We start from the raw sequence: 72,089 nt of genomic DNA, 5'->3' as shown, positions 1-72,089 counted from the left end.
GGCGTTTTAAAAAGTCATACTTTTTGAAACCCATAACGATAATTTCCGATATTACATTTTAAAGCATTTATCGGCAGTCCGATATTATCGGACATCCCTAGACTCATTGATCGTTTACAAAGTGAGTTCGGAGAGGAAGTGACGCCAGAAAGAACGTGCCACATGCATCTTCATAACAAAGATGGAGGCGGATAATCCAGACATGCCCGTGTTTGTCCTTCTACATGTACAAGCGCTTTTGGAAATCACAAATCAATACCTTAAGAGAAGGAAACGGGCGATTGCAGCTATTTGGGATACAACACTTCTCAGACAGCAAGAGAACTTTCAAATGTCCGGGTCAGCTGTGAGTCTATTTACCGAAAAACTTGGTCCCTTCCTCCCGTGGATGTGATCGTGATAGGCAGTATGTGACTACAAATATTGCTTTATGGATGTGACTGTGAAATGGCCAGGCAGCATGCATGATGCCCGCATCTTCCCCTCGTGTCCCAAACAACTGCTGGAAGAGGAAGATCCGCGCCCTGTTTTTCTTTGGGGTGACTCAGCTTATCCCCTGACGCCATATCTCATGAAAGAATACCCCAACGGCGGAGTCAACCCACAACAACAATACTTTGGGTATTCTCTGTCTAGATTGATTGTTGTAAAATGTTCTTCATCGCATTGTCTACTTTCTCATGTCGATTAAAGATTTGATTAATTTATGATGTCTCAGGTGTGATTCACCACATTAGAACCCCATGGCACACTGGATTCTAGTTCATTGAAATACCACAACACTGGATATTGTTCAAAGGAGATACCTTTTAATTTAAAAACTTGCACACAAAACACAGCAAACAAATGTAAAATGCGCAGCAAACTGTTTACAATAAAGCTCTTTTAAAGGCCTACTGAAACCCACTACTACCGACCACGCAGTCTGATAGTTTATATATCAATGATGAAATCTTAACATTGCAACACATGCCAATACGGCCGGTTTAGCTTACTAAAGTGCAATTGTAAATTTTGCGCGAAATATCCTGCTGAAAACGTCTCGGTATGATGACGCCTGCGCGTGACGTCACGGATTGTAGAGGACATTTTGGGACAGCATGGTGGCCAGCTATTAAGTCGTCTGTTTTCATCGCAAAATTCCACAGTATTCTGGACATCTGTGTTGGTGAATCTTTTGCAATTTGTTCAATGAACAATGGAGACAGCAAAGAAGAAAGCTGTAGGTGGGAAGCGGTGTATTGCGGCAGGTGTTGTGCCGTGTAACGCACCCCCGCCGTAGAATGCACCCCCTGACTGTTGTGCCGGATAACACAGCCGGTGTTTCATTGTTTACATTTCCGGAAGATGACAGTCAAGCTTTACCATTGGCCTGTGGAGAACTGGGACAACAGAGACTCTTACCAGGAGGACTTTGAGTTGGATACGCAGACGCGGTACCGTGAGTACGCATGCAGCTGCGGCTTCCAAACATTTGATCGCTTGCCCGTACATGCGTGCCGCTATGTGCATGTCACGTACGTAACTTTGGGGACTTTGGGGAAATATATGTGCTGTATGAACTTTGGGGAGGTGAACGGTACTTTGGGCTGTGGGATTGAGTGTGTTGTGCAGGTGTTTGAGTTGTATTGGCGGGTTATATGGACGGGAGGGGGGAGGTGTTTGTTATGCGGGATTAATTTGTGGCATATTAAATATAAGCCTGGTTGTGTTGTGGCTAATAGAGTATATATATATGTCTTGTGTTTATTTACTGTTTTAGTCATTCCCAGCTGAATATCAGGTCCCACCCGCCTCTCACAGCATCTTCCCTATCTGAATCGAAATACTAACGTAACAGGTTGCGTGTAGCAAGCAAAGACGCCAGGCCGACTGACCGGCAAAGACAAGCTTAAATAATGCCTCTGATTAGTGCTCGAGGAACAGGTGAGCGTCCCGAACACCAATCAGAGGCAAGTGAAAATAATAAGCAACCATGGCGACCAAAACAAACTCAAGGGTACACGAAACAGGAACCGAGGGAGTCCAAAACTAACAGAAAATACAAAAACATGATCCGGGCCACGGATCATGACACAAAAGTGCACATGTCCATCACAGCTCGTCCATAAAGGGGGGCTTTTCTCCCCCGGGACATTGGGGAATTTAAAGGATAGCAGCAGTTGGATTTTAGGAGAAATAATGAAGACATTAGCAACATCTGGTAGGAAGCCCCACAGATAGGGGTAGAGGATAGGCGTCAGAGGTCACCCGACTCAAACTGATCAGAGGAATAAAGTCAAAAAAAGATTAATTGGCCAGACTGACCGGCACCAAGGCTAGAACCACAAAGAGTAAGGGTCTTTGTGTAAAAAGTTATTTAAGAGCAGTTGTCCGAGAGGACGTCAGAAGAGAGCTGTTCCATTCCTTGTCCTGGAAACTGCAGTTCCTGTCTGAGGCTCGCTGAAACAAATAAAGCTTTTTGTTCGATGATTCCTCTCGGCGTCTTCTTGGCTCATCACCCAGCACACAGTCAGTCTGTCCTGGGAGAGTGACACGATCGACCAATATACAACAATACCCAATACTAAAACCTGATGGTATGTGTGTAGGATGCTCAGTATCAACCTTAACAGGTAAATGCTTAGTCAGTCAGAGGAAATGAAAATGTGAGGGGAAGAGCGACAGAAGGAACAGTTTCCAAATGTGAGAGTGGGTGTTATGTAACGCTTCACTTCTCCTTGGCAAGAAATAGCTGCCTCATGTCACATGTCCGCCTCCTCACTCGCTGCTTGACAAAGAGGAAGTCTTTTACCACAGTATACATTTTTCCTGTCTGTCATTCCACAGCTCAATTATAATTTCAATGTGCTTTTGAAATATTGTTGCCTGTGCACTAGGATTGCACGGTATACCAGTACTAATAAAATACCACTGTACTAATGAAATAAAAAAGGTAATATACGGCCAAAATATCCTAGTACTTATTTTTTCCTGGGCCTACTGTGGCCTAAATAGACAATAGAGACAAAAGAAGAAGAATGGATGTACAAAACCCAAAACCAGTGAAGTTGGCACGTATTCAATTGAATAGACTGCAAAGACAAGATACTTAACGTTCGAACTGGAAAACGTTGTTATTTTTTGCAAATATTAGCTCATTTTGAATTTGATGCATGCAACATGCTTCAAAAAAGCTGGCACAAGTGGCAAAAAAGACCCAATAAAGAAAGTTGAGGAATGCTCATCAATGTCACGTGGGGTTCGCAGCTAGCTGCGGGGTTGTTCTTCCAATGCAAAATAGACGGCTCCGGACAACAGCGTGAAGGTAGGCTAGGATTTATTCATATAAATCACGCACTACCGCGAACATAAACAATACAACAACAACTACAACAAAAAAAAGAGGCAAGCGTGCCTAAAACGCAAGTGAAGATAATCTTAAACAGAAACTATGGCATGGACATGGAAACTTACTTGGACAGAGCAAGACATAAACCGGTGTGACATCAAAACAACGCAGGCAGAACGAGTGATGAACAAAAGTAGGCTTAAATAACAGTGACATGATTGGTGACAGGTGTGTGTGAGTCAAAATGTGAAACAGGTGCGTGACGTGACAGGTGAAAACTAATGGTTGCTATGGTGACCAGACAAGGGAGTGAAAAGACAGAAACTAAACAAAACATGACTTAAAACAAAACATGACTTAAAACAAAACATGATAATACAGACATGACAATCAAACACTTATTTGGAACATCCCACAGGTGAACAGGCTAATTGGGAACAGGTGGGTGCCATGATTGGGTATAAAAGCAGCTTCCATGAAATGCTCAGTCATTCACAAACAAGGATGGGGCGAGGGTCACCACTTTGTGAACAAGTGCTTGAGCAAATTGTTTAAGAACGGCATTTCTCAACCAGCTATTGCAAGGAATTTAGGGATTTCGCCATCTCCGGTCCGTAATATCATCAAAAGGTTCAGAGAATCTGGAGAAATCATTGCGCGTAAGCAGCAAGGCTGAAAACCAACATTGAATGTCCGTGACCTTCGATCTCTTAGGCGGTTCTGCATTAAAAACAGACATCAGTGTGTAAAGGATATCACCACATTGGCTCAGGAACACTTCAGAAAACCACTATCAGTAACTACAGTTCGTTGCTACATCTGTAAGTTCAAGTTAAAACTCTACTATGCAAAGCGAAAGCCATTTATCAACAACACCCAGAAACGCCGCCGGCTTCGCTGGGCCTGAGCTCATCTAAGATGGACTGATGCAAAGTGTAAAAATGTTCTGTGGTCTGACGAGTCCACATTTCAAATTGGTTTTGGAAACTGTGGGCGTCGTGTCCTCCAGAACAAAGAGGAATAGAACGATCTGGATTGTTATAGGTGCAAAGTTCAAATGCCAGCATCTGTGATGGTATGGGGGTGTATTAGTGCCCAAGACATGGGTAACTTACACATCTGTGAAGGCCCCATTGATGCTGAAAGGTACATACAGGTTTTGGAGCAACATATGTTGCCATCCAAGCAACGTTACCATGGACGCCCCTGCTTATTTCAGCAAGACAATGCCAAGCCACGTGTTACATCAACGTGGCTTCATAGTAAAAGAGTGCGGGTACTAGACTGGCCTGCCTGTAGTCCAGACCTGTCTCCCATTGAAAATGTGTGGTGCATTATGAAGCCTAAAATACCACAACGGAGACCCCCGGACTGTTGAACAACTTAAGCTGTGCATCAAGCAAGAATGGGAAAGAATTCCACCTGAGAAGCTTAAAAAATGTGTCTCCTCAGTTCCCAAACGTTTACTGAGTGTTGTTAAAAGAAAAGGTGATGTAACACAGTGGTGAACATGCCCTTTCCCAACTACTTTGGCACGTGTTGCAGCCATGAAATTCTAAGTTAATTATTATTTGCAAAAAAAAAAAAAAAGTTTATGAGTTTGAACATCAAATATCTTGTCTTTGTAGTGCATTCAACTGAATATGGGTTGAAAAGGATTTGCAAATCATTGTATTCCGTTTATATTTACATCTAACACAATTTCCCAACTCATATGGAAACGGGGTTTGTAAATGTAATTTGCTGGTTCACAGATGTGGAGGTCGCTTCCTAGCGGGTTCCGCTGATCACACACGTTCACAGGAGTCTGACGTTCAGAGTTGAACAAGGTTTTATTAACCATCAATTGTTTACGCTATTTGGACTTTTCAGTCCGTGTTCTTCCTCTCCAACTCTCCAAGCCCTCCTCCTCCTGCTGTTCCCGACCGCTACTGTTAAAGACAGCAGGTGATTAGACAACTAATCAACTGCCAGCTGTGTCTCGCCGTCAGCACTGCCACGCCCTCCGTCTGATGGTGCTCTGTTCTCAGCACCATGGACAGAGGCGGTGACCTTTGCTCAGATTTTACAGATTTCTGGATAAAACTCAACATGCGCTTACTATGAATGCATACCTTTATTGAACTATAGCACAATGTGCAGAGGCAACTTTACCCAGTCCACACTTCACTTCTCCTCCTCTGCTTAAAGATGCTCAACAGGGTTTAGGTCTGGACACATGCTTGGCCAGTCCATCACCTTTAGCTGGCCAGTGGTCTTCGTGGAAGTGTGTTTGGGTTCGTTGTGTTAAAATACTTCCCTTTCCGAAATGGTGAGAATCATGCTCTGTTTCAGTATGTCACAATGCAGGTTTCCCTTTAAAGAACTCCAGCTCTCCAGTTCCAGCAGCACTTGTGCAGCCTCAGACCGTGAGAGTCCCACCAGCATCCCGGACTGTAGGAAAGACAGAGTTGTCTTTGTATTCTTCACATGGTTTTCACCACCTATGTGAACTAAAAAAAAAAGTTTAGCATCTCATCAGATCACATGGTTCCAGTACTCCGTTTACTTTGTGTGCATCATCTTTAGAAGAGTCTTCCTTCTGGTATACCGCCCATGAAGACATATGATGCATTGTGCGGCATATGGTCTTAACTCGTGTTGAGTGATATAGACGATATAAGTGAGAATTCCTCGGGATCCCCCGGGAAGAGCTAGGCGAAGTACAGAACCCAAAACCAGTGAAGTTGGCACGTTGTGCAAATGGTAAATAAAAACAGAATACAATGATTTGTAACTCCTTTTCAACCTATATTCAATTGAATAGACTGCAAAGACAAGATATTTAATGTTCAAACTGGAAAACGTTGTTATTTTTTGCGATTATTAGCTCATTTGGAATTTGATGCCTGCAACATGTTTCAAAAAAGCTGGCACAAGTGGCAAAAAAGACTGAGAAAGTTGAGGAATGCTCATCAAACACTTATTCGGAACACCCCACAGGTGAACAGGCTAATTGGGAACAGGTGGGCGCCATGATTGGGTATAAAAGCACCTTCCATGGAATGCTCAGTCATTCACAAACAAGGATGGGGCGAGGGTCACCACTTAGTGAACAAATGCGTGAGCAAATTGTCCAACAGTTTAAGAACATTTCTCAACCAGCTATTGCAAGGAATTTAGGGATTTCACCGTCTACGGTCCGTAATATCATCAAAAGTTTCAGAGAATCTGGAGAAATCACTGCACGTAAATGGCATGGCCGTGACCTTCAATCGCTCAAAAATCGACATCAGTGTGTAAAGGATATCAACACATGGGCACAGGAAAACTTCAGAAAACCACTGTCAGTAACTACAGTTTGTCGCTACATCTGTAAGTGCAAGTTAAAACTCTACTATACAAAACGAAAGGTATTTATCAACAACACCCGGAAACACCGCCGGCTTTGCTGGGCCCAAGCTCATCTGTTCTGTGGTCTGACGAGTCCACATTTAAAATTGTTTTTGGAAACTGTGGATGTCGTGTCTACCGGACCAAAGAGAAAAAGAGCCATCTGGACTGTTACAGGCGCAAAGTTCAAAAGCCAGCATCTGTGATGGCATGGGTGTGAATTAGTGCCCAAGACATGGGTAACTTACACATCTGTGAAGGCACCATTAATGCTGAAAGGTACATACAAGTTTTGGAGCAACATACGTTGCCATCCAAGCAACGTCTTTTTCATGGACGCCCCTGCTTATTTCAGCAAGACAATGCAAAGCCACATTCTGCACGTGTTACAACAGCAAGGCTTCGTAGTAAAAGAGTGCGGGTACTAGACTGGCCTGCCTGTAGTCCAGACCTGTCTCCCATTGTTGAACAACTTAAGCTGTACATCAAGCAAGAATGGGAAAAAATTACACCTGAAAAGCTTCAAAAATGTGTCTCCTCAGTTCCCAAACGTTTACTGAGTGTTGTTAAAAGGAAAGGCCATGTAACACGGTGGTAAAAATGCCCCTGTGCCAACTTTTTTGCAATGTCTTGCTGCCATTAAATTCTAAGTTGATGATTATTGCAAAAAAAAAAAATAAGTTTCTCAGTTCGAACATTAAATATCTTGTCTTTGCAGTCTATTCGATTGAATATAAGTTGAAAATGATTTGCAAATCATTGTATTCTGTTTTTATTTACGAATTACACAACGTGCCAAGTTCACTGGTTTTGGGTTTTGTAGTTGGGGAGAGGGAAGTCTGGGCTACTCTGCTTAGGCTGCTGCCCCCGCGACCCGACCTCGGATAAGCGGAAGAAGATACGTGGATGATGGCCTCTCATACGGCTTTTAAAACTCTCGTTATTTTGTGATAATTCATGTAGATGACACATTCTCGCTGTGTTCCGCAAATTTGACAGCAAGAAGTGAACACGTCCTTAACGCACTGTAGCATTCTTGCAAGCCGTTAACGTCCCTCCACAGTGCAAAGTCCCAAGGTCAGCAATCCCTCTTTCCATGGCGGCAAATAAAGTGAATGAGAGGATGAAGGTTATGTTAACATGCTACACTACACACGGTAAGAGAATATGCTAACTACAAGCAAGAGCTCTTGAATATCAACAAAAGGTGGGTGGATGGGTACAAATTTTGACAGTAACGATACCAAGTTTGGTATCAGTATGAGGTCGATAGTACAGTGGTTACCTCGCTAGTTCTGATCATCAAAAAATCTTTTGTCATTTTTATTTTTTTACAATCCCAGGAAATAAGTCACTGGACAGAGGATGACTTTAAAGGCCTACTGAAATGCGATTTTCTTATTTAAACGGGGATAGCAGGTCCATTCTATGTGTCATACTTGATCATTTCGCGATATTGCCATATTTTTGCTGAAAGGATTTAGTAGAGAACATCGACGATAAAGTTCGCAACTTTTGGTCGCTGATAAAAAAGCCTTGCCTGTACCGGAAGTAGCAGACGAGTAGCGTGACGTCACAGGTTGTGGAGCTCCTCACATCTGCACATTGTTTACAATCATGGCCACCAGCAGCGAGAGCGATTCGGACCGAGAAAGCGACGATTTCCCCATTAATTTGAGCGAGGATGAAAGATTCGTGGATGAGGAAAGTGAGAGTGAAGGACTAGAGGGCAGTGGGAGCGATTCAGATAGGGGAGATGCTGTGAGAGGCGGGTGGGACCTGATATTCAGCTGGGAATGGCTAAAACAGTAAATAAACACAAGACATATATATACTCTATTAGCCACAACACAACCAGGCTTATATTTAATATGCCACAAATTAATCCCGCATAACAAACACCTCCCCCCTCCCGTACTGATAACCCGCCAATACAACTCAAACACCTGCACAACACACTCAATCCCACAGCCCAAAGTACCGTTCACCTCCCCAAAGTTCATACAGCACATATATTTCCCCAAAATCCCCAAAGTTACGTACGTGACATGCACATAGCGGCACGCACGTACGGGCAAGCGATCAAATGTTTGGAAGCCGCAGCTGCATTCGTACTCACGGTACCGTGTCTGCGCATCCAACTCAAAGTCCTCCTGGTAAGAGTCTCTGTTGTCCCAGTTCTCCACAGGCCAATGGTAAAGCTTGACTGTCATCTTCCGGGAAAGTAAACAATGAAACACCGGCTGTGTTTGTGTTGCTGCAGTAGGCCGCAGTACACCGCTTCCCACCTACAGCTTTCTTCTTTGCTGTCTCCATTGTTCATTGAACAAATTGCAAAAGATTCACCAACACAGATGTCCAGAATACTGTGGAATTTTGCAATGAAAACAGACGACTTAATAGCAGGCCACCATGCTGTCCCAAAATGTCCTCTACAATCCGTGACGTCACACGCTGACGTCATCATACCGAGACGTTTTCAACAGGATATTTTGCGCGAAATTTAATATTGCACTTTAGTAAGCTAAAGCTAAAGCTGTATTGGCATGTGTTGCAATGCTAAGATTTTATTATTGATATATAAAGACTGCGTGGTTGGTAGTAGTGGGTTTCAGTAGGCCTTTAAGGGCTATAATCAAAAGTTAAATGAATCCCTACTCATAATAGGAAATAATTCTACATAACACAAACTCAGTATGAAAAAAAAAATCTAAAAAAATTGCAAATAATTTAAATATTGATACACAGCCATCCTGTGTTTCGGTCCGACTATAATTGTGATAAAAATTGCAATCATTTAATGATCTTGAAAATTTTAACTATTAGTATTTGTATGGACAATACTGCTCCTGAACTACTTGATATTGAATTGATACCCACATTTGTAGTGTCGCCCAAAACTAATGTTAAGTATCCAAACAACAGACGATTACCACATTTTCCAGACTATAAGGCGCACTTAAAATACTTTTTTTTTCTCAAAACTCGACAGTGCGCCTAATAACCCAGTGCGCCTAATGTACGGAATAATTCTTGTTTTGCTTACCGACGTCGAAGCTATTTTATTTGGTACATGGTGAAATGATAAGTGCGACCAGTAGATGGCAGTCAAACATAAGAAATACGTGTAGACTGCAATATGACTCAAGTAAACAACACCAACATTTTAAATGTTCCATTGAAAATATAGAACATTACACACGGCGCTCAAAAATCTATCAAAATGTTTTAGTACAACTTTGGTAAGCTATGAAGCCGCACCGCTTGATGGATTGTACTGTGCTTCAACATACAAGTATTATTATGGTGTGTGTATAAGGTAAGACATACTATCTGGCGTTTTGTATCACAATATTATGCAAAAGCAACTTTTCTTACCTTCTGGTACCTGCTGATCTGTATTTGGGATCTGCATAAGTTCATAAAATTTGCTCGCGTCCGCCTTTGTAAGCTTATTCTTTTTCTCTATCTTCTTGTTATGTGACATTAATCCTCCACTGTTGCCATTTCTAATATAAAGTAGTGTAAAGTTCTTACTTATATCTGTCAGTAAACTCGCCATGAAAGCGCTAAAACATACCGGTGTAGTGAGCTTACATTATTCACCCAAGGAACTTTAGTTATTAGAGAGTTCCGGTCGGACGGTTTTTCACGGGACACATTTCCGGTGTTGTTGTTTCCGGACGAGGAGATGCTGTTCCGTTATTGATTTAAGTAAAGTCTGAATGTCATTACAACAGTTAGCTCCGTCTTTTGACACTTCTTCCACTCCCGTCCTTGCACGCTACACCGCTACAACAAAGATGACGGGGAGAAGACGCTGCCAAAGGTCCATCCATCCATCCATCTTCTTCCGCTTATCCGAGGTTGGGTCGCGGGGGCAGCAGCCTAAGCAGGGAAGCCCAGACTTCCCTCTCCCCAGCCACTTCGTCCAGCTCCTCCCGGGGGATCCCGAGGCGTTCCCAGGCCAACCGGGAGACATAGTCTTCCCAACGTGTCCTGGGTCTTCCCCGTGGCCTCCTACCGGTCGGACGTGCCCTCAACACCACCCGAGGGAGGCGATCAGGTGGCATCCTGAACAGATGCTCGAACCACCTCATCTGGCTCCTCTCGATGTGGAGGAGCAGCGGCTTTACTTTGAGCTCCCCCCGGATGACAGAGCTTCTCACCCTATCTCTAAGGGAGAGCCCCGCCACCCGGCGGAGGAAACTCATTTCGGCCGCTTGTACCCGTGATCTTGTCCTTTCGGTCATAACCCAAAGCTCATGGCCATAGGTGAGGATGGGAACGTAGATCGACCGGTAAATTGAGAGCTTTGCTTTCCGGCTCAGCTCCTTCTTCACCACAACGGATCGATACAGCGTCCGCATTACTGAAGACGTCGCACCGATTCGCCTGTCGATCTCACGATCCACTCTTCCCTCACTCGTGAACAAGACTCAGAGGTACTTGAACTCCTCCACTTGGGGCAGGGTCTCCTCCCCAACCCGGAGATGGCACTCCACCCTTTTCCGGGCAAGAACCATGGACTCGGACTTGGAGGTGCTGATTCTCATCCCAGTCGCTTCACACTCGGCTGCGAACCGATCCAGCGAGAGCTGAAGATCCTGGCCAGATGAAGCCATCAGGACCACATCATCTGCAAAAAGCAGAGACCTAATCCTGCAGCCACCAAACCGGATCCCCTCAACGCCTTGACTGCGCCTAGAAATTCTGTCCATAAAGGTTATGAACAGAATCGGTGACAAAGGGCAGCCTTGGCGGAGTCCAACCCTCACTGGAAACGTGTCCGACTTACTGCCGGCAATGCAGACCAAGCTCTGACACTGATCATACAGGGAGCGGACCGCCAAAATCAGACAGTCCGATACCCCATACTCTCTGAGCACTCCCCACAGGACTTCTCGAGGGACACGGTCGAATGCCTTCTCCAAGTCCACAAAGCACATGTAGACTGGTTGAGCAAACTCCCATGCACCCTCTAGGACCCTGCTGAGAGTATAGAGCTGGTCCACAGTTCCACGACCAGGACGAAAACCACACTGTTCCTCCTGAATCCGAGGTTCGACTATCCGGCGTAGCCTCCTCTCCAGTACACCTGAATAGACCTTACCGGGAAGGCTGATGAGTGTGATCCCACGATAGTTAGAACACACCCTCCGGTACCCCTTCTTAAAGGGGAACCGGAGGGTGTGTTGTGGCTCACTGCTGCCGAAGGTGAGCCACATAAATAAGACCGCCCACAAAACGCCGCATTTTGAAGCGACTGTCAGAAAGTGGCTTGAAGATGATCTGTAAAACATAATCCATGCAACATTTTGACCAAAGAACCACCATTACATTAGACTTAGACTTAGACTTCCTTTATATTGTCATTCAAATTTGAACTTTACAGTACAGATAAGAACAACATTTTGTTGCATTAGCTCGTTGTAGTGCAGGATAAAAAAGCAATAAGGTGCAGATATAAATAAATAGATTACTGTACAGATAAATATATTGCACTTTTGCATATGCATCCATGTTTATGGATGTAAATTATATTGTCTTTATATTCCAGCGAGTTTAATCCCTTTTGGGGGGGAATTGAGGGGATTATTATGATGCGTTCAAGAGTCTTATGGCCTGAGGGAAGAAGCTGTTACTGAACTTGGAGGTTCTGCTACGGAGGCTGCGGAACCTCTTTCTAGAGTCCAGCAGTGAAAACAGTCCTTGGTGGGGGTGGGCAGAGACTCTGCAGATTTTCTGAGACCTGGTCAGGCAGCGGCTTTTTGCATACTTGCCAACCTTGAGACCTCCGATTTCGGGAGGTGGGGGGTGGGGGTGGGGGGGCGTGGCTGGGGTGGGGCGGGGGCGTGGTTGGGGGCGTGGCTAAGAGGGGAGGAGTATATTTACAGCTAGAATTCACCAAGTCAAGTATTTCATATATATATATATATATATATATATATATATAAGAAATACTTGACTTTCAGTGAATTCTAATTTAATATATATATATATATATATATATATATATATATATATATATATATATATATATATATATATATATATATATATACATGTATATATATATAAATAAAATAAATACTTGAATTTCAGTGTTCATTTATTTACACATATACACACACACATAACACTCATCTACTCATTGTTGAGTTAAGGGTTGAATTGTCCATCCTTGTTCTATTCTCTGTCACTATTTTTCTAACCATGCTGAACACCCTTTCGCAGGTACCCAGAAAGGTTTCGAGTACCACCAAAAAAACTGAATCTCTGAAGACAGTAAAAAAAATCTGTGTTAAAGGTGTACAAATACTGTTTGTATAATAAGCATGTTATTGTTTACAAATGAGGGTTAAAAGTTCAGTACTAAAAAAAAAAAAGAATGTGGCTTAAGTACAGTTTTTTAATTGAGCTGCTGCATTTTTTGGTTGGGTTGTTTATTTATTTTGAGTAACTTCTACATTTCTAAAAGGGGAGGAATGTAATAGAGTGATCTATGTTTGTCTGTTGCCATCTCCTGGTGAATGTTGGCTATAGCGTACTGGGGTTACTTTTTGGTTGGCCAACGATTTACGTGGTGTTGCGCACCTGACGTCAAGTGTGTGAGTCTGTTCTGAAGTCTACAGTAAAGAGACGTACTTCATCACCTCGCCTGTTTATTGCCTCCAACTCAATATATTACAACAACATTGCTGTTTACGGCAGACTAACTGCTTTACGGTAGAATAAAACATGACTGCTGTTGTTGTGTGTTGTTACCGCGCTGGGAGGACATTAATGAAACTGCCTAACAATAAACCCACATAAGAAACCAAGAACTCGCCCTCGATCATTCTACAGTTATAACGTGTTTGGGCAGGCACGCTGTTTATATTGTGGGAAAGCGGACGTGAATACAGGCTGTTGACACGTCACTCAGGTCCGCATGGAGCTGGAGGGGGCGTGGCTTCCAGCTCTGCCTGAATTTCGGGAGATTTTCGGGAGAAAATTTGTCCCGGGAGGTTTTCGGGAGAGGCGCTGAATTTCGGGAGTCTCCCGGAAAATCCGGGAGGGTAGGCAAGTATGGCTTTTTGCGATCTCCTGGATAGGAGGAAGAGGAGTCCTGATGATTTTTTCCGCTGTCCTCACCACTCTCTGCAGAGACTTCCAGTCTGAGGCACTGCAGGCTCCAGTCCAGACAGAGATGCGGTTGTTCAGTAGGCTCTCTATAGTGCCTTTGTAGAATGTGGTGAGAATGGGGGGAGGGAGCTGTGCTCTTTTCATCCCGCGCAAAAAGTGCATGCGCTGCTGAGCTCTTTTTACAAGTGCTACAGTGTGTAGGGACCAAGTCTATGGCGTCACATTAGTGCCAAAAATCCGAGCGCATAAAAACTGTTATCGCGCGCTGATTCTCCACTTCTTGCGCGCGCGACACCCTTTTGCGCGCGCGTGGTGCCTTTTTGCGCGCGCGCGGTGCCTTTCTGTGCGCGCGCGTTGCCTTTTTGCGCGTGCGCGGTGCCTTTTTGCGCGCGCGCGACGCCTTTCTGCGCGCTCTCTGTGTACTCCTGGCATCTCTCCTCGCGCTGTCATGTTTCTTTTTGGCACTTTGGGGGCGGGTATGCTTAGACGGCCCCTTCTTTCTGATTGGCTGTGAGCATTTTTCATATGACCAATCATTCTCCAGCGTAGCAACGTTGTAGCCATCTTACCTCGAACAGCTAGCCTCAATCATTACATTGATGTCAATGTACATGTACTAATTAAATTATCATAACTTGCTCGATTTTCGACCAATTTACAAACGGTTTGCCTTGTTACAAATCTTATTACATGTAGATATGACATAGGATGCTGTACCTGTTGAAATTACCTCTTTCGCTTTAAAAAAAAAATGACTTAATTGTGCAACATAGTTGTGTAGGGTCAGTGTTAGTCAGTTCTCTGATTATTTTAAACTGTTTCAGAATACATTATTAAAAGCTATTTTTAACATTTTAAAAACAAAATTCAAAGATTATTTCATTAATTTTATGGCTAAATCAAAAGAAATTCCATAAATTAGAAAACAAATGTTCAAGAAGAAGTGAAAATATAAAATAATGTTATGGTTGGATGTTATTGCTGTCAGGGCTTGGTAAAAGGATAGGACTCAGATGCAGAGTAGGGAATTTAGACAGGCTTTTATTTTGACAGCTTCCTTTTCACCTCCAAAGTCAAGGATTAGAATATCTATTTTATCCAAAAACTAACCGGCAAAAAAGGTTCCTAAATAAATAGGAACAACCAAAAATCGCTCCGAACGGAGGAAAACACAAAAGCAAAGACAAACTATAATTACTATATGTTATAAAATGTATAAACAAAAAACGCTCCAAAAGGAGGAAGAAACAACAGCTATGAAAAATTCTACACTATCTAATCTAATAAAGTATTAACAAAAATTGTCACTCAAAAATGTGAGGAAAGAATGAAAAATAACTGAAACTTACCACTTCGGCTGAATAAACTAAATAACAAAAAATCACTCTGCTGAGGAGGAAGAAAGGAAAACTCAAAATAGCAACGAAGGGATTCAGAATCAAAGAACATAAGCACAAGACGAGGCAAGGCAAGACAAGGCATGGACATGGGCATGGAGGCTAGAGAGCACGAATAAACGAAACAATCTGGCACAGAACAAAGGGAGGAGTGGGCTTATAAGACACATGAGGGTAATAGGGAACAGGTGGAAACAATCAGGGAACCGGGATGACGTCAGACTGATGACACAAAAGGAAGGGCAAGTGACCTGAAACGAGAGGAGAGTTACTTTTCAAACTAAAACATGCAAATCACAAGACAGAAAAACCCAAGACAAGACTTCCCTCACCGCGGTGTGACAATTGCTGGTGGACCAGTTCTGGCTAAAAGATATGATTATGGTGTTTGTTGTCTTATTTATTTGGGTCACATTTTTTATTACCCTGTATTGTGTTTATGTGGTATGAAATAACCTTCATCAGCGCGCGACATTTTTTTATCCACTTCTTCCTCCGTAAATCTTGATACATATTGACGATGACCCGCCCTGCTATACTTCTGATTGGCTCTGAGCATTTTTCAGCATTTTTCGCCTGACCAATCAGAAAGAAGGGGCTGTCTAAGCATACCCGCCCCCAAAGTGCCAAAAAGAAACATGACAGCGCGAGGAGAGATGCTAGGAGTACACAGAGAGCGCGCAGAAAGGCGTCGCGCGCGCGCAGAAAGGCACCGCGCGCGCGCAAAAAAGCACCACGCGCGCGCGACACCCTTTTAAGTGGAGAATCAGCGCGCGATAACAGTTTTTATGCGCTCGGATTTTTGGCACTAATGTGACGCCATACAAGTCATGTTGTCAGGAAGTTGGTGCTGCTTACAGTCTCCACTGCTGTGCCGTTGATGAAGAGTGGAGCGTGGCTGGACTGGTGCCTCCTGAAGTCGACGACCATCTCCTTGGTCTTGTCGACATTCAGGACCGGGTTGTTACATGTTATGTAGACCACAAGGAAGTGTCTTCAATTTAGAAAAAAATAATAATAATATGACTCCTTTAATGCGTCCTATATATGCGCCGGTGCGCCTTATACTGTATATGAAAAACAGATAAAAAATAAACCATTCATAGGCAGTGCGCCTTATAATTCGGTGTGCCCTATGGTCCGGAAAATACGGTACTCACTTTCAGGGCCGGCCCGTGGCATAGGCCGTATAGGCAAATGCAAAGGGCGCCGTCCATCAGGGGGCGCCACGCCAGTGCCACAAATGTTGGAGAAAAAAAAAAAGTTGGTACTATTATTTCTAAATACAAAAAATAATCCCTCGTTAATTAAAATGCAAAGTAAAGCCTATATAATAGAAATATTATTTGTTACAACATTACGCACCCCCCCCCGCCCCCCCCACGGTGCACCCCCTCCCTTCCCGTATCATGACTCTTTTTGGACGTCACCACATCAAAAAATCAACACAAGATGTCAAAACGGCCAAAACTGTCAGGTGCCCAGGGAAGAAAAAAGAGAAAAGAAGAGGAGGAGAAACGAGAAAAAGACAGAGGTAGCAGGTAGGTAACGTTAGCCTACATGAAATTATTTGTCTGTTACAGAATGTGATAGTAACCTGGCTTTTTAGCATTAAGCTAATGTTACATGATTCGGCAATTGCTAATCAATAAATAGCTAGTTCTGTTTTAACGTCGGGTTAATTGTGGAGGGGGCTAAATTGTTATGGAAAATAATAATGTAATGTTAGGTAATTACAGTACTCCCACCTTACATTCCTCAGGGACATTTGTATTAGATCTTTTAAGCAGGTGTTTTTTGTTTACATTGTTATTGCCTTCTGGGTAGCTAATGTTTGCCCTGCAGGTAATAGTCACTTTTCCATCCCTTTATATATTAGGTATAGTTGTAAGCCTAATTGTTACAAGTGCACATCATTAATGTTAATTAAGCAATATGTATGTAAAAAATATTGTATTTCATATATTCATTTTTTATTTTTTGCATTCATTTATTTATTCATATTTTTTTTTATCTTGTTAACTATTCTGATTGTTAATTTGCTTTCTTTAAGTAAAAAAAAGGTCAAAGACAAAGCTATTCGGTTTCTTGTGAGTATATACACTTCACTGCCGATGTGGGGGGGGGCGCCACCTAAAATCTTGCCTAGGGCGCCAGATTGGTTAGGGCCGGGCCTGCTCACTTTAGTTGCCAGTGGTTTAGACATTCATGGCTTTGTGTTGAGGTACTTAGAGGACAGTAAATGTACATTGTTACACAAGCATTACAGATACTAATTAATTACTCTAACCACAAGGCCACCTGCTCAGTGGCCTTGGGGTTGAGTAGAGTGTCCGCCCTAAGATCAAAACCCCGGCCAGTATAAACTTTCTTATGCAAATTCCTGGCTGTATTCAACATTCATGCTTACCGTATTTTTCGGACTATAAGTCGCAGTTTTTTTCATAGTTTGGCCGGGCTCCAGTGCGACTTTTATATGTTTTTTTCCTTCTTTATTATGCATTTTTGGCAGGTGCGACTTATACTCCGGTGCGACTTATACTCTGAAAAATACGGTGTCTCTCATCAAGCCTAAAGTGTTGAAAAGCCACTCCAACACTTCAAAGATGTGACGAGGACGTCCTTGGAGATTGTTCAGTGCAAACAAAGCCCACTCTCCCTCACACTTGTCTCTGATTCCACCCCCTCTGCCTCCAGCGTCTGTGTCCCCTCTCGTCCACATCTCACGCCAACGGGCATGCTGCATGTGTCTCACACTCGCTGAAATCAGACACACATAATATTAGCACTTCTGAGCGGTGCACCGTTTTACGAATACAGTGCCAGAATTGTTGACAGGCTGCATGGTATGAGAACACACGTTTGGGACAGGCATTGATAAAACGGGAGATATGCACCTCAACAGCTCTTGCACAGACTCGGCAGAATTAAGGTAAAGCATTCATTATAATTTACTAATGACGGTGTTATGTAATTCTGCTAGGAACATGGAGCTTAACATATTATGTGAGTCATTGGTGTTACTGATGGTTGATTATTATTATTATAATTATGTACAGCTTTGAATGGAGACAGTTTTTTTAATCAGGAAAAACACTTATGATGAAGACATTTTTTGGAGTTTATCGCAATTCACAAGCATGTCTGCCAATTTCTCACTACCTCGCTAATGCTGAAATTTTAAGTTTTATGCATAACTGAATGTGAACTGGTCCTCTGCTTTTTCTAGGAGTTAACCCCCATTCAAAGACATACAGTCTAGAATGCACAGTATTTATTTATTTGAATATAGAGACCGAAAAAAACCAAACAGGTAGGTTTATATATATATATATATATATATATATATATATATATATATATATATATATATATATATATATATACACCGTATTTTTCGGAGTATAAGTCGCACCGGAGTATGAGTCGCACCGGCCGAAAATGCATAATAAAGAAGGAAAAAAACATATATAAGTCGCACTGGAGTATAAGTCGCATTTTTTGGGGAAATTTATTTGATAAAACCCAACACCAAGAATAGACATTTGAAAGGCAATTCAAAATAAATAAAGAATAGTGAACAACAGGCTGAATAAGTGTACGTTATATGAGGCATAAATAACCAACTGAGAACGTGCCTGGTATGTTAACGTAACATATTATGGTAAGAGTCATTCGAATAACTACAACATATAGAACATGCTATACGTTTACCAAACAATCAATCTGTCACTCCTAATCGCTAAATCCCATGAAATCTTATACGTCTAGTCTCTTACGTGAATGAGCTAAATAATATTATTTGATATTTCACGGTAATGTGTTAATCATTTCACATATAAGTCGCTCCTGAGTATAAGTCGCACCCCCGGCCAAATTATGAAACAAACTGCGACTTATAGTCCGAAAAATACGGTACACACATATGTATGTATGTATATATATATATATATATATATATATATATATATATATATCAGTGACGTGCGGTGAGGTTGATGGCTGGTGAGGCACTGACTTCATCACAGTCAGATTTACAAACATATGAACCCTAAAGAGTATCTTATTCACCATTTGATTGGCAGCAGTTAACGGGTTATGTTTAAAAGCTCATACCAGCATTCTTCCCTGCTTGCACTCAGCATCAAGGGTTGGAATTGGGGGTTAAATCACCAAAAATGATTCCCGGGCGCGGCGCCGCTGCTGCCCACTGCTCCCCACTGCTCCCCTCACCTCCCAGGGGTCGAGCAAGGGGATGGGTCAAATGCAGAGGACAAATTTCACCACACCTAGTGTGTGTGTGACAATCATTGGTACTTTAACTTAACTTTAACTTTACACATACAAACTGTAGCACACAAAAAAGCACATTTAATAAAAAAAACGTTATTATGGTCTTACCTTTACTTATAAATAAAGTCCATTCGCCGCTGTTGTGCTGGATTAATGAACCCCCTGATGGGTGTGTTATATCAACTAAAGCCCTCACTTAAACTTTCCACGTGCAAGATTGAATCTATTTAAAAAAGTGTAACAGAGGGTTTATAAATGTCGCCTATACTGTATGAAACTACAAAATAACAAACACGGAGGCTCCAGTTTACACGAGGATCACTTTATTTACCTTCTTTCAAAAACCTCCGCTCCACTACAACATGTCATCACTTCCGCTCTTGGCGCCTTCAAAATAAGAGCTCAAGGCATATACTGTATAACAGCGCATAACAGGAACTTAACATCACAAATAAGAAAGCCCATAAAAATAGGTTACAAAAGTTATTTAATAAGAAGCCAAAAAGTGCAAAAACAATAATGTTTGTGTTGGAGGAGTTGTGAATTAGGTACACCTGCAGAATGCAGGTGTACCTAATGTTGAGGCCCTGCAGTCATTCACAACTCCTCCAACACCAACATTATTGTTTCTGCACTTTTTGGCTTCTTATGAAATAACTTTTTTAAATAGATTAAATCTTGCACGTGGAAAGTTTAAGTGTTGGCTTTAGTTGATATAACAATTCTACGGCGGGGGTGCAGGAGGCGGGGCTACTGTAGCCTCAGCCAGTGCGTCTTTTGCAGCAGTTTTATGATTGCTCAGCACAAGAAACACGTTACACACGTACAGTTGTTGACAAAATACACTGTACAATATATACCTCAGCTAACTAAACTATGGAAATGTATAATATAATTCATATAGCAATACAGTCTCACTGCACAGCAGGCCAGTAGTTAGCCGAGTCCGTCCATGTTGAGGCACTGAGTGACGTGCCTCAACTGGCTGCTGTTCACCGCACCGTCTCTTCTCAGTATTTGAACGGCAAATGTGACAAGAGCTATAGTGACGCATGCTTGGTTATGCTTTAAAGTCATATCCAACAATTGCGACAATGACTTTTTACTGTCAACTGTTCTTTGTTTTTTAATGATTCCCGCTGGGGGTGTGCCTCCGCATTTTTTCAACAAAAAAAATGTGCCTTCGCTGAAAAAAGGTTGAAAAACACTGCTTTAACTTAACTTTAACTTTACACATACAAACTGTAGCACACAAAAAAGCACATTTAATTAGAAAAACGTTATTATGGTCTTACCTTTACTTATAAATGAAGTCCATACGCAGCTCTTTTTGAACAAAAGCATCGATAACTTGTTTATAGAAGTCTTCCTTATCTTTCTTCAGTTTTAAAAGTCTCTCTGTCTCGATGGAGATCTTCCTTTAATTATTACCTCCTGCTTCGATTGAAAGTCCAGTTTAGAAAACAGTTTTATTTTAGATATGTAATCCTCCATGTTAAAAGTCCAGGCAAGAGGAAAAAAATAAACGATCGCTGCTAACTGTTGCTGCTTGTTGAACACCACACCTACCGTCCAGCATGGTGGTGGTAGTATTATTCTCTGGGCCTGTTTTGTTGCCAATGGAACTGGTGCTTTACAGAGAGTAAATGGGACAGATTGCCTCCAGATTCTTCAGGACAACCTAAAATCATCAGCCCGGAGGTTGGGTCTTGGGCGCAGTTGGGTGTTCCAACAGGACAACGACCCCAAACACACGTCAAAAGTGGTAAAGGAATGGCTAAATCAGGCTAGAATTAAGGTTTTAGAATGGCCTTACCAAAGTCTTGACTTAAATGTGTGGACAATGCTGAAGAAACAAGTCCATGTCAGAAAACCAACAAATTTAGCTGAACTGCATCAATTTTGTCAAGAGTGGTCAAAAATTCAACCAAAAGCTTGTGGATGGCTACCAAAAGCGCCTTATTGCAGTGAAACTTGCCAAGGGACATGTAAGCAAATATTAACATTGCTGTATGTATACTTTTGACCCAGCAGATTTGCTCACATTTTCAGTCGACCCAAAATAAAAATAAATAAATAAAAAAACTTCATGAATGTTTTTTGTGACCAACAAGTATGTGCTCCAATCACTATCACAAAAAATGAGAGTTGTAGAAATTATTGGAAAGCCATGACATTATGTTCTTTACAAGTGTATGTAAACTAAATTTCTCGCATTTACAGCAAATTTGAACAATGTGCATTGTGCCTGTTCAAATAAAGTAATAAAATGAAATGAAATCCTGTACAAATCGATTGCATAATGGCTGTGAAGCGCTTGACTGCACACGTGAGCCAACACAGACTGAAATAATTCATTAGGGACTTTTTCATGCCCTCGATTATGCAATGCCTTGCACTGTGTGGTAACAATTAAGAGGTGTTTGAAATATTAGGTGTGTTTGCCATAACGCACCTAATATTGGACTAATACTAGTTAGAAAAGAAAACTCCACCTGTCTGGACTTGCATACATCGTATTTAAAAAATCTAAGCCAAAAGGATACAAAGCTATGATTTCAACATCAATAGCACAAATTTAATTACAAAACCCAAAACCAGTCAAGTTGGCACGTTGTGTAAGTCGTAAATAAAAACAGAATACAATGATTTGCAAATCCTTTTCAACTTATATTCAATTGAATAGACTGCAAAGACAAGATATTTAGTGTTCGAACTTGTAAATAATCATTAACTTAGAATTTAAAGGCAGCAACACATTGCAAAAAAGTTGGCACAGGGGCATTTTTACCACTGTGTTACATGGCCTTTCCTTTTAACAACACTCAGTAAACATTTGGGAAGTGAGGAGATCAATTTTTGAAGCTTTTCAGGCGGAATTCTTTCCCATTCTTGCTTGATGTACAGCTTAAGTTGTCTGTTGTGGTATTTTAGGCTTCATATTGCCCCACACATTTTCAATGGGAGACAGGTCTGGACTACAGGCAGGCCAGTCTAGTACCCGGACTCTTTTACTATGAAGCCACGCTGTTGTAACACGTGGCTTGGCATTGTCTTGCTGAAATAAGCAGGGGCGTCCATGATAACGTTGCTTGGATGGCAACATATGTTGCTCCAAAACCTGTATGTGTCAAGACGTGGACTATGGTGTGTTTGTTTTCCCGAGATGCTAAAGCTGGACTGGTCATGGCGTGAAGGTAAATACATATTTATTTATAACACTCAAAGGAACAAAAGGCGCGCTCAAAGCGGATGTACAAACTTGACTAACGAAACAAAAAGACTTGCACGTGGGCAAAAAACTGTGAACAATTAAACAAAAACACTAACTGTGGCACTAACTTGGACAAGGTATGAAGTGCGCAGAGGTAGACAGAGTGTGACAGGGGTATGAATGCGGGATGTCGCCAGAACGACAAACTGAAAACAATGAACTTAAATACTATAGACATGATTAGTGAAAGCAGGTGCGTGACTCAAAACGTGAAACAGGTGCGTGACGTGACAGGTGAAAACTAATGGTTGCTATGGTGACAAAACAAAACAAAAGTGCACAAAAAGTCCAAAAACAAAACCGAACATGACTAAAACAAAACATGATCACACAGACATGACAGAATGTACCTTTCAGCATTGATGGTGCCTTCACAGATGTGTAAGTTACCCATGCCTTGGGCACTAGTACACCCCCATACCATCACAGATGCTGCCTTTTCAACTTTGCGCCTATAACAATCCAGATGGTTCTTTTCCTCTTTGGTCCGGAGGACACGACGTCCACAGTTTCCAAAAACAATTTGAAATGTGGACTCGTCAGACCACAGAACATTTTTCCACTTTGCATCAGTCCATCTTAGATGAGCTCGAGCCCAGCAAAGCCGGCGGCGTTTCTGGGTGTTGTTGGTAAATGGCTTTTGCTTTGCATAGTAGAGTTTTAACTTGCACTTACAGATGTAGCAACAAACTGTAGTTACTGGCAGTGGTTTTCTGAAGTGTTCCTGAGCCCATGTGGTGATATCCTTTACACACTGATGTCGCTTTTTGATGCAGTACCGCCTGAGGGATCAAAGGTCTTGGGCATTCAATGTTGATTTTCAGCCTTGCTGCTTACGTGCAGTGATTTCTCCAGATTCTCTGAACCTTTCGGTGATATGACGGACCATAGATGGTGAAATCCCTAAATTCCTTGCAATAACTGGTTGAGAAATGTTGTTCTTAAACAATTTGCTCACACATTTGTTCACAAAGTGGTGACCCTCGCCCCATCCTTGTTTGTGAATACTGAAATGCGATTTTCTTATTTAAACGGGGATAGCAGGTCCATTCTATGTGTCATGCTTGATCATTTCGCGATATTGCCATATTTTTGCTGAAAGGATTTAGTAGAGAACATCGACGATAAAGTTCATAACTTTTGGTCGCTGATAAAAAAAGCCTTGCCTGTACCGGAAGTAGCAGACGAGTAGCGTGACGTCACCGGTTGTGGAGCTCCTCACCTCTGCACAGTGTTTACAATCATTGCCACCAGCAGTGAGAGCAATTCGGACCGAGAAAGTGACAATTTCCCCATTAATTTGAGCGAGGATGAAAGATTCGTGGATGAGGAAAGTGAGAGTGAAGGACTAGAGGGCAGTGGGAGCGATTCAGATAGGGAAGATGCTGTGAGAGGCGGGTGGGACCTGATATTCAGCTGGGAATGACTAAAACAGTAAATAAACACAAGTTTACCCCAGGGCAGCTGTGGCTATGAAAGTAGCTTACCACCACCAGGTGTGAATGATTGATGGGTTCGACATGTAAAGCGACTTTGGGTACTTAGAAAAGCGCTATATAAATCCCAGTTATTATTATTATTATTATTAAGACATATATATACTCTATTAGCCACAACACAACCAGGCTTATATTTAATATGCCGCAAATTAATCCCGCATAACAAACACCTCCCCCCTCCCGTCCATATAACCCGCCAATACAACTCAAACACCTGCACAACACACTCAATCCCACAGCCCAAAGTACCGTTCACCTCCCCAAAGTTCATACAGCACATATATTTCCCCAAAGTCCCCAAAGTTGCGTACGTGACATGCACATAGCGGCACGCACGTACGGGCAAGCGATCAAATGTTTGGAAGCCGCAGCTGCATGCGTACTCACGGTACCGTGTCTGTGCATCCAACTCAAAGTCCTCCTGGTAAGAGTCTCTGTTGTCCCAGTTCTGCACAGGCCAATGGTAAAACTTGACTGTCATCTTCCGGGAAAGTAAACAATGAAACACCGGCTGTGTTTGTGTTGCTGCAGTCAGCCGCAATACACCGCTTCCCACCTACAACTTTCTTCTTTGCTGTCTCCATTGTTCATTGAACAAATTGCAAAAGATTCACCAACACATATGTCCAGAATACTGTGGAATTTTGCGATGAAAACAGACGACTTAATAGCTGGCCACCATGCTGTCCCAAAATTTCCTCTACAATCTGTGACGTCACGCGCTGACATCATCATACCGAGACGTTTTCAGCAGGATATTTCGCGCAAAATTTAAACTTGCACTTTAGTAAGCTAACCCGGCCGTATTGGCATGTGTTGCAATGTTAAGATTTCATCATTGATATATAAACTATCAGACTGTGTGGTCGGTAGTAGTGGGTTTCAGTAGGCCTTTAATTTATATTTGCATGTCTCATAGCACATTATCTGTATGTAATCTTGGCTGCATTTATGATAGTTTTGTGTGTGCCATGTTGTTCCAGACCACAGCAAACGTTACCCAGCTTGCATTTTTTTTTTTTTTTTAACTTGGACACACACATCTATACCTTTGGCCATTCTAAGCCAGTCATTTCCAGGAGTTATCTTACCCTCTGAGAAGCCTCCATTTTACTAATGTTTTCCAATGTGGTAAAAATTGCTTTTGATATAAGTTTGGTAGAATTCTTGATTTTTTTTTGTAGTCTTCGCAGGCTGTCCAGAACTCAATGTTCTCATCACTAAACCCGGTTTTCAGAAATGTCCGAAAGGCAGCTAAGCCATCTAGACGTTGCAAGAGAAAACAGAAGAAAAGAAAAACAACTTTGAATTCACGTTGCACTTTCGTTATTTTTTGGGAGATATTTTTGCACTGTTTTGTTCTTTATAACATTTTTCTGCATGTCTCATGACACACTATCTGTATGTAATATTGGCTGCATTTCTGATAGTTGTTTGTATGCCATGTTGTTCCAGACCACAGCAAACGTTGCCATGTTGTTCCAGACCACAGCAAACATTACCTAGCTTGCCAAAGATTGTAATAAATCCATTAGAAGAAGACAGCCTGCCGTTTCCTTTAACTTGGACACACACATCTATACCTTTGGCCATTAAAAGTAATTTCCAGGAGTTATCTCACCTTCTGAGGAGCCTCTGATTTACTAACGGTTTATAACGTTGTAAAAATGTGTAGAATAGATATTACATTTCAACATTTCTGTCAACGAAGATTTGCGTAGTCATTTTGATAGTAGGCTATTATAGCTAATATAGACACTTACATCATGTGTTTCCTCCATTATAAAACTTATATAAGACTTTTAATTTTTTGCGACTCCAGACATATTTTTGGGGGGTATTTTGGGTCCATTTGAACAATGTGTCCCTTGGAGGCTATTTTCCAAATCAAAACTATAAAACTGAGCCAAGAGTTAATTTTTCATCTCTTGACACCCCAGAAGATGGTAAATGTGCAACGACTTGGTACAGTAAGTGATTCTGATGACAATTATTTTCCTTTTATCCACCCAAGTGCATTTTTCAGGTGCGCGGATACATTCTAATATCAATGTTTTAAAATTTTCTGAAGAACTGCACTCAAACTCAAATTTATTTTTTAAGGAATCCGTTCTTAATGCACTACAATAGAAGTGCATTCATCTTTTTGGGGGAAAATTTGTTGTGCAATTCAGCTGACTTCACAGCTTGGAGTGAGAGAAATGAATGAATGGGAGTCTTTGTAAGAACCGTCTTCTTTGACCAACTGGTCAATACTCGGAGTTAGCCAGAAGCATTAGGGAAGTGTGTGGCGGCGTCTTTCTTTCTTTGAAGTTTCAGCAAACCTCAACTAACACTTAGTTACGAAGGCACATTGCATTGTTGTTAGCAATGTTATTAGCATTAGCTTCTTAGGCCATTGAACAACTGGAATGTTCAGACTGTTTGAGAAGACGATCTGGTGAGGCACTGACTTCATCACAGTCAGATTTACAAACATATGAACCCTAAAGAGTATCTTATTCACCATTTGATTGGCAGCAGTTAACGGGTTATGTTTAAAAGCTCATACCAGCATTCTTCCCTGCTTGGCACTCAGCATCAAGGGTTGGAATTGGGGGTTAAATCACCAAAAATTCTTCCCGGGCGCAGCCACTGCTGCTGCGCACTGCTCCCCTCACCTCCCAGGGGGTGAACAAGGGGATGGGTCAAATTCAGAGGAAACATTTCACCACACCTAGTGTGTGTGACAATCATTGGTACTTTAACTTAACTTTAACTTTACACATACAAACTGTAGCACACAAAAAAGCACATTTAATAAAAAAAAATTTATTATGGTCTTACCTTTACTTATAAATGAAGTCCATGCGCTGCTCCTTCTGAAGCATCGATAACTTGTTTATAGGAGTCTTCCTTATCTTTCTTCAGTTTTAAAAGTCTCTCTGTCTCGATGGAGATCTTCCTTTAATTATTACCTCCTGCTTCGATTGAAAGTCCAGTAAAAAAAACGGTTTTATTTTAGATATGTAATCTTCCATGTTAAAAGTCCAGGCGAGAGGAAAAAATAAGCGATCGCTAACTGTTGTTGCTTGTTGTCACGTATTCTGCAGCAGAGCAGTCGCAAAAATGATCGCTGGGATCACTAGCGCCCTCTACCACCAGGAGGCGGGATTACTGCGAGCCTCACTCAGTGCGTCTTCGCAGCCGTTTTATGATCGCTCAGCACAAGAAATACGTTACACACATACAGTTGTTGACAAAATACACTGTACATTATATACCTCAGCTAACTAAACTATGAAAATGTATAATATAATTCATACAGCAATACGGTCTCACTGCACAGCAGGCCAGCAGTTAGCCGAGTCATTGTGCAATACATGGTGAGGCTCAACTGGCTGGTGACTCACCGCAAGTCTCTTCTCAGTACTTGAACGGCAAATGTGAAAATTCAGCGATTTTGAATAAAAAATAATCTAAAACTGGTGAAGTTAAATGGAAAATAACTTTATAGTATAATCACTGGATACATATAACAATTTAATTTATTTATTTTTTTTTACATTTTTTTTTCTTTCCATGATGGCATGTGAGGCCCCGCCTCACCTGCCTCCCCTGACTACACGTCACTGTTAATTATGTAGGCCCCAAAATAAATGTTTTTTCTCCATTATGGTTCAAAGCAACAAGTGTTGAGATACAACGATAAAGTACCTCAGCCAGTAAAACAACAGTTGTTAGTATAGAACAGGGGTCGGCAACCCGCGGCTCTAGAGCCGCATGCGGCTCTTTAGCGCCGCCCTAGTGGCTCTCTGGAGCTTTTTCAAAAATGTATGAAAAATGGAAAAAGTTGAGGGGAAAAAATATATATGTTTTGTTTTAATATGGTTTCTGTAGGAGGACAAACATGACACAAACCTCCCTAATTGTTATAAAGCACACTGTTTATATTAAACATGCTTCACTGATTCGAGTATTTGGCAAGCACCGTTTTGTCCTACTAATTTTGGCAGTCCTTGAACTCACCTTAGTTTGTTTACATGTATAACTTTCTGCGACTTTCTAGGACGTGTTTTATGCCACTTCTTTTTCTGTCTCATGTTGTCCACCAAACTTTTAACGTTGTGCATGAATCCACAAAGGTGAGTTTTGTTGATGTTATGACTTGTGTGGAGTGCTAATCAGACATATTTGGTCACTGCATGACTGCAAGCTAATCGATGCTAACATGCTATTTAGGCTAACTATATGTACATATTGCATCATTATGCCTCATTTGTAGCTATATTTGAGGTCATTTAGTTTCCTTTAAGTCATATTAATTGAAATTATATCTCATGACACACTATCTGTATGTAATATGGCTTTTAATTTTTTGCGGCTCCAGACAGATTTGTTTTTGTATTTTTAGTCCAATAAGGATCTTTCAACATTCTGGGTTGCCGACCCCTGGTATAGAATGACCCGTGTTAGTAATTTATTCAATCAGGGTTACTTTGGCTCCTGTGGCAGCTCCTGGTCTTTAAGTATGGGAAGCTTATTTTTGACCTACATCATAAATGTCTTCTTTTATTTCTACGTAAATTCTACCCTCCTTTCCTTTTCAATGAAATGATCTGTGACCCTGTGTCACTGCTCGTTCAGAGACACTAATTGCAGAACGACAGAAGTGGGTGTTTGAACACAAGTAAAGTCTCCAATAACACCAGAAAATAAACCCCAAAACCAGTAAAAATAGATAAAAACAAAATACAATGATTTGCAAATTTTCAACCTATATTAAATTGAATAGACTGCAAACACAAGATACTAAACGCTCAAACTTGAAAACGTGCAAATATTAGCTCATTTAGAATTTGATGCCTGCAACATGTTTCAAAAAAGCTAGCACAAGTGGCAAAAAAGATTGAGAAAGTTAGGGAATGCTCATCCAACACTTATTTGGAACATCCCACAGGTGAACAGGCTAATTGGGAACAGGTGGGTGCCATGATTGGGTATAAAAGCAGCTTCCATGAAATGCTCAGTCATTCACTAACACGTACGGGGCGAGGGTCACCACTTTGTGAACAAATGCGTGATCAAACTGTCCAACAGTTTAAGAACAACATTTCTCAACGAGCTATTGGAAGGAATTTAGGGATTTCACCATCTACGGTCCGTAATATCATCAAGATGTTCAGAGAATCTGGAGAAATCACCGCACATAAGCGATGATATTACGGACCTTCGATCCCTCAGGCGGTACTGCATCAAAAAGCGACATCAGTGTTTAAAGGATATCACCACATGGGCTAAGAAACACTTCATAAAACCATAACTATAACTATAGTTCGTCGCTACACCTGTAAGCGCCAAAGCCATTTATCAACAACACCCAGAAACGCTGCCGGCTTCGCTGGGCCTGAGTTCATCTAAGATGGACTGATGCAAAGTGGAAAAGTGTTCTGTGGTCGACAGTCCACATTTCAAATTGTTTTTGGAAACTGTGGACATTGTGTCCTCCGGAACAAATAGGAAAATAACTATCCAGAGTGTTATAGGCGCAACTTTCAAAAGCCAGCATCTGTGATGGTATGGGGGTGTATTAGTGCCCAAGGCATGGGTAACTTACACGTGTGTGAAGGCACCATTAATTCTGAAAGGTACATACAGGTTTTGGAGCGACATATATTGCCATCCACGCAACGTTATCATAGACGCCCCTGCTTATTTCAGCAAGACAATGCTAAGCCATGTGTTACATCAACGTCGCTTCATAGTAAAAGAGTGCGGGTACTAGACTGGCCTGCCTGTAGTCCAGACCTGTCTCCCATTGAAAATGTGTGGCGCATTATGAAGCCTAAAATACCACAACGAAGACCCCCGGACTGTTGAACAACTTAAGCTGTACATTAAGCAAGAATGGGAAATAATTCCACCTGAAAAGCTTCAAAAATTGGTCTCCTCAGTTCCCAAACGTTTACTGAGTGTTGTTAAAAGGAAAGGCCATGTAACACAGTGGTAAAAATGCCCCTGTGCCTAAATGAACCTCTTCAACATACTACGTATAAGCCATGGACAGTGTAGTGTCAAAGAATTCCGTTGTTTGGAACAACTGGAACACAAACTGGCCCGTTTCCGCAACCACCTGAGATTCACATTACTTTGCCTAGATGAAAGAGTTGTTCCAACAAGCTTGGGGATCAAAAACCCAATTCCGACGATGAACACGGAACAAATTGTAAGAAAAGTACGAAATGCCTTGGTGAGAGAACAGTCATTATGGACACAAAACAGTATGAAAGCCAAATGATAGCTATGCTGGAGGATAAAGACACATATAAAGTTCTAAAAAAGGACCCGTCAAGCATGGTGGTGGTAGTATTATGATCTGGGCCTGATTTGCTGCCAATGGAACTGCTGCTTTACAGAGAGTAAATGGGACAATGAAAAATGAGGATTACCTCCAAATTCTTCAGGACGGAGGTTGGGTCTTTGGCGCAGTTGGGTGTTCCAACAGGACAATGACTCCAAACACACGTCAAAAGTGCTAAAGGAATTGCTAAATCAGGCTATTATTAGGTTTTTAGCATGGCCTTCCCAAAGTCCTGACTTAACGCCCATTGAGAACATGTGGACAATGCTGAAGAAGTCCATGTCTGAAAAACAACAATTTCAGCTGAACTGCACCAATTTTGTCAAGAGGAGTGGTCAAAATTTTAAGCAGAAGCTTGTGGATGGCTACCAAAAGTGCCTTATTGCAGTGAAACTTGCCAAGGGACATGTAAGCAAATATTAACATTGCTGTATGTATACTTTTGACCCAGCAGATTTGGTTGCATTTTCAGTAGAATCTTTATAAATTCATAGAAGAACCAAACTTCATTAATGTTTTTTGTGACCAACAAGTATGTGCTCCAATCACTCTATCACAACAAAATAAGAGTTAAATTATTGGAAACTCAAGACAGCCATGACATTATGTTCTTTACAAGTGTATGTAAACTTTTGACCACAACTATACATATATAATACACATACATACATACATATATATATATATATATATATATATATATATATATATATATATATATATATATACACATATATATATATATATATATATATATATATACACACACACACATATATATACACGTTTGGTTAGGAAAAAACACAGAGGCTATTTCATTCGTACATCAGGGGATATGAAATCCCCTGAAGAGCAGGGAAACTTGCGAAACAGGCTTGTAGGGATGAAATAGCCTCTGTGTTTTTCCTGACCTAACGTATATTCCGCTCTACCCTGGTAATGAGCACTGTATGACGGATTAAAAACAGAAACCTCAACTATATATATATATATATATATATATATATATATATATATATATATATATATATATATATATATATATATATATATATAGATATATATAGATACAGTAAAGGCCAAAAGTTTGAACATACCTTCTCATTTCAATGCGTTTTCTTTATTTTCATGAATATTTTGATCTTGTAGATCATGGGTGTCAAACTCTGGCCCGCGGGCCAAATTTTTGATTTTGGCAAGCACACAGAAGTGAATGCCATGCATACTTGATCTTCAGCGATACAGGTTACACTGACGGTGCCCGTATAAATAACTTTAACACTGTTACTAATATGCGCCACACTGTGAATCCACACCAAACAAGAATGACAAACACATTTCGGGAGAACATCTGCACAGTAACACAACATAAACACAACAGAACAAATACCCAGAACCCTTTGCAGCACTAACTCTTCCAGGACGTTACAAGGTGTGTGAATGTGTCTGTGTGTGTGTGTATTGTAGCGTCCCGGAAGAGTTAGTGCTCCAAAGGGTTCTGGGTATTTGTTCTGTTGTGTTTATGTTGCGTTACGGTGCGTATATTTCTAACAATGTTAAAGTTGCTTATACGGCCACTCTCAGTGTAAACTGTATCGCTGTTGATGAAGTATGCGTTGCATTTACGTGTGTGAGCGTACAGGAGCCGCTCATATCTTGTGACTGGGCGGGCACGTTGTTAGAAGGGATGAAAAGAGGACGTGACGTTAAAAGCAGTGCCTGTAAGGCACGCCCCCAAGACTGTGGAATACAAGATATAATGACTGATGAACACCTTCGTTCGATAATGAAGGTTGCCTCAGCTCAAAGCCTGAGCCCCGACATTAATGAAGTAGCATCCAAGAAAAGATGGCAGGTATCTGGCTTGGGCACATCAGATTAGATCAGTGTGTTGCAAACTGAGCAGTTTAAAGTCCTGAATGGTTGGTTTATTCATTATTTTATTTTCAAATTTATTAGCCTGTGAAAAAAGTGAATGTTGATATTTACCTCAGAAGGCTGCAAATAGAAAAGAGGCATTCCATTTTTATTTAAATTGTATTTGATATGCCATTGATATTTTTTTATTATTATTATTATTTGAAACTCGATTTTGCATGTCACTATAAAGTTATGTAAGCCTTGCTTGTTCAATATTCAATGCAAAACTTGTTTGGGTCCCTATCAAAAAGGTTAATTTGTTCAACCTTGGCCCGCGGCTTTCTTCAGTTTTAAATTTTGGCCCACTCTGTATTTGAGTTTGACACCCCTGTTGTAGATTGTCACTGAAGGCATCGAAACTATGACACCTGTGAAGTGAAAACCATTTCAGGTGACTACCTCTTGAAGCTCATCGAGAGAATGCCAAGCGTGTGCAAAGCAGTAATCAGCGCAAAGGGTGGCTATTTTGAAGAAAACCAGAATAGAAAACACATTTTCAGTTATTTCACTTTTTTTGTGTTAAAGTACATAACTCCACATGTGCTCATTCATAGTTTTGATGCCTTCAGTGACAATCTACAATGTAAATAGCCATGAAAATAACAAAAATGCATTGAATGAGAAGGTGTGTCCAAAGTTTTGGATTGTACTGTACATACATACACACACACACACACACACACACACACACACACACACATATATATATATATATATATATATATATACACATATATACATATACATATATATATATATATATATATATATATATATATATATATATATATATATATATATATATATATATATATATATAAATACAACAGAGAACTGTGCCTGTGAAAAACATACATGTGACAAACTGCCAGCTCTAAAATAGGCAATATTAAAGAAAAAAAATGCATCATGTACTTTGTTATTTTTCCTCAGAACTAAAAGCACCTCAATGTCATGACGTCAGGGCCGGCCCGTGGCATAGGCCGTATAGGCAAATGCTAAGGGCGCCGTCCATCAGGGGGCGCCACGCCAGTGCCACAAATGTTGGAGAAAAAAAAAATAAAATAAAAAAAATTTGGTACTATTATTTCTAAATACAAAAAATAATCCCACGTTAATTAAAATGCAAAGTAAAGCCTATTTAATATAAATATTATTTGTTACAACATTACGCCCCCCCCCCTGCCCCCGCACGGTGCGCCCCCTCCCTTCCCGTATCATGACTCTTTTTGGACGTCACCACATCAAAAAATCAACACAAGATGTCAAAACGGCCAAAACTGTCAGGTGCCCAGGGAAGAAAAAAGAGAAAAGAAAAGGAGGAGAAACGAGAAAAGACAGAGGTAGCAGGTAGGTAACGTTAGCCTACATGAAATTATTTGTCTGTTACAGAATGTGATAGTAACCTGGCTTTTTAGCATTAAGCTAATGTTACATGATTCGGCAATTGCTAATCAATAAAAAGCGAGTTCTGTTTTAACGTCGGGTTCATTGTGTAGGGGGCTAAATTGTTATGGAAAATAATAATGTAACGTTAGGTAATTACAGTACTCCCACCTTACATTCCTCAGGGACATTTGTATTAGATCTTTTAAGCAGGTGTTTTTTGTTTACATTGTTATTGCCTTCTGGTTAGCTAATGTTTGCCCTGCAGGTATACTTGCCAACCTTGAGACCTCCGATTTCGGGAGGTGGGGTGGGGGGTCGGGGGTGGGGTGGGGCGTGGTTGGGGTCGGGGCGTGGTTAAGAGGGGAGGAGTATATTGACAGCTAGAATTCACGATTCTACATCCTGAAAATATACAAACAAAATTGTGTTTAGCTAATTGATACTTCAAACTTGCATGAATAAATCGTAAGGAATTTAACATAACTTGGCTTCTGAGAGCTTCAAAATGTAATGAATAAAATGCTAAAGTTGTTGATAAACAAGCAATTATTTTAATAATTAAATATGGTCATTTTAAATGAATTATTATGATCATTTAAAATTAATTATTTCAAAATGTTTATTTTAATGTATAATTCTATGGCTGGATGTAATAAGGAGTCAGAAAAAATACAAATAAAAATACAATTAATTTTGATGTTTTTAGCAAAATATAGTAAAAATGTATTTAGTTGTTTGTTTTTTTTAATTAATAGATATATTTATTTTTAGGTAAGATAAACATAATAATACCATTCATCTCTAGTCTGGATGATTTAGTTCTTGTCACCCTGTTGTCCTCCCGTCGTGAAAAAAGGCTGTCCTCACTCAGGTCCGCATGGAGCTGGAGGGGTCGTGGCCTCCAGCTCCGGCTGAAAATCGGGAGATTTTCGGGAGAATATTTGTCCCGGGAGGTTTTCGGGATAGGCGCTGAATTTCGGGAGTCTCCCGGAAAATTCGGGAGGGTTGGCAAGTATGCCTGCAGGTAATAGTCACTTTTCCACCCCTTTATATATTAGGTATAGTTGTAAGTAAAAAAAAAAGGTCAAAGACAAAGCTATTCGGTTTCTTGTGAGTATATACACTTCACTGCCGATGTGGGGGGTGGGGGGGGGGGGGGGCACCTAAAATCTTGCCTAGGGCGCCAGATTGGTTAGGGCCGGGCCTGCATGACGTGCTCATCATCCAAAAACCTGCATTGCACCAGACCCACATTCTTATACAAGAACCTACCAACCCATGAAGTAGGCCAAACCAACGTTTCTCCTTCTCTAAAATACAAGTGGCATGTCTGTCTCTGTGTGTGTGAGACGCTTGCTGGCTGTTGCTGTTTTTAGCCTCTTCCCTCCAGGAGCCAGCCTTTGCTGCATGACTGAATAGAACATGCACTGCTTCCTCCTGACTACACGGATTTGTTAGGACTTTTTTTTTTTATAAATAGCTCAGCAGCAGCAGCACGTGTCTGCGCCACGCTGGCAGCTGAGATACCGATTCATCACAAGAAAGAAGGGAGAAGAGAGGGAGAGCAAGGCGGAGAAAAGGTTGCAAGCACACTGCAAAAACTGAAATCTAAGTAAGATTAAATATCTCAAATAAGGGTGATATTTGCTTATTTTCTGTCTGATAAGATAATTCTTCTCACTAAGCAGACTTTATATTAGAGTGTTTTACTTGTTTTAAGTGTTTTGGTTCTAAATCATCTTAGTAAGATATTACAGCTTGCTGAGATTGTATGACCTATATTGAGTAAAACATGCTTGAAACTAGAATATCAACTGTTGCACAGCTGTGTCATCAACACTCACAAGTATAAAACGACTTTTTTAAAGTAAGAATTTCTTATTTCAAGCATGAAACAAAAAAATCATGACTTTGACACAATTGTGTCTCATAATTAAAACGGATTATTTTCAATGAAACAATAGAAAATATGTACTCATATAGTAGTACAGTTGGCACAGTACAGTAAACGGACAGTTAATATTTAAACATTTAACATTTCAAACTATTTGAAACAGAAATAAATCATGCACATTCAGATGAATTCTTAAAAATTGGAATAAAACATTTTTTGGCCGGGGGTCGGGCTGTATATATGCGCACTAATTGACTGAAAGAGCATGCACTTGGCGCGATGATGTCATGTTATCGATGGAAAAATGCATTTTTAGACAATATGATTTGCCTGAGCGGCTAGTAGACCCCGAGAGTAACAAGCGGTTGCCTTGTTGCCTTTCCATTAAGAACAACACATTAGTTTTTAGTATAAATTTGCTGGTTTCAAGAAATGTAATGCCGAGCGCATATCATTATGTCAAGATAATGGCACTAGCATTTATTTAATTTAAGAATATTTTTCAACATATTGAGCAAAATGTCTCTTCTTTTTTTTTTCTATCAAGAAAAGTGCACTTGTTATTAGTGAGAATATACTTATTTTAAGGTATTTTTGGGTTCATTGAAGTTAGTTAATTTTACTTGTTTTGGAAAGTCTTGACAAGCTGAATTTTCTTGTTCTATTGGCAGATAATTTTGCTTAGTTCAATAAAAATACCCCTATTTTTTTTTTTTTCTTGTTTTTGAACACTGACTTTTTGCAGTGCAGAGAAAAGGACAAGCAAAGCCCTAACACATAATAACTCTGTAGCTTGACATACTTGCATGTTTTGAAGGGCATTTGTCACAGAATATAGAATAATAGTAAGAAGGCAACAAGTAAGTGGGTCATGCCACCCAAATGTATTTTTGGGTTCATTGAGGTTAGCTAATTTTACTTGTTTTGGAAAGTCTTAACAAGCTGAATTTTCATGTTCTATTGGCAAATCATTTTGCTTAGTTCAAATAAAATACCCCTAATTTTATTTTATTTTTTCTTGTTTTTGAACACTGACTTTTTGCAGTGCAGAGAAAAAGACAAGCAAAGCCCTAACACGTAAAAACTCTGTAGATTGACACTACTTGCATGTTTTGAAGGGCATTTGTCACAAAATATAGATTAATAGTAAGAAGGCAACAAGTAAGTGGGTCATGCCACCCAAATGTATTTTTGGGTTCATTGAGATTAGTTAATTTTACTTGTTTTGGAAAGTCTTGACAAGATGCATTTTCTTGTTCTATTGGCAGATATTTTTGCTTAGTTCAAATAAAATACCCCTAATTTTTGTATTTTTTTTTCTTGTTTTTGAACACTGACTTTTTGCAGTGCAGAGAAAAAGACAAGCAAAGCCCTAACACGTAAAAACTCTGTAGATTGACACTACTTGCATGTTTTGAAGGGCATTTGTCACAAAATATAGAATAATAGTAAGAAGGCAACAAGTAAGTGGGTCATGCCATCCAAATGTATTTTTGGGTTCATTGAGGTTAGCTAATTTTACTTGTTATGGAAAGTCTTGACAAGACGCATTTTCTTGTTCTATTGGCAGATATTTTTGCTTAGTTCAAATAAAATATCCCTAATTTTTATATTTTTTTTCTTGTTTTTGAACACTGACTTTTTGCAGTGCAGAGAAAAAGACAAGCAAAGCCCTAACACATAAAAACTCTGTAGATTGACATACCTGCATGTTTTGAAGGGCATTTGTCACAGAATATAGAATAATAGTAAAAAGGCAGCAAGTAAGTGGGTCATGCCACCCAAATGTATTTTTGGGTTCATTGACGTTAGTTAATTTTACTTGTTTTAGAAAGTCTTGACAAGCCGAATTTTCTTGTTCTATTGGCAGATAATTTTGCTTAGTTCAAATTTAAAAAAACAACAAATTTTTGTATTTTTTTTCTTGTTTTTGAACACTGACTTTTTGCAGTGCAGATAAAAGGACAAGCAAAGCCCTAACACATAAAAACTCTGTAGATTGACACTACTTGCATGTTTTGAAGGGCATTTGTCACAGAATATAGAATAATAGTAAGAAGGCAGCAAGTAAGTGGGCCATGCCACCCAAATATCAGAGTCCCATAGAAATAAAACACTGATGCATTGAGAAGATGAATGCAATCTGAATTAAATGCATTATTCTCTCTTAGGCTTTTGTAATGGAAAACATAAAATGTGTCATTGCTATCCATCTAATGTGCACACATCTCAAATCCGGGCTAAAAATAACAAGTCATTAGTAAATGAAGTTCACTTTGAGATTATGACTCACAGATTACACGCACATCTGCACTCCCCCCGGTGCACCAGTTCTAAGTGTAGCATACAATATGTAACAGGGCTATTTGCGGGGCGCACCACGCAGCCGAAGTGCAGCAAAGACAATCCGCTGGCACAGAATGTTTACGCTCTGACCCATTTTCCTCGATTTGTTGAAAGTGCCTTAAAATAGCATGCAGGCCATCACCTCGCCATCCCGAAACAGAATGCAACCTAAGTGTAATGTTGTGTTATATAAATGTTATTTCTTGCAATTTGTACAAAAACCCAAAACCAGTGAAGTTGGCACGTTGTGTAAATCGTAAATAAAAACAGAATACAATGATTTGCAAATCCTTTTCAACTTATATTCAATTAAATAGACTGCAAAGACAAGATATTTAATGTTCGAACTAAGAACGTTCTTTTTTTTTTGCAAATAATCACTAACTTAGAATTTAATGGCAGCAACACATTGCAAAAAAGTTGGCACAGGGACATTTTTACCACTGTGTTACATGGCCTTTCCTTTTAACAACACTCAGTAAACGTTTGGGAACTGAGGAGACCAATTTTTTAAAGATTTTCAGGTGGAAATATTTCCCATTCTTGCTTGATGTACAGCTTAAGTTGTTCAACAGTCCATTGTGGTATTTTTGGCTTCATAATGCGCCACACAATTTCAATGGGAGACTACAGGCAGGCCAGTCTAGTACCCGCACTATTTTACTAAGAAGCCACGCTGTCGTAACACGTGGCTTGGCATTGTCTTGCTGAAATAAGCAGGGGCGTCCATGATAACGTTGCTTGGATGGCAACATATGTTGCTCCAAAACCTGTCTGCATTGTTTTAGCTACTTCTAAATCACTAATCCTCGCCTCAAATAAAGACAAGTAAAGTAAGTGTCTTACAAGTATCATTCCTGCAGGACGAGGAATAGCTAAACATGCTTCACTACACACCGTAGCTCACTAAATGTAAACAAACACCTGAAATCCACTGTAATGATACCAAGTACAGGAGCGTATCAAGTCGATACTACTATGATTAAATCGATATTTTTTAGCATCACAAAATCTTCCTTCGTTTTTTAAAAATGAACATTACAGGTAAAAGCCAGTAAATTAGAATATTTTGAAAAACTTGATTTATTTCAGTAATTGCATTCAAAAGGTGTAACTTGTACATTATATTTATTCATTGCACACAGACTGATGCATTCAAATGTTTATTTCATTTAATTTTGATGATTTGAAGTGGCAACAAATGAAAATCCAAAATTCCGTGTGTCACAAAATTAGAATATTACTTAAGGCTAATACAAAAAAGGGATTTTTAGAAATGTTGGCCATAGAGCAGGTCAGCAGCAGGAAGCATGAAGTGCTCTAAAACTTGCTGGTAGACGGCTGCGTTGACCCTGGATCTCAGGAAACAGAGTGGACCGACACCAGCAGATGACATGGCACCCCAAACCATCACCCAACCATGCAAATTTTGCATTTCCTTTGGAAATCAAGGTCCCAGAGTCTGGAGGAAGACAGGAGAGGCACAGGATCCACGTTGCCTGAAGTCTAGTGTAAAGTTTCCACCATCAGTGATGGTTTGGGGTGCCATGTCATCTGCTGGTGTCGGTCCACTCTGTTTCCTGAGATCCAGGGTCAACGCAGCCGTCTACCAGCGAGTTTTAGAGCACTTCATGCTTCCTGCTGCTGACCTGCTCTATGGAGATGGAGATTTCAAGTTCCAACAGGACTTGGCGCCTGCACACAGCGCAAAATCTACCCGTGCCTGGTTTTCGGACCATGGTATTTCTGTTCTAAATTGGCCCGCCAACTCCCCTGACCTTAGCCCCATAGAAAATCTGTGGGGTATTGTGAAAAGGAAGATGCAGAATGCCAGACCCAAAAACGCAGAAGAGTTGAAGGCCACTATCAGAGCAACCTGGGCTCTCATAACACCTGAGCAGTGCCAGAAACTCATCGACTCCATGCCACGCCGCATTAACGCAGTAATTGAGGCAAAAGGAGCTCCAACCAAGTATTGAGTATTGTACATGCTCATATTTTTCATTTTCATACTTTTCAGTTGGACAACATTTCTAAAAATCCCTTTTTTGTATTAGCCTTAAGTAATATTCTAATTTTGTGACACACGGAATTTTGGATTTTCATTTGTTGCCACTTCAAATCATCAAAATTAAATGAAATACACATTTGAATGCATCAGTCTGTGTGCAATGAATAAATATAATGTACAAGTTACACCTTTTGAATGCAATTACTGAAATAAATCAAGTTTTTCAAAATATTCTAATTTACTGGCTTTTACCTGTATGTTTATAAACTCAGGAACTATGTTGTTCAACAGTCCGGGGTCTCCATTGTCGTATTTTATGCTTCTTAATGCGCCACACATTTTCAATGGGAGACAGGTCTGGACTACAGGCAGGCCAGTCTAGTACCCGCACTCTTTTACTTTGAAGCCACGCTGTTGTAACACGTGCAGAATGTGGCTTGGAATTGTCTTGCTGAAATAAGCAGGGGCGTCCATGATAACGTTGCTTGGATGGCAACATAAAATATTTTTTTCACATGTTTTACTTGAATGCATGTCTTTTTTTGTTGTTGTTTTGATACTTGGTAATAGTTGTATCCAAAGTTTCGTCATAATGTATTTTGAACCAACATTTTCCAGCGCAAACAACAGTCGGAGTCTGCTCATTAATTTTTGCACTGATTTATGCATTGACTTGATCTGAAGTGAATTATATTTATATAGCTGTGGAGGGGGGCGTGGCCTGCGGGCCTGCCGCGGAACGGGGTGTGCCAGGACCGGCCTCGAAGACAACGACAGGCGTGTAGATCATACTTGCCAATCTTGAGACCTCCGATTTCGGGAGGTGGGGGGGGCGTGGTCGGGACGGGGGCGTGGTTGAGGGGGGGCGTGGTTAAGAGGGGAGGAGTATATTGACAGCTAGAATTCACCAAGTCAAGTATTTCATACATATATATATATATATATATATATATATATATATATATATATATATATATATATATATATATATATATATATATATATATATATATATATATATATATATATCCTGAAAGTATGCAAACAAAACTGTGTTTAGATAATTGATACTTCAAACTTGCATAAATAAATCTTAAGGAATATAACATAACTTGGCTTCTGAGAGCTTCAAAATGTAATGAATAAAATGCTAAAGTTGTTGATAAACAAGTAATTATTTTAATAATTAAATATGGTCATTTAAAATTAATTATTATGATCATTTAAAATTAATGATTTCAAATATATTTATTTTAATGTATAATTCTATGGCTGGATGTAATAAGGAGTCAGAAAAAATAAATAAAAATACAATTAATTTTGATGTTTTTAGCAAAATATAGTAAAAATTTATTTTTTTTTTTTAATTAATAAATATATTTATTTTTAGGTAAGATAAACATAATACAATGTATCTCTAGTCTGGATGATTTAGTTCTTGTCACCCTGTTGTCATAAAGAAAAGGCTGTCCTCACTCAGGTCCGCATGGAGCTGGAGGGGGCGTGGCCTCCAGCTCCGGCTGAAAATCGGGAGATTTTCGGGATAATATTTGTCCCGGGAGGTTTTCGGGAGAGGCGCTGAATTTCGGGAGTCTCCCGGAAAATTCGGGAGGGTTGGCAAGTATGGTGTAGATGGCCTAGGTGGGCCTGGTTATCTAATCACCAGTCGCCTTTATTAGCAGCAGCCGGGTTGAGACACGCAGTTGGAGTGGGAGCCAGAGAGCGAGAGTGAGACACAGACGTAGAAAATACATTTTGCTGGAAAGCAAAAACCCTGCCCTATTGAATGAAAATAAAACAGTGTTATACCCTGAATTCCGGGATCTCCTGGCAGCGGGTGGTGGTCTGAAGAACCCACTAGAGGGCAACCTCCACAATAGCGCTTTTCTCTAGACACTCAAAGCGCTTTACATAGTGATACCCATAATCTACTGTTTTAAGCTACACTGGGAGCAAGGTAAATGAAGTGTCTTGCCCAAGAACACGACGGCAGTGGCTGGGATGGCGGAAGCTGGGATCGAACCTGGAACCCTCAAGTTGCAGGCACGGCCGCTCTACCATCCAAGCCACGCTGTATACAACCCACACCACCTTTTTGGTAGATATTCGCATTTAGGGTAAGTGAGTATGTGATGTCCACATACATTGCATGATTAATCTGCGTTTTTACATGAAAATGCTATATTTTTTGTGATTAATCTCATGCTTGAACCCAAGAGTGTCAAAATCCTTGACACACCATGAATACAAACATAAGCACAGCATAAGTCCTCTTTAAATCAAGGAGGCCAGGAAACAAACACAAAGAGGTTAAGATTAACAGGACTAAGAAAAGGCAACGTACCAAGACTGACGAGGCGAAGCAGGCACATGCACGTGCGGGGTTCAGGAAACGTTAACCGGCAAGGTCAAGCTGTGAGTGACGAGCCTAAATACTGGCGAGCTAATTGCGAGCAGGTGTGCCACAAGGTCCGCCTCTAGCCGAGGACGAATCACTAAAAAAACACATGTGCAAACAAAGAGAAGGCAGGCGCACACTAAAAGCACAATAATTTGCAAATCCTTTTCAATTTATATTCAATTGAATAGACTGCAAAGACAAGATATTTAATGTTCAAACTGAGAAACTTAATTTTTTTTTTTTACAAATAATCATTAACTTAGAATTTAATGGCAGCAAGACATTGCAAAAAACTTGGCACAGGGGCATTTTTACCACTGTGTTACATGCCCTTTCCTTTTAACAACACTCAGTAAACGTTTGGGAACTGAGGAGACCATTTTTTGAAGCTTTTCAGGTGGAATTCTTTCCCATTCTTGCTTGATGTGCAGCTTAAGTTGTTCAACAGTCCGGGGGTCTCCGTTGTGGTATTTTAGACTTCATAATGCGCCACACATTTTCAATGGGAGACAGGTCTCGACTACAGGCAGGCCAGTCTAGTACCTGCACTCTTTTACTATGAAGCCACGCTGTTGTAACACGTAGTTTGGCATTGTCTTGCTGAAATAAGCAGGGGCGTCCATGATAACGTTGCTTGAATGGCAACATATGTTGCTCCAAAACCCGTATGTACCTTTCAGCATTAATGGTGCCTTCACAGATGTGTAAGTTACCCATGTCTTGGGCACTAATACACCCCCATGCCATCACAGATGCTGGCTTTTCAACTTTGCACCAAGAACAATCCGGATGGTTCCTTTCCTCTTTGTTCCGGAGGACACAACGTCCACAGTTTCCAAAACCAATTTGAAGTGTGGACTCGTCATTTTTCTACTTTGCGTTTCTGGGTGTTGTTGATAAATGGCTTTAGCTTTGCATAGTAGACTTTTGACTTGCATTTACAGATGTAGCGACCAACTGTAGTTACTGACAGTGGTTTTTTGAAGTGTTCCTGAGCCCATGAGGTGATATCCTTTACACACTTATGTCGCTTTTTGATGCAGTACCGCCTGAGAGATCGAAAGTCAAGGGCTTGCCGCTTACGTGCAGTGATTTCTCCAGATTCTCTGAACATTTTGATGATATTACGGACTGTAGATGGTGAAATCCCTAAATTCCTTGCAATAGCTCGTTGAGAAATGTTGTTCTTAAACTGTTGGACAATTTGCTCACGCATTTGTTGACAAAGTGGTGACCCTCGCCCCATCCTTGTTTGTGAATGACTGAGCATTTCATGGAAGCTGCTTTTATACCCAATCATGGCACCCACCTGTTCCCAATTAGCCTGTTCCCCAGTGGGATGTTCCAAATAAGTGTTCAATGAGCATTCCTCAACTTTCTCAGTCTTTTTTGCCACTTGTGCCAGCTTTTTTGAAAGATGTTGCAGGCATCAAATTCCAAATTAGCTGTACCACTTAATGACCACTATTAGTAAATTAGTCAAGTGAATTATATTTTATATAGCGCTTTTCTCTAGTGACTCAAAACGCTTTTACATAGTGAAACCCAATATCTAAGTTACATTTAAACCAGTGTGGGTGGCACTGGGAGCAGGTGGGTAACGTGTCTTGCCCAAGGACACAACGGCAGTGACTAGGATGGCGGAAGCGGGGATCGAACCTGGAACCCTCAAGTTGCTGGCACGGCCACTCTACCAACCGAGCTATATCGCCCCATTTATATATATACGCTACTGTATTAAAATACAGTAGCGTAGTAGGCCTATGTATTCATTAAAAATAATGTAGAGGTTTTATTTAACAAGTATATTTAATATTTTGGCTACTGTAACATTACACACGGTTTGAACAGTAACATTGTGTCAGAATATTTAATATTAGATTTAACTAAGTGATTATTTGGCGTACCACTAGTAGGAGCTGTGGTACGGTTGACAATTACTTCTATAGACTATTTACAGCCAAACAAATATACAAACCCCGTTTCCATATGAGTTGGGAAATTGTGTTAGATGTAAATATAAAAGGAATACAATGATTTGAAAATCCTTTTCAACCCATATTCAGTTGAATATGCTACAAAGACAACATATTTGATGTTCAAACTGATAAACATTTTTTTTTTTGCAAATAATCATTAACTTTAGAATTTGATGCCAGCGACACGTGACAAAGAAGTTGGGAAAGGTGGCAATAAATACTGATAAAGTTGAGGAATGCTCATCAAACACTTATTTGGAACATCCCACAGGTGTGCAGGCTAATTGGGAACAGGTGGGTGCCATGATTGGGTGTAAAAGTAGATTCCATGAAATGCTCAGTCATTCACAAACAAGGATGGGGCGAGGGTCACCACTTTGTCAACAAATGCATGAGCAAATTTTTGAACAGTTTAAGAAAAACCTTTCTCAACCAGCTATTGCAAGGAATTTAGGGATTTCACCATCTACGGTCCATAATATCATTAAAGGGTTCAAAGAATCTGGAGAAATCACTGCACATACTACTTTATTTGAGGACAAACTTGTTCTTAAAATAAAGCCAATTTTTTGTGGTCCCTTTTATTTAGAAACGTATCGAAATACATTTTAGTACATGTACCAAAATATTGGTATCGGGACAAACCTATTGCACAGTAAAATGAGATAATCCTTCAAATGTAAACATTGGTTTCGTATGTATTCTGCAGGATTACTGCCATGAAAACCAGACTCGGATGTTTTTCCCGCAAGTCTGACTCCTACGGTGACTTCTCCGAGTTCCTGCCTCCAGCCCATGAAACCACTGCCAGATGTGTGAAGTGAGTTCCCATATTTTTGTTAATTTATAACCATTCATGGGCAGAGCGGCGGTACAGGGGTTAGTGCGTGTGCCTCACAATACGAAGGTCCTGGTTCATTCTCCCTATCCCCATGTTATGGATACTGTTGCGTTTTGGACTATATGTCCTACGTCGCCCCCGGTCGAACGAAAGGGAGTCGGGTTCAGATCCTCGAACCTGGACAGGCGGAGATCGGCGCCAAGAGGCGCCCAGTGCGGTGACGCAAACGATCCCGGACGAGCCCCCAAATTGTTGCGTTTTGGACCAGTTGTTCCTCCCAGGGAATTCAAGTCACAAGTCGCTCCCAAGCTCTTTACGACACTTAAAGCTGAGTAGAAAAACCACCAGAGACAGAATAGGTATTTTGTAATATATTTGCAAAGCTTTGCATATACATTCAGACCAGTCCAGCATAGAACATTCTATCGCGTCCCCAAGATGGTCTGCCCCCCCTGACCAAACCCTCTCCCCTCTTAAGTCGCAGGCAGTCATGTCTCTCTAGCCAAAACAAATGCCAATTATCGCTCTTTCTAACATTCCAAAGCTTCAAGGTTAACACACACAGTTTACTTGCAGACAAACAGAAAGAGAACAAATGGAAAAACACAAGCTGTTTTCAAATATGACTATGAAATAAAAGAAGTAACACTTAAATTCGGATATATGTAAATATCTGCCTCCGACAATACCCCCAAACAATGTTCCCTTTAATTTTCCATCTGATTTGCAGGTGTGTAAATGTTAGAATAATTATGTATACGTCATCACACAACTCTTATGCTGAAAGGCCGTTGCTATAGTTGTTATCAATTGTGCTGAAGTTGTACTTTTCTATCTGTGCAAAGGCACCACTTGTAATCTTGCTTTGCGAGTTGTCTCGTGTCAGCAGTTTGTTTCCAGACCCGGCCTGCTGACAGCCAAGGACGGACATCGAGTACCTCAACGCAGACAAAACAGAGACCGGGCGAAATCACGAGTGTCAGCACCTTTCCATTCTGAATAATCACGTATTGTGTCTACTGGGGCTTCTTGCAATAGCAGCCTCAGTGATGTTAACTAGGAGACTCCCGAATAAATAGAGGAGAACGTGGGACTGTACCTTAGAGCGTAGGGGGAAACTGTAACTGAGTGTGCAGCCCAATACATCTCTCCTCAAGAGTAAAATTCAACTTTGTCTCTGCTTGATTCCTTCTTCTTGTCTTGTGTAATAGATAGTTCGGTGTTTGAACCTGACAGTAATTTGATGTGAGTTCATGCACTGTGTTGGTTTTGTTCTTGGAACAAGGTGATGTTCATGCACATTTTATTTTGTGCACCAATAAAAAAACATATAACTTTGTCTTGAATTTAAAAAATATATATATAATAATATTTTTCACTAAAGAAGGGTTCGGTGAATGCGCATTTGAAACTGGTGGGGTTCGGTACCTCCAACAAGGTTAAGAATCACTGCAATAGATGATTAGATTAACACGTACCGCCTGTGAAATCTAATCACCTGCCAGCTGTGTCTCACCGTCAGCACTGCCACGCCCCCCCGTCTGATGGTGCTCTGTCCTCAGCACCATGGACAGAGGCGGTGACCTTTACTCCTGCAGGCAGCGCCGACAACATCTCCCTCCACTCTAACGTTTTCAGAAAATATACCAATCAAAATGTGATAGGGGAGGTAATTCTACATTAATATACTACTGTACACATTTATTCTGGCCAGTTGTGGGGGTTTGTCCGTCAAAAAACATTTATTTGGTCTGTAAGAAGGGAAATGTGAAAGTTTGGCATTTGAAAATATTTAACTCCTCACACATGCACCAATGAACTGAATTGTCAACATACACAATCAAGATGGACAATTCAAAAATAATAATTTAAAAGAATAATTTAAAATATAATCTAAAAGTGCCTGTTTCCACAAAGTAGGTGGTTAACAACACTGGCATACTTTCCAAGACACAACCACTTTAAAACAAAGACTTTGTTATTTTGGATCTATGTCTTATCAATGTCCATACACATCTAATACAATACATTAATGCCATAAATGTCTTCCTTATAAGACTTATATAAGACTTTTAAAGTCATTTTGATAGTAGGCTAATATAGCTAATATAAACACTTAGGTCATGTGTTGCCTTCATTATAAGACTTATATAAGACTTTTAAAGTAATTTTGATAGTAGGCTAATATAGCTATTATAGACACTTACACCATGTGTTGTCTTCCTTATAAGACTTATATTAGACTTTTAAAGTCATTTTGATAGTAGGCTATTATAGTTTTATTATTATATCAACACTTACATCATGATAACACTTTTATACGGCTTTTCATTTTTTGCGGCTCCAGACAGATTTTTTTTTTGAATTTCAACGTTTTGGGTTGCTGACCCCTGAGGCACATTCAACTGAATATGGGTTGAAAAGGATTTGCAAATCATTGTATTCCATTTATATTTACATCCAACACAATTTCCCAACTCATTTGGAAACGGGGTTTGTATAATAACAATATAATATACATCATATATATATATATATATATATATATATATATATATATATATATATATATATATATATATATATATATATATATATATATATATATACACATACACACATGTACACACTCTATATACAAATATATTCATTTGTAACCATAATAGAAAAAGGTTGTGTTCATTCTGAATGATATTTGTTCCTCTCTCCATCAGATTGTCGACAGAAGAGGTCGTCCAATGGTCCCATTCCTTTGACCAAGTTGTTTCTCACAAATGTAAGTATGCCCAAGATGTGTTACCTTTACTTTTGTGGGGGAGTCATCAAAAGTTGTGTGAAATGATCACTTCCTTTTTGTGACAATTGTCTCTATTTTTACTCAATGAAATCCGTTCTGGTCTACATCACTATCTTATGTAACTCTGCACTGTGAAAGACTGTTAATGCATGAGTCATACGCTCGTCTGTGACCTTTTGCCTTCATTCAAAAAAAAAACAAAAACAAAAACATCCATTTGCAAAAGTGGTGACGCTTGTTAAAAATTGTAACAACCTCTCTCTAAACTTATGTTCACCAGGTGTACTTTTTGGAGATACTTCAAATGACTTATGTATTAACTATTTGTGAAATAATTGTACAATACAGTTAATATGTACTAAAAAAGACACAACCACCCACTAATGTCAGTTAAACCCAGATGATAAATGTTGTTTAAAGATTATCCCAGGTGTAAGCTTTTTTTTTTTCTACTGCTTTACCCCCTCTTGCTTGGAAATTATCTGGGCCGATGTTTGTAGATAATAAACATGTTCAATATTTCTCCTGAAAAAATCAGGTCAATGCTAATTTTGCCAAATGAATCTTTACTCTGGACTCTGTGATTGTCACAAGCAATGATATCATGCAGTTTTATATTAAGAAAAGGGTTTTCTTTCAAATATTAACCGATACAGTACCAATTCCCGGTGCCTTGGAATACTCAATGACACAATTTCTCAGTAATTGTAATACATGTTGATTTGTTTAATAGTATATATTTGTTTAAATCTTAAATTTTACATTCAGGCTTATATAACTTTATAGTGACATGCAAAATCGAGTTTCATACAATAATACCGGTAATAATAATTAAAAAATATCAATGGCATATCAAATACAATTTAAATAACAATTTAATGCCTCTTTTCTATTTGCAGCCTTCTGAGGTAAATATCAACATTAACTTCCACAGGCTAATAAATTAGAAAATAAAAAATAACAATGAATAAACTAACCATTCAGGACTTTAAACTGCTCAGTTTGCAACACACTGATCTAATCTGATGTGCCCAAGCCAGATACCTGCCATCTTTTCTTGGATGCTAGTTCATTAATGTCGGGGCTCAGGCTTTGAGCTGAGGCAACCTTCATTATCGAACGAAGTTGTTCATCAGTCATTATATCTCGTAGTCCACAGTCTTGGGGGCGTGCTTTAAAGGCACTGCGTTTATCGTCCTCCACGAGCTGTCGTCACGTCTGCTTTCCATTCCGACAACGTGCCGGCCCAGTCACAAGATATGAGCGACTTCAGCACGCACACACAAGTGAATGCAAAGCATACTTGGCCAACAGAGATACAGGTTACACTGACGGTGACCGTATAAAAGGCGCTCACAGTGGAGGTACAAAACTTGGCTATAAACACAAAACTTGCACAAAGGCAGAAACTATGAACAATGAAACAAAAACACTAACTGTGGCATTAATAAACAAAAACTTACTTGGCATGGACTATGAAGCAAGCAGCGTGAACTGGGCATGAAACGTAAACATGGCATGAAGCAGAGTGTCAGGGGTGTGATGTCGCAGGCCGACCAACAGAAAATGAAAAGCTTAAATAACACAGGCATGATTAACAACAGGTGCGTGAGTGCAAATGAATCAGGTGTGTGACATGAAGGCAGGTGAAAACTAATGGGTTGTCATGGAAGGGAGTGAAAAAACAGGAACTGACAAAATCCAAAAAAGTACATGGCCAAACAAAACATGATCACACAGACATGACAAGTACATGGCAAGGGGAGAAGGGTCGTAAACAGCCGTCGCCTTTGGTTACAAAACAGTTCAAAGAAAAGGTGCCTGGAGGGTGGTCAGGTCCTGCTTCCCCACCGCTTTGTAGATCTCGGGTCAAGACAAAAAGCCTTTTGATTGGTAAGATCAAAGACAGCTTTTGTCCTCTTGCCGGGAACTCATGGCAACACAACGTTTTGTGATAACTTAGCTACAATTATTCTCACACTAATCCTCGCCTCCATGGCGACAAATAACGTAAGTTTCTTACAAGTATCATCTCTGCAAGACGAGGAATAGCTAAACATGCTTCACTACACACCGTAGCTCACTGAATGTAAACAAACGCCATGGGTGGATCTACACCTGACATCCACTGTAATGATACCAAGTACAGGGGCGTATCTAGTCGATACTACTACGATTAAATCGATATTTTTTAGCATCACAAAATCTTCTTTCGTGTTAAAAAAATGTATATTATGTTTGGAAACTCAGGAAATATGTACCTGGACACATGAGGACTTTGAATATGACCAATGTAATCCTGTAACTACTTGGTATCGGATTGATACCCAAATTTGTGGGATCATCCAAAACTAATGTAAAGTATCAAACAACAGAAGAATAAAGGATTATTACTGTGGGGGCAGGTGCAGTCAGCGCTGCCTGTAGGAGGAAAAGTCACCGCCGCTGTCCAATGGTACTAAAAACGAGCACCAGCGGGCAGGGCGGGGCATGTGCTGACGGCGAGACACAGCTGGCAGGTCATTAGATTTCACAGGTGGTCCCTGTTAATCTAATCATCTGTTGTCTTTAACAGTAAGTGGTCGAGAGCAGAGAGAGAGAGAGGATTGGGAGTGACGGCAACATGACAACATGCCGAAAAAGACTTTGAAAAATCTTGTTAAACACATTCAAACTTTGTTAAAGGGGAACATTATCACAATTTCAGAAGGGTTAAAACCATTAAAAATCAGTTTCCAGTGGCTTATTATATTTTTCGAAGTTTTTTTCAAAATTTTACCCATCACGCAATATCCCTAAAAAAAGCTTCAAAGTGCCTGATTTTAACCATCGTTATATACACCCGTCCATTTTCCTGTGACGTCACATAGTGAAGCCAACACAAACAAACATGGCGGAAAGAACAACAAGCTATAGCGACATTAGCTCGGATTCAGACTCGGATTTCAGCGGCTTAAGCGATTCAACAGATTACGCATGTATTGAAACGGATGGTTGTAGTGTGGAGGCAGGTAGCGAAAACGAAATGAAGAAAAAACTGAAGCTATTGAGCCATATCGGTTTGAACCGTGTGCAAGCGAAACCGACGAAAACGACACAACAGCCAGCGACACGGGAGAAAGCGAGGACGAATTCGGCGATCGCCTTCTAACCAACGATTGGTATGTGTTTGTTTGGCATTAAAGGAAACTAACAACTATGAACTAGGTTTACAGCATATGAAATACATTTGGCAACAACATGCACTTTGAGAGTGCAGACAGCCCAATTTTCATCAATTCATATATTCGGTAGACATACCCTCATGTCAGCAGGCCAGGGAAGCTAGGGTCGATATTCTTCTCTTGGTCATCTTCTGGACGGTGTGAGCCAAGACATCCAGGGGGTTTAGCTTGCTCGTCTGCGGGAATAAACTGCCGCCATTTCTTGCCGTGCTACGGAGGCCCTTTGTCCCTGAATTGCTCACACACTCCGGCAGATTCAATGGGGGTCTGGCGGCAGATTTCTTTGACTTTATCGTTGGAAATGCATCTGCTTTGAGTGTCGCAGGATATCCACACATTCTTGCCATCTCTGTCGTAGCATAGCTTTCGTCGGTAAAGTGTGCGGAACAAAGGTCCAATTTCTTGCCACTTTCGCATCTTTGGGCCACTGGTGCAACTTGAATCCGTCCCTGTTCGTGTTGTTACACCCTCCGACAACACACCGACGAGGCATGATGTCTCCAAGGTACGGAAAACAGTCGAAAAAACGGAAAATAACAGAGCTGATTTGACTCGGTGTTTGAGAAAATGGCGGATTGCTTCCTAATGTGATGTCACGTTATTCCGAGAGCGAATATTAGAAAGGCGTTTAATTCGCCAAAATTCACCCATTTAGAGTTCGGAAATCGGTTAAAAAAATATATGGTCTTTTTTCTGCAACATTAAGGTATATATTGACGCTTACATAGGTCTGGTGATAATGTTCCCCTTTAAACCTGCACGCTTGGCTCTTGTGCAGTGTCTACGGTGGAGCTGCTAGGAAGCGACTTCCACAATTACATTTTAACAGAAGTGTAGATAGAACACGTAAAAGAGAAAGTAAGAAGATATTAACAGTAAATAAACAAGTTGATTAATAATCCATTTCTACAGCTTGTCCTTTATAATGTTTACAAAATAATAGAATGGAAAATTACACAATATGTTACTGCATATGTCAGCAGCTAAATTAGGAGCCTTTGTTTGCTTACTTACTAATAAAAGACAAGTTGTCTTGTATGTTCACTATTTTATTTAAGGACAAAAATGCAATAATAAACATATGTTTAATGTACCATTAGATTTTTTGTTAAAATAAAGCCAATATTGCCCTTTTTTGTGGTCCCCTTTATTTAGAAAAGTACCAAAAAATATCGAAATACATTTTGGTACCGGTACACATGCCATCAATGATTGTGTGAGCATGAAAAAGGCCAGCATGAATATGTATTATATTTAGGAAGCCACCAGTCAAATGAAACGGCTCGACGGACCAAAATGGACCGCAAGCCCCACTTTGGGCACCCTGATTATATTACAATATACCGTGGGGGGAAAAAAATGTTGGGGAATCTTAATTTCTAACATGACTCACACTCAAATGGTTTTCCAATACAAAATGACCCATTCAGTGTTGACCGGATTTTTTTTATACAAAACCTTTTACCACATCTATTATCGTTGTGTTTCAAATGTAATCTGTCAACAAACCAAATTGAATGGGGAAAGCAGTCCACCCGGCATGCAAAACATCATGTTGTGAGGATTGTACCAGTCCAGTAGTGTTGTATATATTCACAGATGGACCATCCTGTCCCCTCTGCCCAGCATGATTGAGTAAACAGCAGGGACAAGAAGGATGAAATAACATGTCAACACGACACAGGTGCCTGTAGAAAAACATGCCCTGCCTCTGTGGTTGCACATTATTTTCATCATTTATCTTTACAAGACTAAGGAATGAAAAGCGTATTCCCGTGCTCGTTTATTTATGTGCACTAATGAAAAACAACTCTTTCCAATTTCTGAAAACGGCGATGTGTATGTAATAGAACATATCAGCAATGCAATGAAAGGTATTATCTCAGAGTGTCCTGGTGGAACTTTGGTGGGCAAATCTGCCTCACAGCCAAAGTGTTCTTGGTTTGAATACTCCCTATGTGAAGTTTGCTCGTTTTCTTGTGTCGGGGTCCACTCAAAAAGCCCAAATTAGCGTGCACTAGGGTTGTACGGTATACCGGTATTAGTATAGTCCAGGGGTCGGTAACAACAATGACAATCGACACTGCTTCCCGTAACTTCCTATCGAGCCATTCCGAATGCCATGCGCGAGGCTATTTATAGCACCGCTGCCAAGCACCAGGCACCAGTTGCCATTGTTTCCAAACGAGCGAACGATCATGGAATCAGCCGGAGAAAAATCGCATACGAGTCTTAAACCGAAAAGAAAACTGCAGTCATTCCGTGAAGAATAATCAAAAGCCTATCCGGGAATAATTATCCGTTCCAAAAAGGGTGAAAACTACGCGAATTGCACCTTGTGCAGACAAGATTTTTCGATCGGACACGGAGGAATTAGCGATGTAAAAGACCACGTTGGGACAGAAAAAGACAAGTCTAATGCCGTTGCTAACGATACAAGTCGAAAACTTTCAACGTTTTTCGTCGCCCAAGCAGATTCTCTGGATGTGATAAATGCCGAAGTTTTATTTACAATAATTGAGCAAACAAAAAGGTAATGACACCAATGTTATCTATTGGAATTGTTTAGTACTGTTATAGTACCGCTATCCTAATTGCTGTGGTCTGGAACAACATGGCATACAAACAACTATCAGAAATGCAGCCAATATTACATACAGATAATGTGTCATGAGACATGCATGTCATGTTCTGTGGTCTGGATTATGTTTTGTTATTTTCTGGTTGTTTAAGACTCTTTTAGTTCCTGTTTACTCTCCCTTGTTTGTTTAGTCCCCATGGCAACTCATTAGTTTTCACCTGCCTCATTTGTTTGGACTCACGCACCTGTTTTAATCAGGAGAGACTATTTAAGCCTGTTTTGCCTATGAGTCGGCCTGGCGACATTACTCTGGATTTACTCTGTGTTTGCTCTGTCCATGCCATAGTTTATGTTCATAGTTTCATGCTGATGTTAATTTCATGCTCTGCTCATTCCACAGTAAGTGGTGTTTGTTTTATGTTCATAGTTTACGTTTAAGTGTTAGTTTTGTTCCCTTCGCCAAGTTTTGTGCCTTCGCCTTGAGCGCCTTTTGTTTGTACCCTTTATAGAAAGATTAAATCATGTTTGACCTGCAGGCCTTGTCCGGTCAAGTCTGTTTGCGTCTCGGGAAAACAACCCTCACAGCAAGCTGCGTAATAATCCAAGTCTTGACAATGCACAACATTTTATAAAAAACAAAACAGTGCAAAAATATCTCCCAAAACATAACGAAAGTGCAACGTGAATTAAAAGTTGTTTTTGTTTTCTTCTGTTTTCTCTTGCAACGTCTAGATGGCTTAGCTGCTTTTCGGACATTTCTGAAAACCGAGTTTAGTGATGAGAACATCGAGTTCTGGATGGCCTGCGAAGACTACAAAAAAATCAAGAATTCTACCAAACTTATATCAAAAGCAAATAAGATCTTCAAGGAATTCCTTGATGTTCAGGCACCAAGAGAGGTCAGTGTGGTTTAGTCATATTTCCTTATGAGTGAAGAGAAACATTGGTTTTGCAGGTGAATAAACTGGTATACTGTATATTGTACACAGGCTCTGGCCTACTCAGTGGCCTAGTGGTTAGAGTGTCCGCCCTGAGATCGGTAGGTTGTGAGTTCAAATGCCGGCCGAGTCATACCAAAGACTATAAAAATGGGACCCATTACCTCCCTGCTTGACACTCAGCATCAAGGGATGGAATTGGGGGTTAAATCACCAAAAATGATTCCCGGGCGCGGCCACCGCTGCTGCCCACTGCTCCCCTCACCTCCCAGGGGGTGATCAAGGGTGATGGGTCAAATGCAGAGAATAATTTCGCCACACCTAGTGTGTGTGTGACAATCATTGGTACTTTAACTTTAACTTTAACTTTAAATAGCATGTGACTTGTTGGTAAAAAAAACACAGCATATCAATTGAGATACATTGGCAGTAATTAGCTGAGTCAATGTTGAATCCATCTTGTCCAAAGAAGAATGATACGACATCAGCTATAAAAAGTTGATATACATCCATGCAGATCCCCAATCTGACTCAATCAGGGCAGCATTATTTTGCTTTCTATACCATCGTCATCTAAACAGGAGTTTCAATATACAGAAAGAGATTTTATAAGATCATTAAAAATATTTAAAACATTTTCGTAGTATCATGTATTTCTGCATCCACCATTGACATCGATGAGCAGAATGATACCGTGATCCTTAATCTCTCTAAGAACATTCACAGATGATACTGGCATGGGGAGGCTATTTAGAGTACGGAGCCATATTATAATTTATTGTAGGGGAAAAAAAAATCACACTGGTTGCTAATACCTTTTTAAATCCTCTCGTCAGGGTTCATGATTTGATAATAACCCCACCACCACAATGGGCCACTCGGTTATGCAAACCAATTGTTGCAGCAGCTGTTCGGGTGGCTGGTCTCAGACGATCATGCTGGATGTGGAGGTCCTGGTCTGCGTTTGTGAGGCCAGTTGGATGTACTGCCAAATTCTCGGAAACGCCTTTGAATGTCCAAAATAAACTACTACCACTACTATTAACTTGTACAACATAAAATACAGAATATCAGAAACATTTAATCATGTCGAAAAAAATATCAACTAACATCTTTGACAATCAAAGCATGATTGTAGCAATCCACATTTTGTATTATTAATGCATGAAACTGCTATCTAAACATGGAAGTGTAGCTCATGATTTGGGTTTCTATAGATCTTTTTTTTATCAGTGATGTTGATTTATCGCGTTATATACGTTTTTGTAAAAATGTAGGATGTCAATTAAAATATGTATTATTCACATGTTGTCCACAGTTATCTATACATTAATCACAATAATTGTGTTAGGATTTGGTGGAGTGGATCCCAAGGATGCAGAGATGTGTTGTGTACAATTGTTCTTCCTTTTATTTAGGAGGAAGCACAAAGTAACAAAACAAAGGTGATGGTAGATAACACACAAAACTAAAAGCGCTAGACAAGGCTAGGAAAAATACTTAATGAAAGAAGTTAATATAAGGACAAAAATACAAACTAAAAACGCTAGACAAGGCTAGGAAAACATACTTCATGAAAGAAGTTAATATAAGGACAAAGTACAAACTAAAGACGCTAGACAAGGCTAGGAAAAATACAGGCAAACCTTAGATGAATGGTACACGATGAACTAGTGAGTTCTCTGGCAATATCAACAGGTTTGCAAGCAGTGACAAAGTTCCGGCGCTCACAGGCCGTCAGCAGCCAGGTTAAATAGGCTGCTTCTAATCTACGTCAGGTGTGTGCTGCTGCCTTGCGCCAGCTGCACTCCATACTGTGGACGAGAGAGAGAGTGAACATGGTGTGCAGACAACAACAGAACTGAGCAAGGAAATTTCAGATTACCACAGTACCCCCCCCTTCAACGGACGCCTCCTGGCGGCCTACCTGGCTTGTCTGGGAATCGAATGTAAAAATCCTTGATCAAGTCTTTGTCAATAATAAGCGATCTTGAAATCCATGACCGCTCCTCCGGGCCGTACCCCTCCCAGTCTACCAGGTATTGGAATCCCCTGCCCCTTCTTCTCACATCCAAGATGGTGTTTACTGTAAACGCTGGGTGACCCTCAACCAGCCTGGGTGGAGGAGGCGGTACCTCAGGAGGACTGAGCGGGCTGGATGCGACAGGCTTGATGCGTGACACGTGAAAGACAGGATGGCATTTGAGAGACCTTGGGAGACGGAGCTTGACTGCAACACGGTTGATGATCTTGATAATGGGGAATGGTCCAATGAACCTGGGAGCCAGTTTCCTAGAGTCGGTGGCCAATGGTAGGTCCCGGGACGACAACCAGACCTTCTGTCCCAACTGGTAGTGTGGGGCTGGTGTGCGATGGCGGTTGGCTAAGAGTTGGTTCCTGGCCGATGTTCTTTTTAACGCCGCCCTGGTGTTGCGCCAAGCCTGGTGAGCCCGACGCAGGTGTGCCGTTACGGATGGTACGTCGGCATTGGGTTGGGTAGAAGGAAAAACAGGGGGTTGGAAACCATAGGCGACGTGAAATGGAGACAGGTTGGTGGCGGAGCTAATGAGGGAATTGTGAGCGTATTCTATCCATGGGAGATTCTCAGACCAGGTTGAGGGTTGCCGATGACAAGTGCACCGGATGGCCGCCTCCAGGTCTTGGTTGGTCCGCTCGGTCTGTCCATTGCTCTGTGGGTGGTAGCCGGAGGATAGGCTAGGGGAGGCCCCCAGGGACTTGCAGAATGCCCTCCAGACAGCCGAGGAAAACTGTGGCCCTCTGTCGGATACCACATCAGCGGGGATGCCGTGCAGCCGGAAAGCGTGGAGCACTAATAGTTGGGCTGTTTCAAGAGCCGAAGGCAGTTTGGGGAGGGCCACGAAGTGGGCCATTTTCGAGAACCGGTCCACAATGGTCAAGACAGTGTCATTTCCTTCAGAGGGGGGAAGTCCTGTGACAAAGTCCACCGCTATGTGTGACCACGGGCGGGAGGGGATGGGTAATGGGTGTAACAGTCCTGCTGGGGCCTGGTGGGATGCCTTGTTCCGGGAGCAGGACCGACATGCTGCCACAAACGCCTTCGTATCTGCCAGAATGGATGGCCACCAAAAACGCTGGGAGAGGACAAAACTGGTGCGACGAGTACCTGGATGGCAAGCGATCTTTGACCCATGTGCCCAATCCAGAACGCTGGAACGGAGCCGAGGAACCACAAACAACCGACCTGGTGGGCAGCCCCGAGGAGATGTGTCCGACTTTAGGGCCTCCAAGACTTGCCGCTCGATGTCCCACTGGAGTCCCCCAATGATGTGGGTATGGGGAACAATTGGTTCAGGTGAGGAATCCTCAAGAGACGAAGAGTAGAGACGGGAAAGGGCATCGGGCTTCCCATTCTGAGAACCAGGTCGGAAAGTGATGATAAAGTTAAAACGGGTCAGAAAAAGTGCCCACCTGGCTTGGCGGGGGTTCAGTCTCTGTGCGGTCCTTAAGTAGGACAGGTTCTTGTGGTCCGTGAAGATGATGAATGGTAGCTCCGCCCCTTCCAGCCAATGTCTCCACTCCTGAAGGGCCAAGATGACCGCCAGAAGCTCCCTGTTGCCAATGTCATAATTTTTTTCAGCAGGGGATAGGCGACGAGAGAAGAAAGCACAGGGGTGCAACTTCTGGTCGGTGGTAGATTGCTGGGAGAGTACGGCCCCTACACCTGAATCAGAAGCGTCCACCTCAACAAAAAATTGGAGAGAACGGTCAGGGTAACAAAGCACAGGAGCCGAAGTAAACAATCTTTTCAGCCTCAAGAACGCGGAATTGGCTTCGGGTGTCCATTCAAACGGAACTTTAGTAGAGGTTAGCCTTGTAAGTGGCTCAGCGACGCGACTAAAATTGCGAATAAATCGCCGATAAAAATTAGAGAAGCCCAAGAATCTCTGAAGGTGCTTCTTGGACACCGGAGTGGGCCAGTCTACTACTGCTTTGACTTTAGCGAGGTCTGGTCTGAGTCTACCCTCCTCAATGATAAATCCTAAGAAGGGAATGGAGGATGAGTGAAACTCGCATTTCTCCGCCTTCACGAACAGTTTATTTTCGAGCAATCGTTGAAGGACCAACCGAACCTGCTGTACATGTTCGTCAAATGTCGATGAATAAATTAATATATCGTCCAGGTAAACGAAGAGAAACCGACCTGTCATGTCCCGAAAAATATCGTTAATGAAGCCCTGAAAAACGCCAGGTGCATTAGTAAGTCCAAAAGGCATGACAAGATACTCAAAATGTCCGAGAGGAGTGTTGAATGCGGTCTTCCATTCATCCCCCTCTCGGATGCGAACTAGATGGTACGCGTTACGTAGATCGAGTTTAGTAAAAAACTTTGCGGACTGTAAGGGAGTAAAAGCAGAATCAAGGAGTGGAAGAGGATACTTATTCTTGACAGTAATCTGATTAAGAGCACGGTAGTCTATACAAGGCCGTAGGGACTTGTCCTTCTTTTCGACGAAAAAAAATCCGGCGGCTACCGGTGCGGTCGAAGGGCGAATGAGGCCCGCAGCTATTGATGTGTTTATGTATTCTTCTAGTGCTTTGAGTTCGGTGTTAGACACCTTGTACAAACGGGTCGATGGTAAAGCCGCTCCGGCTAGCAAATCGATACCACAATCGTAGGGTCGGTGGGGGGGAAGTGAGAGTGCTCTATCCTTGCTAAACACCGCTCTTAAGTCATGGTAGTTTGTGGGCACGTTTGTCAAGTCTATGTTCTCTATAACGGCGGTAGGTGGCGGTGTGTGAGATCCTGCTGCGGAACGAAGACAATGTGTGTGGCAGGTCACACTCCAATTAATAATGGCCGAACGAGGCCAGTCTATGTGCGGGTTATGCTTATGTAACCAGGTGATCCCCAGAATGACGGGCGCGGACCGTGATGGCACAATAAAAAAAATTATTTTCTCACAATGATTACCAGACAAGCGCAGGTTGATTGGCAGGGTCTGGTGGGTTATGCTGGCTAATAGGCGCCCATCAAGAGAATACACCCTCTTGGGCACAAACAGTTTTACAACAGGAATCTTATGAAGTCTCATGAACTCAAAATCCAAAAAGTTATCATCTGCTCCTGAGTCAATGAGAGCGCAAATGTCTATTTGTTGGTTAGGCCAAGAAAGAGTACCTTTTAGTTGCATTCTGCCTGCGGCCAACGAAGGAGAACGGCGACCTCTGGTGGACGTGTCCTCTGGCGAGTGAGGGCGCACTCGTGGCCGTGCGGCGGGGCGCGGTAGTTCCTTACAGTGGGAGATGAGATGATCAGCGGCCCCACAGTATAGGCAGAGTTTGAGGCGAAAGCGGCGTTCCCTCTCGGCGGTGGTGAGTCGGCGACCTCCCAGTTGCATCGGCTCATCTATCTGCCACGAAGGAGAGGTGTCTTCGGGAACGAGATGCTCCGTCATGCAGATGGCAGGTCTAGCAGGCGCTGATTGGCTGCTAGGTGGGGCTTGTCTCCCTCGTCGATCCCTCCTCTCCTCCAATAGGCGGAAATCGATCTGCACCGCCAGCTCGATGAGATCATCCAGATTCGTCGGAAGTGACAGCGGGATCATCATGTGACGAATCTCGTCCGCGAGACCCAGGTAGAAGGCGTCCAACAGCGCCGAGGGACCCCAGTCACAGTCGGCGGCCATGGTGCGGAACTCGATCGCGTAATCTGCGACCCGTCGTGAACCCTGTTGCAGCCGGAAAAGGGATCTAGCTGCCTCTCTACCTGGGAGTCGTCGTTGGAAGATCTGCCTCAAGGATTTGGAAAAGTTTGCATACGTGGAGCTGGAGGCGGTCTGACGGTTCCATTCTGCAGTCGCCCAGGTGCCAGCACGGCCTGACAGGTGGGAGATGACAAACGCTACCTTAGCCCGCTCAGAGGTGAAAGCGGAAGCGTTTAGTTCAAAATGTAGTTCACACTGCGTCAGGAATTGTCTTACATCTTCCTTTTCTCCGGAAAAACGTTCGGGTCGGGATAGCCGCATGTTGCTGGTACTGGCGGGTTGTGTAGGTTGGGTGGATGCCTGGTCGGGCACGGTGGTCGAGGTGGGTACGACGGTGGCTAGCAGCATATTGACTCGCTCCAACATGGTGTCTTGACGCTCCGACAGTCCCTGTAGACCTCGGCTCAGGTGGTCTAGCTGGTCCCCCTGCTGGTTGATTCGTTGAGCCTGGCCTTGCAATGCTCTTTTCCAGGCATCTGTCTCTGCGGGTTCCATAGTATGGCCGGAACTTTTCTGTTAGGATTTGGTGGAGTGGATCCCAAGGATGCAGAGATGTGTTGTGTACAATTGTTCTTCCTTTTATTTAGGAGGAAGCACAAAGTAACAAAACAAAGGTGATGGTAGATAACACACAAAACTAAAAGCGCTAGACAAGGCTAGGAAAAATACTTAATGAAAGAAGTTAATATAAGGACAAAAATACAAACTAAAAACGCTAGACAAGGCTAGGAAAACATACTTCATGAAAGAAGTTAATATAAGGACAAAGTACAAACTAAAGACGCTAGACAAGGCTAGGAAAAATACAGGCAAACCTTAGATGAATGGTACACGATGAACTAGTGAGTTCTCTGGCAATATCAACAGGTTTGCAAGCAGTGACAAAGTTCCGGCGCTCACAGGCCGTCAGCAGCCAGGTTAAATAGGCTGCTTCTAATCTACGTCAGGTGTGTGCTGCTGCCTTGCGCCAGCTGCACTCCATACTGTGGACGAGAGAGAGAGTGAACATGGTGTGCAGACAACAACAGAACTGAGCAAGGAAATTTCAGATTACCACAAATTGCAATGATACATTTTGTATCTTTATAAATTGTCATGACTAGGACTATGGCGTGGTTTGTTCTCCCGTGGTGCAAATGAACATTTGGACCAGACATGGCGTGAAGGTGAAGACATGATTTATTTAAACACTATAACTACAAAAAGAACAAACTAAAGGTGCGCACAAGGCGGAAGTACAAACTTCACAAATGAAACCAATACTTGCACGTGGGTAAAAAAACTAAGGACATGAACAAAAGTCGCTAACTGTGGCATGAATAGAAACAACTTACTTGGACATGGCATGAAGTGCGCAGAGGTAAACAAAGTGTGAAGCAGAGAGTCAGGGGTATGATGTCGCCAGGGAGACTTCTTGGCAACAATGGGTTTAAATAATAGTGACATGATTAAAGACAGGTGCGTGAGTCGTGAGGGCAGGTGAAAACTAATGGGTTGCTATGGTGACAAACAAGAGTGCACAATGAGTCCAAACGTGGAACAGGTGAAACTAAAGGGTAACCATGGAAACAAGACAAAGGAGTGAAAAGCCAGAAACTAAAGAGTCCAATAACTAAACAAAAAAAAACATGATTACACAGACATGACATAAATGTACCTTTTAAAATATACACCCAACATGGGACTGGACAACTTGTTTGATTCATGCAAATGTTTGTTAAATATTATGCTTGGTTTTTTTTTGTTTCTTTGTTTTTTAAACAAAATGGACACAAACAGATGCACACACATAAACCCAATACATTTTTCAACTAGATTCTAATTAATTCCTTTCTCTCTTTCACCCATTATGAAAAATAATATATATTTTAGATAATACTTTTTTTTATCACGTTTCCCCCACTAATTTTCAATCTGTATTTTGTCACTTACCGTATTTTTCGGAGTATAAGTCGCATAAGTGACAAGAAGATGATTGCTGACGGCTTCAATATGTTTTTTGTTAAAGTTTGGCCTGAGCTGGCAAAAAAAATCCCAATTAATGATGAAAAGCCCATGGAACTTATTGGAAAAAATCCTTACTCGATGTTCCTTACTCCGACTGTCGAAAAGGAAGTTTTAGAGATTATTCAGAAAAGCAAGAACAAAACATCACGTGACATTTATGACCTCGACATGAGGACGGTCCGGAATGTAGCGGAAGAAATCATCAAACCATTCACATACATCTGCAATTTATCTTTTCAACTTGGACAATTTCCTTCACAAATGAAACTCTCAAAAGTCATCCCCATCTTCAAATCTGGAGACAAGCACCACTTCACAAATTACCGGCCCGTCTCCCTTCTGCCACAGTTGTCAAAAATATTGGAAAAATTATTTGATAATAGACTTTGTGGCTTCATTGAAAAACACACATTATTATCTGATTGTCAATATGGGTTCTGACAAAATAGGTCAACTTCATTAGCTTTAAGTGATCTAATAGAGAACATTACTAATGGTATCGAGAAAAACAAATTTGTTTTAGTAATTTTTATTGACCTGCAAAAGGCTTTCGATACCATTGACCACCAGATTTTGGTAAACAAACTGGAAAACTATGGCATAAGGGGAGTGGCAGGGAAATGGCTGAAGAGCTACTTGAATGAGAGACAGCAGATTGTTCAGATCGACCATCATCAATCTACACTCATGAACATAACCTGTGGAGTCCCCCAGGGGTCGATACTGGGCCCCACACTATTTATAATGTATATCAATGAAATATGTAATGTATCAACACTGCTGAAGTTCATCCTCTTTGCTGACGACACAACCATTACATGTGCAGGTGACGACGTAAAGCAACTTCTGGCCTCTGTAACTGAGGAGATGATCAAGTTAAAAACTTGGTTTAATACCAACAAATTGTCTCTAAATTTAAAGAAGACCAAAATCATGCTCTTTAGCAATCGCAAAAGTGAAATACCCATCAGGATTGTTATTGATGATACACCAATAGAATATGTTCAACAAAATTCATTCTTAGGAGTGGTAATAGATGAAAATATATCATGGAAGCCTCATATAAATTACCTGAGGACAAAAGTTGCTAAATGTGTTGGAATAATGAGGAGATCATGTCACTTATTGAACACCAATGCTCTGCTTTTATTGTATCATTCATTTATTATGTCATATTTAAACTATTGTGTTGAAGTCTGGGGAAATTGTTATAAATCCCATCTACAGCCTTTAGTCACTCTGCAGAAAAAGGCCATTAGGATTGTGTCCAATGTTCACTACTTACATCAATCAAATCCACTATTCATGGAGTTAAAGCAACTTAAACTGCACGATGTGATCAATTTTAAAACTGCTCAAATTATGTTTAGGGCATCCCAAAACTCTCTACCATCCAATATACAAAACCTATTCCAGGATAGAGATGCTCACCATAGTTACAGTCTAAGAGGAAACAACAAATTATATTTTCCTAAATTTAGAACAACTTTAAAATCAATGTGCATTTCAGTGCGTGGAGTCAGTCTGTGGAACAACTTAGGGGACGAGTTAAAAACCTGTTCTAACATGATTACATTTAAAAGACTCTTTAAAAAAGAAGTACTGAAGAAGTACGAGGAGGAATGAGAGTGATGCCCTCAGCACAGAGCGATGAGAGAGAGGTGTACGGTCAGAGAGTGTTTGGGCCTGTGTGTGTGTGTGTGTGTGTGTGTGTGTGTGTGTGTGTGTGTGTGTGTGTGTGTGTGTGTGTGTGTGTGTGTGTGTGTGTGTGTGTGTGTGTGTGTGTGTGTGTGTGTTTTGTCTCGTCTTGTCTTGTTTTATAGTAACAGTGGTACTATTGTATTGTTAGTGTACAGGAGCTTTTCTTGTTTTTGTTTGTATAATATTGTTCTTGTATTATATTGTTTATGTTAAATGTGGAATGAGTGAGAGGGGTTGGGATATTATAAGCATCTGCTTCATCCAACCCCTTTTCAAGCCTTGCATAAATGTCCCTGCCAAAATGTTTTTAAAAAAGTGTGTGTTGTTGTACTGTGCAGGTTTGAAATAAATAATTCAATCAATCACCGGAGTATAAGTCGCACCTGCCGAAAATGCATAATAAAGAAGGAAAAAAACATATATAAGTCGCACTGGAGCCCGGCCAAACTATGAAAAAAACTGCGACTTATAGTCCGAAAAATACGGTACTTGTCATTACGGGCTCTGGCGTAGCTGCACGTGTCATTTCCATGAGTGTGTTTGAGGTGTGCCAAGTCGACCAGAAAAAGTTCCGTAGAAAAAGACAAACTGCCTACCCTACTAGCCTAGTTTTGATTTATTGTGGGGACAGAAAGGCAGGCCCAAATAGGCAACCACATGTTTGAAAACTTGGCAACTCGGGTGATAAGGTAGTAACTTTGGTCTTGAGTACAGAGCAACCTGCCAGATCAATTTCTTCTTTTATTTTCTCATACATATATAGATATAGATATATATATACACACTCATGTATATGTATATGTACTGCTATAGAGTGTGTTGGCTCCTATGATGCAAACATGTCTTTAATGTCCGTATTCTGGCAGGTAAACATTGACTATCGCACCAGGGTGGAGACCAAACAGAGCCTGGAGGATCCTTCGCCGAGTAGCCTAAATGAGGCTCAAGCCAAAATATATAGTCTCATGGAAAAAGACTCCTACCCACGATTCCTCAGATCAAATATGTACCTGGATATTGTCAAAAGAACACACGCCCACAGCCAACGGAGATCTGTTTGATCCAATTGAAAGACAAGTTCAACGGACATGAACGTTGCATCTATATGTTTAATATTTAATGCTCAGATTTGTATTTTATTGATTCTGCAAACTTGTGACATGCATCACTGCGCCCTTTGTCTGCACCAGTTCCATGTATAGTACGCTATCCTTAAAAATGATGAAAAGTGAAATAGCTAAGTTGTATTACTCAGTTTTTTTGTAAGGTCATTCTCAACCGAAGAGCTGTCATCTGCTAAACATTACCTCAACAAAAATAACAAGTACAAGAATACAACTGTCAGAAACGTTGTCTAATGAAGTTATTATAGATGCTCTAGTATATTGTAGATCTAACATTGTTATGAAATGATAACATAATAAATAATAAAATAAACTCAGGATAATATTAACACTGTGATTCTTATTATTTCATATGCATTTTAAAAAACAATGTGCTACTACTCCTTATTCACAATGAATTCTGTGCTTCCTTATACAACAACATAAAACCCTGCATTAAAAAAAGCAAACAATATCAACATTGTGGTTGTGAAGCCGGTTGGATGTACTGCCAAATTCTCGGAAACTCCTTTGAAGAAGGCTTATGGTAGAGAAATAAAAAGTCTATTCACAGTTCTGGGGATATTTCTGCAGTCAGTATGCCAACTGCACGCTCCCTCAAAACTTGCGGCATCTGTGGCAAAACCTGGCCTTTTATTGTGGAGCAGCCTAAGGCACAGCTGTGCAATAATCATGTACATAATGCTGGGAATACTGTTTAATCAGCATCTTGATGTGCCACACCTGTGAGGTGGGATGGATTATCTTGGCAAAGAAGTAATGCTCACTAACACAGATTTAGAATCAGAATCAGAATCAGCTTTATTGTCATTACGCAAGGTAACGAGATTGAGGACGCAAGGTAACGAGATTGAGGAATTTAGACAGATTTGTGAATAATGTTTAAAAAGAACAGGTCTTTTGTGCATATAGTAAAAGTTTTAGATATTTATATATAACTTTTAACTCATGAAAAATAGGAGCAAAAACAAAAGTGTTGCCTTTACATTTGTGCTCAATGTAGACACATATGATTTTATATATATATATATATATATATATATATATATATATATATATATATATATATATATATATATATATATATATGTGTGTGTGTGTGTGTGTGTGTGTGTGTGTGTGTGTGTGTGTGTGTGTGTGTATACCATATTTTCAAGACTATAAGGCACAATTAAAAAACATTTTTTTTCCTCAACACTGACAGTGCGCCTTATAACCCGACGCACCTAATGTAAGGAATATGTTTAATTGAGCTTACCCACCTCGAAGCTATTTTATTTGGTACATGGTGTAATGATAAGTGTGATCAGTAGATGGCAGTCAAACATAAGCGATAAGTGTAGGCTGCACTATGATGGATCTCAAGTAAACAACACCAATTTTAAATGTTCCATTGAAAATATAGAACATTACACACGGCGCTCAAAAATCTATCAAAACGTTTTTAGTACGACTTTGGTAAGCTATGAAGCCGCGCCGCTTGAAGGATTGTCGGCGCAATAAACATACAAGTTTTATTATGGTGTGTGTATAAGGTAAGACATATTATCTGCCGTTCTTTTGGCAATATTATGCAAAATAAACTTTTCTTACCTTCTGGTACCTGCTGATCTTATATATACAGTATATATATATATATATATATATATATATATATATATATATATATATATATATATATATATATATATATATATATATATATATATATATATATGTATGTGTGGGAAAAAAATCACAAGACTATTTCATCTCTACAGGCCTGTTTCATGAGGGGTTCCCTCAATCATCAGGAGATTTTAATGGGAGCATTCACATACCATGGTTTATATAGGGCACAGAGTGGGTGGGTACAGGTCTGTGCCCTATATAAACCATGGTATGTGAATGCTCCCAGTAAAATCTCCTGATGATTGAGGGAACCCCTCATGAAACAGGCCTGTAGAGATGAAATAGTCTTGTGATTTTTTTCCCACACATACATATATTGCGCTCTACTTCGGTATCGAGCACTATTTTTTGGATAACCTTATTAAGACATATATATATATATATATATATATATATATATATATATATATATATATATATATATATATATATATGTAGAAGTTGCTGTCTTGCGGTTCCACAGATGTACGTCAAAGTAGCCAAGCGCATAGAGTTTCCAACAGGTTTAATGTTTTTTAACACCACCATCAAATAATCTGCTTTGTTTTTGGACTTTACAGTCTCTCTCCCAACTTCCTCCTCTTCCTGAACCCGGCCGCTCACTGTTAAAGACAACAGATGATTAGTTTAACATGTACCACCTCTGCAATCTAATCTCTGCCAGCTGTGTCTCGCCCAGCACATGCCACGCCCCCGTCTGATGGCGCTCTGTTTTCAGCACCATGGACAGAGGCGCTGACCTTTACTCTTGCAGCGCGCTGATCACAATCCCTTTTCCACAATATATATGCTACTATATATTATATGTAGTATGGATCAGTCGATTTACGGTTGGAAAGTAATGAATCAGTTGATTGTAGATCTGATACAAAATATGACCAGTCGAATTCTGTGAGACTTCTGTGATGACATAATACAAGAGTACCGTTCTCGTTTGGGACTGACAACGATATCAAATCTAAAGTGTGGTAAACGTTTGGATTTTTCTAAAAAAAAGAATGGTCAGTTGCAGGGGCGTCACTAGCTTTTAAGGACAGGGGGGGCTTTGCCCCCAGGAGATGCACAGGATACGAGCGAATGTTACGCACGAGCACAAAACTTCACAAACGGCTAACAAAGACTTAGAAATTATTCATTGTTATTTTTTTATTTTTTTTTAAATGCACGGGACAAAATGAAATGCTCCCCGGGACGATGGCTTTTAACCATATATTTTCTTTTTTTTTAATGTATTTATTCATTTTACATTTTATATTAAATGTCTTGGTTTTTCCTCCCTCTGAAAATCCTATTAAATGTTTAACAAGCCATCCTATAATAATAAAACAGCTATCAATGTAACAATACAATAAAACAAATATATTTAATGATGTTTTTTTTATTATTTTAACAATAGGCTTATGTATATTACTTTATATAGATTCTACAAGAAACACAAAACTTAAAAAATAAATGATTTACAATTGCACACACAAGGTTTTGTGCAGTTTCACTCATTGTAAAGGAAGATAATGTGCTCCGTACACCTGCAGGACCGCAAGCAAGGTCGCAGAGAAAATGCGGGCTGGAATTTGAGTGATGTGGGCATTTTCTATATGAACAAGTGGAATGGATTGGATACCGACGCAGGAAAGGGGCTCTCTACCTTACACTACGAAGTGAGGGGAAACTGAGTGAATAATAACAGGTTATATGATTATTTATTTAAACTCATATTTGGGCCACTTTATAATGAATATGTCGGCATTTATTTGTAAAAACAAAACAAAAAAACACCAAATTATTTAGGGGGGCTTAAGAATATTTTAGGGGGGCTTGAGCCCCCCTAAAAAAGGCCTAACAACGCCAATGGTCAGTTGTATAAAAGTATGGCCATTTGTAATGTTTGGAAAACAGCGATAAAGTAGTAGCAACACGACTAATCTGAGCACTCACATGTTGTAAAGGCATCGAGACACTCAAACCGGCAATGAGGGAGCTCGCAGAGCTACCAACTGACAAGACAAGGACACTGATTTGAAAGACTTCCAGCTCCAACTTAGCCACAACTCTGCAAGGTAATCGCACCTTGTCCTTGCTGCTAGACCGAGGTGACAAGCCTCACCCTTTCAGCTTTAGTCACGCAATTGAACTCTTTCTCACGCCACACTTAGACATTTCTCACTCTTACATTTACCCATTTACTACTTTATATTTATGTTTTTATAATAATGAATTTGTGTCCTTGCGGCCTGCCATAGTCCGAGTAGTTCTGATTGACTTATCGAAAGAACCAATCACACACCAACCCATAAATTACTGTGCCTAAATCGAGCCACCCACGGAAGGTCTAAACCAGGGATGTCAAAATCAAATACATGAGAGGGTCAAAAAAACTAATTTGGTACAAGCCGAGGGCTGGACTGGTTCAATGTTTATTAAAACATGTTAAAATGATTGCACATAACCTATTGAACCAAGACCTAACACAGTGTACTGTATTTTATTTAATGATTAAATGAATAATCCAACATTTTTGTATGGCTCTGTCAATAATTTCAAGGGAAGACATTTTTCAACAGGCTCACAGACAAAAACAAACTTCCTTCAAAGCAGGCAGCTGTGGCCTGCGGGCCGGTTCTAATACTAATCAACTATTGTCCCGGGGGCCATAGATAATTCATTCCGGATCTGACACCTATGGTCTAAAGCAGGGGTGTCAAACTCAAAAACAGAGTGGGCCAAAATTTAAAACTGAACAAAGCCGTGAGCCAAGGTTGAACGAATTAACCTTTTAATAGGGACCCAAACAAGTTTTGCATTGAATATTGAACAAGCAAGGCTTATATAACTTTATAGTGACATGCAAAATCGAGTTTCAAATAATAATAATAATAATAAAATATCAATGGCATATCAAATACAATTTAAATAAAAATGTAATGCCTCTTTTCTATTTGCAGCCTTCTGAGGTAAATATCAACAATAACTTTTTCCACAGGCTTATAAATTAGAAAATAAAATAAAAATGAATAAACCAACCATTCAGGACTTTAAACTGCTCAGTTTGCAACACACTGATCTAATCTGATGTGCCCAAGCCAGATACCTGCCATATTTTCTTTTCTTTACCGACATTTCTTTCATTAATTTCGGGGCTCAGGCTTTGAGCTGAGGCAACCTTCATTATCGAACAAAGGTTTTCATCAGTCATTATACCTCGTAGTCCACTGCAACCAGGTGTGCCCGGCTGCCAATCAGGGACAGGTGAGGGGAACGAGCGCTCAGGGAGACATGCAGGAAATGCAACAAAAATGAGAGCGCTGACAGGAAATAAACATCAAACAAGGAAACAAACAGATATTAAATGACAGATCGACACAATATCCACTCATCACCCTGCAGGAGAATAATAATAAAAGAGAGAGGAGAATAAAGATCATTCATAAGCATACTTGCCAACCCTCCCGAATTTTCCGGAAGACTCACGAATTTTAGTGCCTCTCCCGAAAATCTCCCGGGACAACCATTTTCCCGAATTTCTCCCGATTTCCAGCCGTACAACACGCCCCCTCCAGGTCCATGCGGACCTGAGTGAAGGCAGCCTGTCGTCACGTCCGCTTTTTCACGATATAAACATATAAACAATTCAACCCTAAACTCACTCCTTTCCTGCAAATTACATTTCACAGATGCTGCCCATACCTATGCTCCTTCAAAGGCTGTGCTACTGGCTGCAAAGCATTGCACTTTCAAATACAACAATGAATAGAAGAGTGTTATGTGTGTGTATATGTGTAAATAAATGAACACTGAAATTCAAGTATTTATTTTATTTATATGTATGTATATATATATATATATATATATATATATATATATATATATATATATATATATATATATATATATATATATATATATATATATATATATATATATATATATGTCTTAATAAGGTTATCCAAAAAATAGTGCTCGATACCGTAGTAGAGCGCAATATATGTATGTGTGGGAAAAAATCACAAGACTATTTCATCTCTACAGGCCTGTTTCATGAGGGGGGGTACCCTCAATCATCAGGAGATTTTTGGGCCACTTTAAAAATCTCCTGATGATTGAGGGTACCCCCCCTCATGAAACAGGCCTGTAGAGATGAAATAGTCTTGTGATTTTTTCCCACACATACATATATATATATATATATATATATATATATATATATATATTTCTATATATATATATAATAAAATAAATATATATATATATATATATATATATTTATATATATATATATATATATATATATATATATATATATATATATATATATATATATATATATATATAGCTAGAATTCACTGAAAGTCAAGTATTTTTTTAATTTATATATACATATATATATATATATATATATATATATATATATATATATATAATAAAATAAATATATATATATTTATTTATATATATATATATATATATATATATATATATATATATATATATATATATATATATATATATATATATATATATATATATATATATATATATATGTATATATATATATACAGTATATATATATAAGAAATACTTGAATTTCAGTGAATTCTAGCTATAAATATACTCCTCCCCCTTAACCCCCCCAATCTCCCGAATTCGTAGGTCTCAAGGTTGGCAAGTATGTTCATAAGGCAATTTTTATGTGTTTTCATTGTGAAATATTTGTTTCTATTTCTGATAATTTAGAGGTTTTTTACTTCAGTAAAAATTTAATGATTGTAAAAAAAAAAAAGATCCTGTAAACTGTCCATGTATAACAATTTCATGGACAAATATTAATATTTATTATTAGATCAAATACAAATTTTCGTCCGTACCTTTTATCTCAACTGAGGACAG

General features: G+C 40.3%; 1 protein-coding gene across 3 annotated transcripts; it reads left to right on the top strand.

Annotated features, from left to right (window-relative positions):
* The first annotated feature begins 17,919 nt into the window (after positions 1-17,919).
* Positions 17,920-66,024, top strand: rgs8 (regulator of G protein signaling 8). 3 transcript variants are annotated; one of them, XM_061975563.2, is made up of 5 exons: positions 17,920-18,160; positions 45,284-45,394; positions 48,130-48,191; positions 54,750-54,916; positions 65,277-66,024. In XM_061975563.2, exons 1-5 carry the CDS (start codon positions 18,120-18,122, stop codon positions 65,469-65,471), a joined length of 576 nt encoding a protein of 191 aa, XP_061831547.2. In that variant the 5' UTR covers positions 17,920-18,119; the 3' UTR covers positions 65,472-66,024. The 3 variants fall into 3 exon arrangements, with proteins under 3 accessions (XP_061831547.2, XP_061831548.2, XP_061831549.2); XM_061975564.2 differs by lacking the exon at positions 17,920-18,160 and adding an exon at positions 33,817-33,904; XM_061975565.2 differs by lacking the exon at positions 17,920-18,160 and adding an exon at positions 35,498-35,555.
* Positions 66,025-72,089: the final 6,065 nt, after the last annotated feature.

The sequence above is a fragment of the Nerophis lumbriciformis genome, linkage group LG14 (assembly GCF_033978685.3).
Source record: "Nerophis lumbriciformis linkage group LG14, RoL_Nlum_v2.1, whole genome shotgun sequence".
Classification (NCBI taxonomy): domain Eukaryota; kingdom Metazoa; phylum Chordata; class Actinopteri; order Syngnathiformes; family Syngnathidae; genus Nerophis; species Nerophis lumbriciformis.
The sequence above is the reverse complement of the archived record's forward strand: the minus strand, read 5'-3'. Positions and strand labels throughout refer to the sequence as shown.

Excerpts from the sequence above, each read along its gene's own strand:
- rgs8 (XM_061975563.2), top strand. The coding sequence starts at position 18,120 with ATGCACCTCAACAGCTCTTGCACAGACTCGGCAGAATTAAG. Across the intron at positions 18,161-45,283 it reads ACAGACTCGGCAGAATTAAG|GATTACTGCCATGAAAACCA; the intron begins GTAAAGCATTCA and ends TGTATTCTGCAG. Across the intron at positions 48,192-54,749 it reads CCAAGTTGTTTCTCACAAAT|ATGGCTTAGCTGCTTTTCGG; the intron begins GTAAGTATGCCC and ends TGCAACGTCTAG.